General features: G+C 57.3%; 6 protein-coding genes across 10 annotated transcripts in view; 4 read left to right on the top strand and 2 right to left on the bottom strand.

The window, feature by feature from the left end:
- Nucleotides 1-1,633: 1,633 nt before the first annotated feature.
- On the bottom strand, nt 1,634-4,276 carry TOMM6 (translocase of outer mitochondrial membrane 6). The gene is made up of 3 exons (XM_064399112.1): nt 4,118-4,276; nt 2,687-2,788; nt 1,634-1,985 (listed from the first exon to the last, which is right to left on the bottom strand). The coding sequence occupies exons 1-2, from the start codon at nt 4,231-4,233 to the stop codon at nt 2,692-2,694; spliced, it is 213 nt and encodes a 70-aa protein (XP_064255182.1). The 5' UTR covers nt 4,234-4,276; the 3' UTR covers nt 1,634-1,985; nt 2,687-2,691.
- A 5,596-nt stretch (nt 4,277-9,872) lies between these two features.
- On the top strand, nt 9,873-18,121 carry LOC135286103 (basic salivary proline-rich protein 1-like). Of its 4 annotated transcripts, none has more exons than XR_010350608.1 (12): nt 9,873-10,761; nt 11,595-11,801; nt 13,167-13,322; nt 14,150-14,226; nt 14,367-14,488; nt 14,579-14,700; nt 14,782-14,880; nt 15,552-15,674; nt 16,387-16,593; nt 16,672-16,834; nt 17,271-17,378; nt 17,607-17,637. XR_010350608.1 is itself a non-coding variant. In XM_064399082.1 (12 exons), the coding sequence occupies exons 1-12, from the start codon at nt 10,720-10,722 to the stop codon at nt 17,787-17,789; spliced, it is 1,551 nt and encodes a 516-aa protein (XP_064255152.1). In that variant the 5' UTR covers nt 9,874-10,719; the 3' UTR covers nt 17,790-18,121. The 4 variants fall into 4 exon arrangements, 3 of the variants coding, with proteins under 3 accessions (XP_064255152.1, XP_064255151.1, XP_064255153.1); XM_064399082.1 differs by having other exon boundaries at nt 9,874-10,761; nt 16,730-16,834; nt 17,607-18,121; XM_064399081.1 differs by having other exon boundaries at nt 9,875-10,761; nt 16,694-16,834; nt 17,607-18,121.
- A 140-nt stretch (nt 18,122-18,261) lies between these two features.
- PRICKLE4 (prickle planar cell polarity protein 4) lies at nt 18,262-26,284 on the bottom strand. The gene is made up of 8 exons (XM_064399085.1): nt 25,985-26,284; nt 22,241-22,375; nt 22,013-22,111; nt 21,374-21,511; nt 21,083-21,283; nt 20,719-20,905; nt 19,599-19,871; nt 18,262-19,122 (listed from the first exon to the last, which is right to left on the bottom strand). Exons 2-8 carry the CDS (start codon nt 22,370-22,372, stop codon nt 18,665-18,667), a joined length of 1,488 nt encoding a protein of 495 aa, XP_064255155.1. The 5' UTR covers nt 22,373-22,375; nt 25,985-26,284; the 3' UTR covers nt 18,262-18,664.
- Nucleotides 26,285-29,004: 2,720 nt separating this feature from the next.
- FRS3 (fibroblast growth factor receptor substrate 3) lies at nt 29,005-43,603 on the top strand. 2 transcript variants are annotated; one of them, XM_064398935.1, is made up of 7 exons: nt 29,005-29,269; nt 32,007-32,135; nt 32,287-32,375; nt 34,954-35,140; nt 38,603-38,764; nt 39,312-39,463; nt 40,274-43,603. In XM_064398935.1, the coding sequence occupies exons 3-7, from the start codon at nt 32,310-32,312 to the stop codon at nt 41,138-41,140; spliced, it is 1,434 nt and encodes a 477-aa protein (XP_064255005.1). In that variant the 5' UTR covers nt 29,005-29,269; nt 32,007-32,135; nt 32,287-32,309; the 3' UTR covers nt 41,141-43,603. The 2 variants fall into 2 exon arrangements, with proteins under 2 accessions (XP_064255005.1, XP_064255006.1); XM_064398936.1 differs by having other exon boundaries at nt 40,366-41,101.
- Nucleotides 43,604-50,976: 7,373 nt separating this feature from the next.
- On the top strand, nt 50,977-56,921 carry PGC (progastricsin). Its single transcript, XM_064399192.1, has 8 exons — nt 50,977-51,406; nt 52,092-52,209; nt 53,008-53,126; nt 53,366-53,565; nt 54,409-54,531; nt 54,614-54,758; nt 55,597-55,695; nt 56,744-56,921. The coding sequence occupies exons 1-8, from the start codon at nt 51,128-51,130 to the stop codon at nt 56,894-56,896; spliced, it is 1,236 nt and encodes a 411-aa protein (XP_064255262.1). The 5' UTR covers nt 50,977-51,127; the 3' UTR covers nt 56,897-56,921.
- A 3,105-nt stretch (nt 56,922-60,026) lies between these two features.
- Nucleotides 60,027-66,263, top strand: part of TFEB (transcription factor EB) — an 18,638-nt gene continuing 12,401 nt past the window's right edge. Inside the window, exon 1 of the mRNA XM_064399038.1 lies at nt 60,027-60,727. The gene's annotated coding sequence lies outside the window, so the exon portion shown is untranslated. The remainder of the gene's footprint in view (nt 60,728-66,263) is intronic.

Genomic DNA, 66,263 nt, shown 5'->3' on the forward strand with positions numbered 1-66,263 from the left:
TAGCCCCCAAAAATGGGGCTTAACACACAAAAAATGGGGTTTAGCCCCCCAAAATGGGGTTTAACACACATAAAGTGGGTTTGAACACACAAAAAAGGGGTTTAGCCCCCAAAATGAGTTTTAGTCTCCATCAATGTGTTTTAACACACAAAAAAATGGGGTTTAACCCTCAAAAATGGGTTTTAACAAAAAAAAATTGGTTTTAACCCACAGAAAATGTGCTTTAACCCTCAAAAATGGGTTTTAGCACACATAAAGTGGGCTTTAACCCTGAAAAATGTGTTTTACACCCAAAAAAACCCCAGGAATGTCCCTGAGTGCCACATCTGGCAGCCAAACCAAGCCTGAGCTCCAGGTTTCTGCTGGATTGGGAAGAGTTTCCAAAAGCTGTGGCAGCAGAAGTTGGAATTGGGGGAGAATTCCCCTTTTTTTGTACAAACGTGGCTGCTTTTCCTCAGGGGAACGGGGTGGTGGCAGTGCCACATCCAGGGGGGCTCTGTCACTGCTTTGGGGTGAAAAATCAGTGAAAAATGTCATTTATTGGGTTGGCACAGGGCTGGTGCCACCTTTGGGGGTCTCTGTTCCTGCAGGGCCACCCAGGGGGAGGAATGTGAAATCCCAAATTCCACGAGGAGCTGGAAAAGCCACAAAAACAAAAAGTCTGTATCCGAAATCAGCCTGATTTTGGGAATTCTGTGGGGAAAAAAAAGAGCCTTAGCTGGACTATTTACAGTCACTTCTACAGTTGCACCTCAGGTGTGGTTTTCGTAATTTTGGGGCTTGGCTGTTCACATTTCACCTTTTAATCTGAATATTAGACCTGATGTCTGTTCATCTGGGTTATGTTTTTTAATAGTCAAAAATATGAGGTTGGTTTTTAAAAAAAACGCAGTTTTCAGGCAGGGAAGTTCTCCAAGTGTTTTTCCTCCTCCCTTTTTGCTCCTTTTGTCTCATCAGATAAACACAATCTGCCAGCCTTTGTTGTTGTGGGGCAAAAGCTCCCAAATCCCACTTTTTCCTGGGAATTTCAACCTCCTGTCCTTGAGCAAAGCGAGCACAGCAAGAGAAAACTTGGATTGTGTCAGAGAAAACTTCCCAGCTCCATCCCAGGCTGGATTTCAGCTCCATCCCAGGCTGGGTTTTCCCTGATTTCCATCCCAGGCTGGATTTCAGCTCCATCCCAGGCTGGGTTTCCCTGGATTTCCATCCCAGGCTGGATTTCAGCTCCATCCCAGGCTGGGTTTCCCTGGATTTCCAGCCCAGGCTGGATTTCAGCTCCATCCCAGGCTGGGTTTCCCTGGATTTCCAGCCCAGGCTGGATTTCCCTGGATTTCCAGCCCAGGCTGGATTTTCCCTGGATTTCCATCCCAGGCTGGGTTTCCCTGGATTTCCATCCCAGGCTGGGTTTTCCCTGATTTCCATCCCAGGCTGGGTTTCCCTGGCAGCAGCAGCTGCTGGGCCCTTCCCTGTGTCTCTCTTGGGTGTGAAATAGAAATCATGTTTTTATGATTTTTGTTTTTTGTAAATCTTTACTCTTTTTACACCTTGTTTTTTTTTGTAAGCTGAAGTTTCTTATTAAAAAAAAAAAAGAAAAAAGAAAGAGAAAAAAAAAAGAGAAAGAAATCCCAGTGGGTTGTGTTGTTATTCCATAAAATTTAATAAACATCTGGGGGTGGGGGGTACAGGAGGAAATTCCATGCACATCCTCGAGGAAACAATTCCCAAAGGAATGAGTGAAAGAAAGAAAGGGAAACCAATTCTTCCTCTCAGCATTCAACCTTTTGTCCTTGTCACTGCTCCTGGCAGGACAGGGGCACCAGAGCAGCTCCAGGGGGATCTGAGCAGATCCAGGTGGGGTCTGAGCAGCTCCAGAGGGATCAGGGCAGCTCCAGAGGGATGTGAACAGATCCAGAGGGGTCAGAGCAGCTCCACAGCTCCAGTCCTGGCGGGATCTGAGCTCTGCTCCCAGCAGCTCCAGCTCCTTCCTGGGACAGGAGTCAGCCCTGTCAGGGGAGCTGGCTCTGCTCTGAAACGTGGGTGAAGGGGGGTTCTGTGGGGTTCTGTGGGGTTCTGTGGGGTTTGTGTCACTCGGGGGGCACAGCGCTGTCCTGGGGGCAGGCTGGGTCTGGGGGCTGCAGCCCCAGACTGCTGGGCAGGGACAGCAGCCAGGGAAGGGCTTGTTTGGGGCACTGAGGGGGCATTTGGGACACTGAGGGTGCATTTGGGGCACTGAGGGGGCATCTGGGGCACTGAGGGGGCATTTTGGGAAAGCTTCCTCCCCCAGAGGGTGGCACAGGCTCCCCAGGATATGGGCACGGCCCTGAGGCTGCCAGAGCCTCCCAGAGTGGGATTTTGGGGACACCCAGGGGGGATTTTGGGATCTCAGGGACACCCAGGTGGGATTTTAGGCTCTCAGAGATGCCCAGGTGGGATTTTAGGATCTTAGAGATGCCCTGGGGGGATTTTGGGCTCTCAGGGACGCCATGGGGGGATTCTGGGATCTCAGGAGTGCCCAGGTGGAATTTTGGGATCTCAGGGACGCCCAGAGGGGATTTTAGGATCTCAGGGATGCCCAGGGGGGATTCTGGGGTGTCTGTGCAGGGCAGGGGCTGGGGTTGATCCCTGTGGGTCCCTCCCAGCTCGGGATGTTCCCGGTCCCGCCCCCTCGGTCCCTCCCCGCACCCACCGGGGCTAGGGGACGGGCTGCGGGGCCATCAGGTCGATGTCGGTCAGGTTCCGGGCCACCCACACCCCGGCGGCAAACAGCCCCAGGTTCAGCAGCAGGTTCCTGCAACCACAAAACCCCAGAAGCGCTCAGCTGGGACAAGGTTTTGGGAAAGTTCATCCCAGTCCAGGCTGTGCCCGATCCCCACCCTGAGCACTCAGTGCCACCTCCAGGGACGGGCACTCCAAACCCCCTGGGCAGCCCCTTCCAGCCCTTTCCAGGAGGAAATTCCTGCTGATGTCCACCCTGAGCCTCCCCAGCCCAGCCTGAGGCCATTCCCTCTCCTCCTGTCCCTGTTCCCTGGGACAAGATCCCAAATCCCCCCCGGCTGTCCCCTCCTGGCAGGGAGTTGTGCAGGGCCACAAATTCCCCCTGAGCCTCCTTTGCTCCAGGCTGAGCCCCTTCCCAGCTCCCTCAGGACTCTCCAGACCCTTCCCAGCCCCCTCAGGACTCCCCAAACCCTTCCCAGCCCCCTCAGGACTCTCCAGACCCTTCCCAGCCCCCTCAGGACTCCCCAAACCCTTCCCAGCCCCCTCAGGACTCTCCAATCCCTTCCCAGCCCCCTCAGGACTCCCCAAACCCTTCCCAGCTCCCTCAGGACTCTCCAAACCCTTCCCAGCTCCCTCAGAACTCTCCAAACCCTTCCCAGCTCCCTCAGGACTCTCCAAACCCTTCCCAGCTCCCTCAGGACTCTCCAAACCCTTCCCAGCTCCCTCAGGACTCTCCAAACCCTTCCCAGCTCCCTCAGGACTCTCCAAACCCTTCCCAGCTCCCTCAGGACTCTCCAAACCCTTCCCAGCTCCCTCAGGACTCTCCAAACCCTTCCCAGCTCCCTCAGGACTCTCCAAACCCTTCCCAGCCCCCTCAGGACTCTCCAAACCCTTCCCGGCTCCCTCAGGACTCTCCAAACCCTTCCCGGCTCCCTCAGGACTCTCCAAACCCTTCCCAGCTCCCTCAGGACTCTCTAAACCCTTCCCAGCCCCCTCAGGACTCTCCAAACCCTTCCCGGCTCCCTCAGGACTCTCCAAACCCTTCCCGGCTCCCTCAGGACTCTCCAATCCCTTCCCAGCTCCCTCAGGACTCTCCAAACCCTTCCCAGCTCCCTCAGGACTCTCCAATCCCTTCCCAGCCCCCTCAGGACTCTCCAAACCCTTCCCAGCCCCCTCAGGACTCTCCAGACCCTTCCCAGCTCCCTCAGGACTCTCCAGGCCCTTCCCTAGCTCCGCTCCCTTCCCCGGACCCGCTCCGGCCCCAAAATGTCCTCCCTGAGGCGAGGAGCGCGAACCTCAGGGCCCGAGGGACGATCCCTGCCCTGCTCCTGAGGGCTCCCGACCCCTGCTCCGGGCCCGACCTTGACCCGGCCCCATCCCCGGTGCCGGTGCCGGTGCCGACCTGCGGAAGTCGTTGCGGTCGGTGGCGAAGCGGAAGGCGCTCCGCAGCCAGGCGCGGATGCCCCGCGGCGGGGCCGCCGCCGCTCCCGCCGCTCCCGCTCCGGCCGCCGCCGCCATCGCTGCCGCCCGCGCCGCGCTCCCGCGTGACGTCACCGGCGCGGCGTGACGTCGGCACTGGCGCGCGGGGCGCGACGTAAGGGCGGGAACGGGAACTGGAACTGGATCGGGAACTGGAACTGGAACTGGATCTGGATCGGGATTGGGAACGGGATCGGGAACTGGAACTGGATCGGGATTGGGATCAGGATCCAGATTGGGATTGGCATCATCCATCCATCATCCATCCATCCATCCATCCATCCATCCATCCATGGATTCCATCCATCTATCCATCCATCCATCCATCCATCCATCATCCATCCATCCATCCATCCATCCATGGATTCCATCCATCTATCCATCCATCCATCCATCCATCCATCCATCATCCATCCATCATCCATCCATCCATCATCCATCCATCCATCCATGGATTCCATCCATCTATCCATCCATCCATCCATCATCCATCCATCCATCCATCCATCCATCCATCCATGGATTCCATCCATCTATCCATCCATCCATCCATCCATCCATCATCCATCCATCATCCATCCATCCATCATCCATCCATCCATCCATCATCCATCCATCCATCCATCCATCATCCATCCATCCATCCATCCATCATCCATCCATCCATCCATCCATCCATCATCCATCCATCATCCATCCATCCATCATCCATCCATCCATCATCCATCCATCCATCATCCATCCATCCATCCATCATCCATCCATCATCCATCCATCATCCATCCATCCATCATCCATCCATCCATCATCCATCCATCCATCATCCATCCATCCATCCATCATCCATCCATCATCCATCCATCATCCATCCATCCATCCATCCATCCATCCATCCATCCATCATCCATCCATCATCCATCCATCCATCATCCATCCATCCATCCATCCATCCATCCATCCATCCATCCATCATCCATCCATCCATCCATCCATCCATCCATCATCCATCCATCCATCATCCATCCATCCATCCATCCATCCATCCATCCATCCATCATCCATCCATCCATCCATCCATCCATCCATCCATCATCCATCCATCCATCCATCCATCCATCCATCCATCCATCATCCATCCATCATCCATCCATCCATCATCCATCCATCATCCATCCATCCATCCATCCATCCATCCATCCATCCATCCAACATCCATCCATCCATCCATCATCCATCCATCCATCCATCCATCCATCCATCATCCATCATCCATCCATCATCCATCCATCCATCCATCCATCATCCATCCATCCATCCATCCATCCATCCATCATCCATCCATCCATCATCCATCCATCCATCCATCCATCATCCATCCATCCATCCATCCATCCATCCATCCATCATCCATCCATCATCCATCCATCCATCATCCATCCATCATCCATCCATCCATCCATCATCCATCCATCCATCCCTCCATCCATCCATCATCCATCCATCCATCCATCATCCATCCATCCATCCCTCCATCCATCCATCATCCATCCATCCATCCATCCATCCATCATCCATCATCCATCCATCCATCCATCATCCATCCATCCATCCATCCATCCATCCATCCATCATCCATCCATCCATCCCTCCATCCATCCATCATCCATCCATCCATCCATCATCCATCCATCCATCCCTCCATCCATCCATCCATCCATCCATCCATCCATCCATCCATCCATCCATCCATCATCCATCCATCCATCCATCCCCACGTTTCTCGATGTACCTGACACAACACACAGGTTGGTATTTCACAGCACCTGCCTGGGGTTTGGCAGGGTTTAACTCCGCTTGGCTTTGAGTTCCTCTGTTCACCCTTTCCCTTGCTGGCATTTGGGATGGGGGAGTTCACCCAGGCTCCCTTTTCCCCTCCTTTATCAACATTTGGGATCAGGGAGTTCACTCTACACCCAGGCTCCCTTTTCTCCCCTCTTTTATCGACATCTGGGATCAGTGAATTCACCCAGGCTCCCTTTTCTCACCTCCTCTGCTGACATTTGGGATCACCCAGTCTCCCTTTTCTCCCCTCCTTTATCAACATTTGGGATCAGGGAGTTCACTCTACACCCAGGCTCCCTTTTCTCCCCTCTTTTATCGACATCTGGGATCAGTGAATTCACCCAGGCTCCCTTTTCTCACCTCCTCTGCTGACATTTGGGATCACCCAGTCTCCCTTTTCTCCTCTCCTTTATCAACATTTGAGATCAGGGAGTTCACCCAGGCTCCTTTTTCTCGCCTCTTTTATCAACATTTGGGATGGGGGAGTTCACCCAGGCTCCCTTTTCCCCCCTCCTTTACCAATATTTGGGATCAGTGAGTTCTCCCAGGCTCCCTTTTCTGCCCACATTTGCTGACATTTGGGATCATCAAGTTCACCCCAGGCTCCCTTTTCTCCTCTCTTTTATCAACATTTGGGATCAGGGAGTTCATCCTACACCCAGGCTCCCTTTTCCCCCCTCCTTTATCAACATTTGGGATCAGTGAATTCACCCAGGCTCCCTTTTCCCCCCTCCTTTACCAACATTTGGGATCAGTGAGTTCACCCAGGCTCATTAATTAATTCATTAATTAAATCAATAGCTAAGTAACGGTGAAAAACGCCAATCGCTTGGTTTTGAAATTTTAAAAGTAATAGTGATAAAGTAATAGTTTAATATTAGTTTATTACTGTTTATTAATAGTAATAAAATGGTTATAAAAATAGTAATATAAATAAAATAATAAAATTTGAACATTTGGGATTAGGACAATATGAGACAATAAAAACAGAGATACGGACGTCCCGGTTAACAGAGGATTAACCCTTAAAAACAATCGCCTGTTGCATATTCATACATCTCATACATGATGCATAAATTCCATTCAAACACAGGATTCTGTCTGGTCACTGTCACCTTCTTCCTCTGAATCCTCATGAGTCTGAGCGAGGTGGGAAGAAGTGAATTTTCTGCTGATAAGGGAGCAAAAAATTCAATTTTTCTGAAAGATTTAGGTGTCCTGTGGCTCCTATCTGGTGTGAGTCCTTTCTTAAACAAATATCTTGCACAGCATAATTTCTATTTTAACATTATGTTATAACCCAAAACTATATTTAGGAAAATTAAATATATATACAGCATAACTTTCTAACATACACATACAATATTCATTTTAATACTTGCGAAAAGCCAATCATAAAATCCGCATTTTTCACGGTAGCTATACAATATAAAACAATAGTTAAGTAGCTAAAAACTTCTTGTGCAGGTACATATGGCTGCTGGTTTACTGTAGTGCTTTGGGAATTCCATTGTAAAGGTATGCCCTGTGAAAGGAAAGTAACGAAAAGCAGCTGTAATTACAATCCTTAAACTTTAAAACTTAAAATTGCTCAGCTTGCAGAAAAGCGTGGAGTGCTCTGTATGGATATGCTTTATAATATAAAATATAAATATGAATATATAAAATATAAATATGAATGTACATATAAATATGAATATGAATATGAATATAAATATAAATATAAATATAAATGTAAATGTAAATGTAAATATAAATATAAATATAAGTATAAATATAAATATAAACATAAATAAATATAAATAAATATACATATAAATATAAATATAAATGTAAATGTAAATATAAATATAAATATAAATATAAATATAAATATAAATATAAATATAAATATAAATATAAATATAAATATAAATATAAATATAAATATAAATATAAATATAAATATAAATATAAATATAAAATTCACCCCGCGTTCACAGAGAGGAAGACTAAGGGGGACCAAGCCTTCATCCCACGACCACCAGAAGGCAGAAAAAGACCCCCAAGCAACCGAGCGAGCAAGCGCAGAGGACAGACCACGTCATCCCAAACGCGGAGAAGGAGGCGATAAAAGGTGGGCTCAGGGGATGGGAATTTGGCCAGCCAAAAGCGGAGCGGAGACTCCGGGCCGCCCTGCGCCGTCCTTGCTTATTCCTGCTGGCAAAAAAAATAATAAATATAATGATATGATCCTTAAATTCAGCGCGCTTGTCCATCACACAGGGGTTTGGGAGACCCTCCGTGACAGACGGACAGACGGACAGACGGACGCGCGGGGAGGTGACGGCGGCCCCCGGCACGGCAGCAGCGGTGGGTGCCGCGGAGCCCGGGCCGGGCAGGGCTCCCCAAACCCTGCCAGCCCCCCGTCCCCTCCTCCGCTCTGCTCCAGCCCCGCCATGGGGGCCGCTCCCCGAAATGTCCCGGGGTGGGTGCGGGAGCTGGAGGGCGGCTGGAGCTGGGGGGCTCGTGTCCTGGGGGACCCCAGGATGCCCTTTTCCATGTATATTCCATGTCTGGGGGAACTCAGGATCCCCTTTTCCATGGATATTCCATGTCTGGGGGTCCCCAGGATCCCCTTTTCCATGGATATTCCATGTCTGGGGGTCCCCAGGATCCCCTTTTCCATGGATACTCCATGCCCTGGGGGTGCAGGATCCCCTTTTCCATGGATATTCCATGTCCTGAGGGACCCCAGGATCCCCTTTTCCATGGACATTCCATGCTTGGGGGACCCCAGGATCCCCTCTTCCATGGATATTCCATGCTTGAGGGACCCCGGGATCCCCTTTTCCATGGATACTCCATGCTTGGGGGTCCCCAGGATCCCCTTTTCCATGGATATTCCATGCTTGAGGGACCCCAGGATCCCCTTTTCCATGGATATTCCATGTCCTGAGGAACCCCAGGATCCCCTCTTCCATGGATATTCCATGCCTGGGGGGTGCAGGATTCCCGGGATCCCCTTTTCCATGGATATTCCATGCTTGGGGGTCCCCAGGATCCCCTTTTCCATGGATATTCCATGCCCTGGGGGTGCAGGATCCCCTTTTCCAGGGACATTCCATGCCTGGGGGAACTCAGGATCCCGTTTTTCCAGGGACATTCCGTGCCCTGGGGGTGCAGGGCCCCCTCAGGTGCCCCCGGCTGCCCACGGGTGCGGTTTGCGGCTCTTTGCTCCCCCCGCGGTTCCCGCAGGAGTTGGGATCCGCAGGGATCCGCGGGGATCCGCAGGGATCCGCGGGGATCCGCAGGGATCGGCGCTCCCGGGGCCGGAATCAGCGCCGGGGGCGGGAGGAGGAGGAGGAGGAGGAAGGGAAACTCCCGGGGGAGGGACCGGAGCTCCGGGAGAGCTCCGGAGGGGGCGGATCCCGGCGGATATCGGTGTGGAGCGGCGCCGGGCTGCGGGCCGGGGGGGCTGGGGCGCAGGATCGGGGTGCAGGGGAGGATTGGGGTGCAGGATTGGGTGGGATTCAGAGGAGCAGAATTGGGGTGCAGGGGAGGATTGGGGTGCAGGGAAGTGGGAATGGGGTGCAGAGGTGCAGGATTGGGATTCAGGATTGGGATTCAGGGAAGCAGGACTGGGGTGCAGGGAAGCAGGATTGGGGTGCAGGGAAGCGGGAATGGGGTGCAGAGGTGCAGGATTGGGGTGCAGGATTGGGTGGGATTCAGAGGAGCAGAATTGGGGTGCAGGGGAGGATTGGGATACAGGGAGTCAGGATTGGGGTGCAGGGAAGGATTGGGGTGCAGGATTGGGTGGGATTCAGAGGAGCAGAATTGGGGTGCAGGGGAGGATTGGGGTGCAGGGAAGTGGGAATGGGGTGCAGAGGTGCAGGATTGGGATTCAGGATCGGGATTCAGGGAAGCAGGACTGGGGTGCAGGGAAGGATTGGGGTGCAGGGAAGGTTTGGGATTCAGGGAAGCAGGAATGGGGTGCAGGATTTGGATTCAGAGGAGCAGAATTGGGGTGCAGGGAAGGAATGGGGTTCAGGGAAGCAGGAATGGGGTGCAGGGAAGGATTTCGATACAGGGAATCAGGATTGGGGTGCAGGGAAGGATTGGGATTCAGGGAAGCAGGATTGGGGTGCAGGGGTGCAGGATTGGGGTGCAGGGGTGCAGGAATGTGGTGCAGGATTGGGATTCAGAGGAGCAGAATTGGAGTGCAGGGAAGGATTGGGATTCAGGGAAGCCGGATTGGGGTGCAGGGAAGGATTTGAATTCAGGGCTCTCCAACCCCTCCGTGCCCCAGTGCTGCTTTGCAGGACCTGAGGCTGACACCCCCCAATTTAGGGACAAAAACGGGGTTTCAGCCTGGCTGGGGGGGGCTTACCCAAGCCCTTGGGGACCCCTTGGGGACATCTCGGGGTGACCCGCGGGGGTGGCGCTGACGCGTGGCAGGGACAAAAAGGGGGCAAGGCAGGCAAGGGGGCTGCCAAGGCACTGCCAGTCCCGTGTCACCCCCGGGGGACAGCCAGCGGGTCTCGGTGTCCCCAGCTGCGCCGTGCCCGTGCCAGTGGCCCCGGGGGTGGCACCGGGCTGGCAGTGTCCCCAAGCCGGCAGTGACGTGCTGTGGGACGTGCTGAGCCAGCCCTTCCCCTGCAGCGGATCCCGCAGCTCCTGGGGCCGGGCCGGCCCTCGGGAAGGATGTTCCCCCCGCCGGGATGCAGGAGGGGCTTCCCCAGGGAGGTACGTGAGGCTGGGGGCTCCTGGGGCTCTCCTGGAGCTCTCCCAGGCTCTCCTGGGGCTCTCCTGGGGCTTTCCTGGGGCTTTCCTGGGGCTCTCCTGCTCTCCTGGATCTCTCCTGGTGTTCTGGAGCTCTCCCAGGGCTCTCCTGGAGCTCTCCTGGGGCTCTCTTGGGCTCTCCTGAATCTCCCCTGGATCTCTCCTGGGGTTCTGGAGCTCTCCTGGAGCTCTCCCAGGGCTCTCCTGGATCTCCCCTGGAGCTCTCCTGGCGTTCTGGAGCACTCATGGATCTCTCCCGGGGCTCTCCTGGGGTTCTGGATCTCTCCCAGGGCTCTCCTGGATCTCTCCTGGGGCTCTCTTGGGACTCTCCTGGGGTTCTCTTGCAGCTCTCCCGGGCTCTCCTGGGGTTCTGGAAATCTCCTGGAGCTCTCCTGGATCTCTCCTGGGCTTTCTTGGATCTCTCCTGGGCTCTCCTGCATCTCTGCTGGGGTTCTGGATCTCTCCTGGAGCTCTCCTCCTCTCCTGGTCTTTCCTGGATCTCTCCCGGGCTCTCCTGGGTCTCTCCTGGGGTTCTGGAGCTCTTCTGGATCTTTCCTGGGGTTCTGGATCTCTCCCCTGGCAGAGAGATCCAGAACCCCAGGAGAGATCCAGCGCGGGGCCACCGTGCTGCTCCCTCTCCATCCCTGGGGATGCCGAGGGTGCAGGAGAACGTGGCGCTGTGAGAACATTCCCGGAGGAATCCGGGATCCCCTGGGCTCCCCCAGCACAGCCCACTGGCCCCTGGCTCCCCATCCCCGCCGGGACTGGGGGGTCTCAGGGCTCTGATCTCCCCACAGCCCGCCCCGTGGTGGGATGGGCCATGGCCCTGTGCCCCTGCCGGCCCCGAGGAGCCCTGGCACGAGCCAGCCTGGGATGGGCCAGCCTGGGATGGACCAGCCTGGGATGGACCAGCCTGGGATGAGCCAGCCTGGAATGATCCAGCCTGGAATGGGCCAGCCTGGGATGATCACCAGCCCCGGAGACGGCGGCGCAGGAGGCACCAGGTAAGGGACAGGGCTGGGGGGACATATCCCCAGGGATCACCAGAGTTTGTCAGGGAGACCCTCCCAAGTCACAGCAAGGAGCCCTTGCTTCCCTAAACCCCACCCCTAAACCCCACCCCTAAACCCCATCCCTAAACCCCATCCCTAAACCCCACCCCTAAACCCCATCCCTAAACCCCATCCCTAAACCCCACCCCTAAACCCCATCCCTAAACCCCACCCCTAAACCCCATCCCCAAAGCAGTCTGGGCACGTCTGGATCTGCTCGTGGCCCCCCAGGCTCAGTCAGGAGTTGGTGGCTTTCTAAATTCCCAAAAGGAGTCTGGAAATGGCAGGGTCCAGATGTTCGTGTCCACAGCTTCCCCCTCCCACCAGGGTTAAGAATGGCAAAACAAATACATTTGAACAGGTTAAATGGATTATTTGTTTCCAAGGATGGCGATGTTGGGCTAAAGGATCTCCTCCAGTTATCTGCAGTGCTGTGAATGGGATCCTGTATGTCCAATTAAATAAACCACAAAATTAGAACTTAGCAGCAGTTTTAATTGAGCAGCAATTTTATGTAAAATGAATACAATTCAGCAAGCATGTAAGAAGTAAATTTGACAGTGATTTCAAGGCTGATTCCTTAATTATCCCAAGGCCTATTCCATTTTGGGATGTTACTTATTTCAAACTACATCCTGCATCCTATTTTCTCATGAACCACTGAAAACATCTGCTTTGTGACACTAATCACATATCCTTTTCATCTATTAACAAATATTTTCTGAAATATCAATATGGTTACAATTATCAGCACCAATCACATTCATTTATCACAATGGTTATACCAGGGCACTGCTAATTAAATCAATAGTTTCAAAGTTAATTAGCAATTACAGCTTGGATTGATGTTGCTCACCCAGACCCACAGAAATCTCTTTGGCTCACTCCAGGAGTGACCCTGACAGGAATCCACACTCACTCCTGGGAGGGCTGTGCTGAAATTCCCCTGTTCAGAAGTGGGATTCAGCTTTTACAGCACGGAATGATGGATGTTGGAGGATTTGTCCTTAAAAAAAGCAAATTTCTGCCCTCTGGTTCCTCCCAGGAACCGTCTGCCCCTGTTCCCTGCCAGTGCCAGCTGCTCTCGGGGTTTCACATCCTCCTGGGGTTTCGTTTTGGGGGATTTGAGTCAGCTGCTCTCATTTTCACAGTGAGGTGAAGTCGGGGCTGGTTCAGCCTCATTGCGTCCTGCTGCAGGGGGGCTCACCCCAAACCCAGGGCAGGAGAGGCCCCGAGGGCCACGGCGGGGAGGGGGGGCGGCGAGAAACCCCCAAAATCCCAGCGGGCCCTGGCTCACCCTGCCTGTTCCCATTGCAGCCCAGACCCTTCCCTGGCCCTGGGGACGTCCCGTGGAAGGAGGAGGAGGAGGAGGACAGGAGGTGGGCACCCCACGAGTGTCCCCAGCCACCCCCCTGGGGTGACAGAGGAGCCCTCCCAGGCCCCGAGGGTGACTTTGGAGAGTGCTGGTACCAGGTGAGGGCTGCAGCCACGGGGGGCATGGCTGAAATGGGGCTGGGGTCCCTTGGTGACAAGGACAGTGTGTAGGGACCCCGTGCAGCCACGGGGGCAGTGCCTAAAATGGGGCAGGGGTCCCTTGGTGACAAGGACAGTGTGTGGGGACCCTGTGCAGCCACGGGATCCAGTGGCTAAAATGGGGCAGGGGTCCCTCACTGCCCTGGTGACAAGGGCAGTGTGTGGGGATCCAGTGCCTAAAATGGGGCTGGGGTCCCTTGGTGACAAGGACAGTGTGTGGGGACTCTGTGCAGCCATGGGATCCAGTAGTTAAAATGGGGCAGGGGTCCCTCGCTGCCCTGGTGACAAGGACAGTGTGTGGGGACTCTGTGCAGCCACAGGAGGCAGGGGCTAAAATGGGGCAGGGGTCCATTGGTGACAAGGACAGTGTGTGGGGACCCCGTGCAGCCACGGGACCCAGTCCCTAAAATGGGGCAGGGGTCCCTCACTGCCCTGGTGACAAGGACAGTGTGTGGGGACCCCAGTGGCTGAAATGGGGCTGGGGTCCCTTGGTGACAAGGACAGTGTGTGGGGACCCTGTGCAGCCATGAGACCCAGTGGCTAAAATGGGGCAGGGGTCCCTTGGTGACAAGGACAGTGTGTGGGGACCCCAGTGGCTGAAATGGGGCAGGGGTCCCTTGGTGACAAGGGCAGTGTGTGGGGACCCCAGTGGCTAAAATGGGGCTGGGGTCCCTCTGCTGTCACTGCCCTGGTGACAGGGACAGTGTGTGGGGACCCCTGCAGCCACAGCGGGGGGGTCATTCCCTCAAGCCAGCCTGTCCCTGCAGGATCCAGCGCCGGAGCCCTGGCCCGAGTACCCCGAGGAGGAGCAGCCCCCGCCCCGGCCCCCCGCCCGCCCCGCAGGGTGGGTGCCACACCCGGGGGGACCCTGCGGGGTGACAACGGGCGACACCAGCGCCGCTGCAAGCTGTCCCTGCCCGGGCTGGCGTGGCACGGAGACCCCTGCCCAACCCGACCCCCCTCCCTGGGGCTGTGCTCCTGCAGGAATCCGGGGACATCCCGCGAGCATCACCCGCCCTGGAGCCACCGCCCGGCCCCGAGGCCGCGGGGCCACCCCCGCCAGCTGATCCCGGTGCCCCGGGCGCGGTGTCCCCGAGCCCCCCGAGGTGTGTGCTGCCCCGTGCCGGCTCCTGGGTGCTCCCCAGCCTCGGCCAGGCCAGGCTGAGGAGGCTCTGCCGCTCTCTCCCACCCTGCAGGGCACAAACCGCACTCGCAGCCCTCCAAGAGGAGCCAGCCCCTGGCCAGGAAGGAGCCCCCGGAGCCCCCCCAGCCCCCTGCTGCTCCCCAGGGTGCTGCAGAGAGGCTGCAGCAGCCACAGGTGAGGGGTTTCACCTGTCCCCCCCATCCCACAGCGGGAGTGTGCCCACCCGAGCCCTGCACGCTGTCCTGGTTCCTGCAGGATGTGCCAGTGGGGGCTGGGGGTGTCCTGGAGCCCCCCAGTCCGGCCAGGAGCCCTCTGGAGAGCCCAGCTGCTGATCCTGGTGCTGCAGAGCTGCTGGTAGGAGATTCCCCCGTCTCAGGGTGCTCCCAGCTCTGGCTCAGGGTCTCCTTGGCTGCTGGGACATCTCCCTCCTCTCTGATCCAGCCCTTCCCCTCCCCACCTCGCTGTCTCTTTGCCAGGCATGGAGTTTTGCCAGGCTTTTCTCCGTGGTTTCCTGTGGGTTTCAGTGCCCTGTCCATCCCATCCCATGGATCCCATCCCAATCCATTCTATCCATCCCATTCCATCCCATGGATCCCATCCTATGGATCCCATCCCATCCCATGGATCCCATCCCCTCCATCCTGATCCATGTGATCCATTCTATCCATGCCATCCCATCCATGCCATCCCATCAATGCCATCCCATCCCATCAATGCCATCCCATCAATCCCATCCCATCCCATCCCATCCCATCCCATCCCATCCCATCCCATCCCATCCCATCCCATCCCATCCCATCCCATCCCATCGATCCCATCCCATCCCATCCCATCCCATCCCATCCCATCCCATCCCATCCCATCCCATCCCATCCCATCCCATCCCATCCCACCCCATCCCATCAATCCCACCCCATCCCATCAATCCCACCCCATCCCATGGATCCCATCCCGTGGATCCCATCCCATGGATCCCATCCCGTGGATCCCATCCCACACGTGTCCCCACGCCGTTCCTGTCCCAGGTGGAGCTGGAAGCTGGGCACACCCCCGTGGGCAGCCGGGCTCAGGATCCCTGTGCTCCAGGAGCAGAGCCAGCCCCTCCAGAGGAGACCCCCAGGAATCCCGAGATCCCGGAGCACCTTGAGGTATGGGACTGCTGGGAAGGGCTCAGGGTCAGCTCCAGGCTCCCCAGATCCTCCCCACCAGCAGCTCACTGCTGCCCTGGGGATGTTTTCTGTTCCCACCCTCGAGCAGGGCCTGCAGGGAGGCACAGCCCATTCCCAAACCCTTTGTCCCCTCGCTGTGGACTCCCCAGTGCCCCTGGGGAGTGATCCCACTCCTCCCAGAGAGTTTAATAAGAGGAAATAAATAAGGGACAAATGAGAAAAGCAGAAGTAGCAGTGCTGGGTGCCTGGCTGCAGCCAGAGGCACACACACTTTTCAGCTGGCACTCCTCTGTGCCCTGCAATTGCATGACTTCCTCAAATTTTTGGCTGGCCATAGCTCTGCCCTGGACTGAATGAGGGTCCAGCAGTGCTGAATCCACTGCTGCAGGGTCTGAGGGTTCATCCAGGCACTCCCGGGTGCTCCTCTGGTGATCTCCTGATGCCACTTCAGAGCTGGCATTCCCTTTTTATGGTGTTTTGTTCTCTGCTTGTGCTGTCTTGGTTATATATTTTGCAGGAGGGGTTATCTCCTGTCACAGCCTTCCTTTGTGCACATTTTCAGTTACACAGCCCACAAAAGCGATTACAAACTTGTCTTCTGCCTAAAAGCAGTTACAATTTATCAGCAATTACCCTTTATAATAATAATTTGCCAGAGCATTGCATTGAAAGCCGAGTTTATAACACACAGGTGGAGCCGTGCAGCCCCGGTGTCCCCCAGGCTGGCAGCACTCAGGGCTCGCATCCCCAGAGCCCAGCAGCCCCTCCAGACCCTGCCAAGGGGGAGCTCCTGGACTCCAGCTCCTCTGGAGAGGCAGGGGCTGAGCTCAGCCCACATTCCTGGCAGCAGCTGCCCCGAGGAGCTGGGGAAACTGAGGCAGAAGCTGCTCAGGATGGGGTGAGTTTGGGACGTGGGGCAGCTCTGTCCCCACACCGTGAGGGCAGTGGGGCCGTGCTGCCAGCTCTGTCCCCCCAGCACAGCCACTCTGTGTCCTCAGCCTCTGCAGAGCCTTCAGCCTCCCAAAAACCCTCAGCTTCCTCCAGGACCTGCAGCAGAGCCCGAGGCCCAGCCCAGCCAGGCTTCACCAGAGACCTCCCCGGGGCCCCAGCACCCGCCTGGGGCCGGTGAGACAAACCTGGTACGGGCTCTGGGTGCCCCCCAGACACCCCCAGTGTCCCCCTGGGCTTGGGGACACTGCCATGGCCACAGGGGGGTCCCTGTGCCTGCAGGATGTGGGGTTAAAGGGCAGCTTTGTGTGGGGGCAGAGCCCGTGTGGATAACCAGGACACGGCTGGGAACAGAGCCAGGGGAGGAACCCGGGGTTGGGGGCTGCTGGAGCGTGAACAGCCCTGGCACGGAGCTCTGAGGAAGCCAAGGAGAGCCCTCCAGAGCAGCTTAATTACTGCTAACGAGGGGGAGAAGTTGGGGCAGAGGGGAGCAGAGGCACCCGAGGGAAGGGTGACAAACCAGAGGCTCCTTCCACAGGGTGACCAGTCCCGGGCTAGTGACCAGCACTGGCAGTTTGGCTCAGTCCCTTTCCCCTCTGAGCCCTCCTTGCCTTTTGCACCTCCCAGGCTGTGTGTGGCCAGCAGCAGCTCTGCCCTGCGCTCCCCACGCCCTTCCCGGCCGGCATCGATCCCCGCTCCGCCGCCGTCCTCAAGAGGAAGGCAAAGATCGAGCTGGTGAGTCCTGGCAGCCCTGCGTGGGCACCTGGGGGTCTGCGAGCAGCTCCAGGATGGGAATCTCCCCTGGGGACCTTTGGGGGTGTGAATTTGATGTTTTGGGGGGCTTGCAGGGGGAGTTGCTGTAGGTTTGCCGGGGCTCGGATGATGTTTGGGGATTCGTGGACTAAAAGCAGGGGTGGCTTGGCGCTGGCTTTGGGGTGCTGACCCCCTGGCCCTGCCCCACAGTCGTACCAGCAGTTCAGCCTGAGCATCGCCGTGGTGGCCACCATGCTGCTGCAGAAGGAGCCCTCGCTGGAGGCGGCGCTGGGGCTGGCGCTCAGGGCCAACCTGCGCCAGGGCCGCCTGCACCACCTGCAGCAGCTGCAGGACTTCATCGACAGCCTGGACGCGGGCAGCCCCGGCCTCTGATGGCAGCCACCCCCTCCTGCCAGCGGGCTGGGGGCTGTGACAGTGCTGTGACAGCGCTGTGGGGTGCTCAGGAGGGTGCTGAGCCTGCGGGACAGGGTGGGAGATGCTGGTGTCTCTGGGAGAAGGAGGGTGAGCAGGAGATGTTTGGTTTTAGCCCTGCCCAAACCCCTGAGGGCAGCAAAAGTGTTACTGGTTTTACTGGAGGGAGGGCAGCAGTCCCTCTCCTCCGTTCCTGATGGCCAGGGATGTGTCCCCAAACCCCAGGGAGCGTTTTTGGGTTTAAATCTACAAATAAACCGTGTCCTCTTTGCAGCCCTTGCTCTGTTCCCACCCTCCTGGGGCTGCAAGGGAGGGGTCCCACGGTGAACCCCGGCTGTGGCAGAGGGCACAGGTCACCCCTGGGGACCTGCCAGCCCTGGTGACACTGTCAGTGTCACAATGGGCCGGGAAGGAACAGGGCAGACCCTGCGTCCAGATTTCAGCCAGACTTTATTGCAGCTTCGTCACCGGCGGCAGCAGAGCCGCGCCCCGTGGTGGCAGCAGGACACGGTGCCACCAGGGATGGACAGGGGTGGCACTGGGGCACAGAGCAGTCCAGGGAAGGAGCCCCGGTGGTCCCCAGCAGTGGGGGGGTGCAGGCAGCTGCCCTTGTCTGCAGCTCAGCCGCTCTCCGAGGCCGGCCCAGCCCTGCTCCCGTCCTGCTTTACCCGTTCCTAATCACTGCAGGAGCTGCAGCTCTGCTCTGCCAGCACCTGCAGGGGCAGGGATCCCAGCAGCTTCTCCCACCAGCCTTGGGCCGCCTCCAGGATGTGCTTGGAATGCGTTGGGGCCGTGGCAGGACGTGGCAGTGCCACTCGGGGAGCCCAGACCCGCCGTTAGGACACGCTGCAGTGCTTGGCCGTCCTGCCCCTGCCCCTCTCCGGGGGCTCCCTGCCCAGGGAATTCATCCCGGGCTTGGGGATGGGCTTCCCGAAAAAGAAACCCTCCTCCTCCGAGTCTGAGTCCGAAGATGAGGAGCAGGTGGGACACCAGGAGTCGTCCTCCTCCGTGCCATCCTCTGCCCGGGGGCTGTGTCGGGGAGGGGAGGTGCCCGCTTGGAGCTGTGCATTTCCACTGCCTGCAGCTCTTCGGGGTTCAGGGCCCCCCAAAAGCGGGTGGCCCGAGGCTCTGGGCTCGTTGGGCCCCGGCTGGGGGGCCGAGGGGTGGCCGGCTGGGGGTGCCAGCACCCCTGGGTGCTCCTTGGCAGCGTCGCTGCTCTGCTCCCGTGCGGCGGCTCCGAGATCCTCGGGGCTCCTGAACGCAGGGTGCACTGGGGCCTGATCCGAAAACGCCTCTGGAAGAGGGGAGGGGGGAGGAAGGGAGGAAGGAGAGGCTGAGCCTGCCCTCCCACAGCCCTCCCACAGCAAGGATTGTCTCGGGACACAACGGGGTGGCACCCACCCACCCCCAGCTCCCACCGTGGGGAGTTTATCACCAATTCCCATGGTGTGACATTCCCAAAAAAGTCCTCAGAGCCTGGATTTGCTCCCCTCCCACCCCAGGCAGCAGGATCCTACCAGCCCCAAAATCCCTGGATTTGCTCCCACCCCATCCAGCAGGATCCTACCAGCCCCAAAATCCCTGGATTTGCTCCCACCCCATCCAGCAGGATCCTTCCAGCCCCAAAATCCCTGGATTTGCTCCCACCCCATCCAGCAGGATCCTTCCAGCCCCAAAATCCCTGGATTTGCTCCCACCCCATCCAGCAGGATCCTACCAGCCCCAAAATCCCTGGATTTCCCCCTCCCACCCCCTCCAGCAGCATCCTACCCTCCCCTTCCCCGCGCTGCCTGCAGCCCCCCGCGGCTCGGGGCAGGGCGGTGCAGTCGGGGGACGGCGCGGAGGCGAACGCCGAGTCGGAGGAGTCGGAGGCGGTGGAAGAGGCGTCCTGGCCGCGGCCGCAGGTGTCGGAGCAGAAGAGGCGGCCGCGGCGGCAGGTGAGGGGCTGGCCCCGCAGCGGGGCCCGGCACAGGCTGCAGCAGAAGCAGGCGGCTCGGGCGTGCCAGTGCAGCCCCTGGTGCGTGACCTGCTCGCTGTCGGCGCCTGCGGGGCAGCCACGGGTGAGGGGAAGGGTCTCCAAAACAAAAAAAAAAAACAAAAAACCAAAAAAACCCAACCAAAAACCAATAAAAACCACCAAAAACCAATAAAAACCACCAAAAACCAAAAAACACCACCAAAATCAATAAAACCCACCAAAAACCAATAAAAGCCACCAAAAACCAATAAAAATCACCAAAAAACCAATAAACCCCACCAAAAACCACCAAAAACCCAATAAAACCTACCAAAATCAATAAAAACCACCAAAAATTAATAAACCCCACCAAAACCCAATAAAACCCACCAAAAACGAATAGAACACACCAAAAAACAATAAAAACCACTAAAAACAAATAAAACACACCAAAAACCAATAAACCCCACCAAAAACCAATAAAACCCCTCCAAAAACCAATGGAACCCCACCAAAAACCAATAAAACCCACCAAAACCCAATAAAATCCACCAAAAACCAATAAAACACACCAAAAACCAATAAAACCCCTCCAAAAACCAATGAAACCCCACCAAAAACCAATAAAACCCACTAAAACCAATAAAACACACAAAAAACCAATAAACCCCACCAAAACCCAATAAAAGCCACCAAAACCCAATAAATTCCACCAAAAACCAATAAAACCCACCAAAAATCAGTAAAACCCACCAAAAACCAATAGAACCCACCAAAAACCAATAGAACCCACCAAAACCCAATAAAACCCAACAAAACCCACCAAAACCCAATAAAAACCACCAAAACCCAATAAACCCCACCAAAACCCAATAACCCCCCCCAGAACGCGTGCTGGCAGGGCCCGGGCGCCCCGCGGGGCGGCGGCCGTACCGATGGGGTCCCCGCACGCCTGGCAGGGCTCGGCGAAGAGGCTCTCGAAGCAGCCCCGGCAGCAGGGCCGGCCGCTGCGCATGACGTAGCGCTGGCCGCGCAGGGGCTCGTCGCACTCCAGGCAGCAGAAGTGCTCGGGGTGCCAGCGGCGGCCCTCGGCCTCGATGCACTCCTCCATGAAGATCAGCTGGAAGGGGGGGAACGAGCGCCAGGCTCTCAGCGCGCCGCGGTGCGCCGGGCCCGCAGCCCGTGGGGGTCTCAGGAGGGAATATTCCTCCAGCCCATCGGTGGTTTTGATGGATTTGGAGCCCGGGGGTGTTTAACAGCCAAGGGAGGTCAAGGGCTCTCCCTGCCCAGCACCCACCTGGTCGCAGGAGGCGCAGCGGGGTCGGAAGAGCTCGGCGTGGTGCCGGCCGCAGTAGATCCTCCCATCCTGCTGGAAGTAGATGAGATCCACCAGCTGCTGGTGGCAGAAGTGGCAGGAGAAGCAGGACGGGTGCCAGAACTGGTCGCCCAGGTGAGACGCTGAAATCCCCGGGTCGCCTTTGTTCAGCCTCCGGCCGCACTGCAAGGAGGGGGACACGGGGTTTGGGGCAGGGCTGGCTTTTGGGGACGGGGCCCTGGCAGGGAATGGGAGCTGGAGGGGACACCTCACCTTCCTGCAGGGACAGCCGTGGCAGGGACCCGGCACGGGACACGCCAGGCCCTGTCCCAGAGCCTCCTGTCTGCGGCGGGCGCTGAAGGCGCGGAGCTGGCGCCGCTCCTCCTCGGCGAGGCCGGGGCAGTACCGCTCCTGTGGGGCACGGCGGTCAGGGGCTGCCCTCTGAGCCCTTGGGGGTTTGGTTTTTTATCTTTTCCATACATTTGTAACCCCGTGATTCTTTAGTGTGTGACTCTAAGCTCCACACGCAGTGTCAGATTTTTGGGCAGACACGATTCCTCTCCAGGCCTGGGAATCAAGGACACCTCACTGCCTCAGGCCCGGGAGATGGAAACAAAAGCAAGGGGAGCAAATTTGGGGGTCAATGACTTCATTACCTGAAGCTGTAATTGGAAAATTAGCCCCCAATATGCAAATGGCCAAACTTATTAAAGTTCAAAACTGCTCAAACAGGTGAAACCCGTGACCCATGGTCCATTTTTGGGTGGGCTTCATCTGCCCTAAATGTATCTCAAGGCCCTCCAATAAACAAATCTGCTTTTTATCCCGTTAATTTGGCCTGGCCTCTGTTTTTAGGCATCTCCACACCAGGAGAGCCCGGGGAGGGGGCAGCAGCCGAAGGAGGGGTCTCACATCGCAGTCCTGGGGCGGCAGCTGCTGCAGGAGGGCTCTGGCGCGGAGCCGGCCCCGCTCCGAGGGAGAGCCCGGCGGGGGCACGAAGCACGGCGGGACCTGGGGACAAACAGCCATTTCAGAGGGGATCAAATTGTGTTTATGGCGATAAAATGTGCGTTTAACCCCAGAAACGGGGCGCTGCGGTGTGGGAGCCACGCGGGGCTGGGGAGAGCGGGGGCTGCCCACCTCGGGGGGCTCCGGGTACTCTTCCAGGGCACAGCCGGAGTCGCTGTCGGACGAGGCCGGGGGGAGGCCCCCGGTGGTGCCACAGGGAGAGGGCTCGTCCCGCTGGGGCCATGCAGGGCTCGGCAGGGACATCCGCTGGGGACAGAGCACAGGGGTCACACACGGGGCGGGGAGCACGGATCCAGCCCTGGACACGGATCCGGTGTCCCTGCGGCAGCAGGACAAGCAGGCCTTGTCCCTCAGAGGGACACTGGGGCACGTCCAGCTGGATGATGCTCCAAGGCACCACGGCCTCGAGATCTTCGGCTGAACGCTGCGGGAATCCAAGGGATTTTTGGGGGAGTTCCTTTCTCTTTGGGGGTTACAGTGAACCCACACCAAGGGCAGCTGGCAGGGCTGGGGCTTTGGGCGGGATGGGATGGGATGGGATGGGATGGGATGGGATGGGATCCATGGGATGGGATCCATGGGATGGGATGGGATCCATGGCATGGGATCCATGGCATGGGATGGGATCCATGGGATGGGATGGGATCCGTGGGATGGGATGGGATCCATGGGATGGGATGGGATCCATGGGATGGGGATGGGGATGAAGCCAGGCAGGGAAGACCCCAAAGGCCCAAGCTCAAACTGGAACAGGCTTTGGAAAACAGCAACACCCACAGCAGGAGGTTTCCCCCAGATGCCACAGCTAATCCCGGGTCTAGTGGCCCATCCCTGAGTGGGAACTGACCGAGGCTGAGCCCAGCTCAGTGGAAAATAATTCCTTCCCCTCGGGCTGCCATTGTTCTGCCCAGGGCTGTTCCTGCCCGGCTGTCCCAGCCCACAGCACACGCCTGGCTCGGGGTGAGGTGGTGGAAACCCATCCGGAGCCGTCCCCTCCTCCCCAGGCGGGCTCTTTCCAGCGCCGCGCTTCCTTCCTGCCCCGGCTTCCCAAAACAAAGGCGAGGTGCTGATGTGGTGGCTCCTGGGGTTCCCTGGATGCCAGCCCAGAGCCTGACGGCCTCAGCCCACGCTTCCTGCCCTGCCACGGGGAGCCAGGCTGGGATGGAGGGGGGAAAATCACGGGGCTGTGATCAAACAGGCCCAGGGATTCACCCCTGCAACGCCCACCACGGATGGATCAACCCCTCTGGAAAATGTTCCAAATGTTCCATGCATAAAACAGTCACAAGGATGAGGGGTGAGAACCCCCACAGCACGAAATTTTGGCCCTCCAACACTTCTGCCACCATGAGGATCTATTCCCTGCTGGTGTGTCCCCCATGCCAGGGACATCCCAGTGTCCCCAGTGCTCCCAGCAAGCACCTCCAGCCCTTCCCGAGGCTGCTGGGCTGTGGCCGGGAGCAGTGGGATCAGCCGGGGCAGCTCAGGTTTCCCTGCCCCGCTGCCGGGTCAATGATTAACGCCGCAGATCTGCTAATCAGAGAGATAAAACAAAAGGCCTGCTGGCTTTTTCCTGCCGTTTGGGGTCTGGAACCCCGGGGCAGCCCGGGGGGGACGCAGGGCTGGTTGTAGGGCGCTGTTCAAAGCTGTGCTTTGGGATAAGGATGAAATAATCTGGATTTACTGGGTGTTTGCTGCCCAAAAAGAGCCTTGCTGGCTTGGTGAGGGACCACAGCAGGGCCAGGGAGGAGCAGGGCTGGGGGAGACCCTGGCACGCCGAGTGGGGACCCTGGCGTGCAGCCCCAGCTCTGCTGCTGCTGCTTTGGGAAAGGTGCCCCCATTTCTGCCTCCCGCGGGAGGTGGGGGCATTCCCGGGCTCATTAAGCCTCCAAGCTGCATTTGTGTAATCTCCTGGAACCGTGCTGTTAATTAGACCCCTGCGATGCTCTGGGGACTCGGGGGGGCTGGCAGTGCCAGCCCCGAGGGGCACCGGGACCCCATCCCAAGGCACGGGGGGGTGACACCGGGGGAGGGCGGCTCGGGCCGGGCTCCCGGCTGCTGGGAACGCGCGGGGATGTGCCGCAGAGCCCAGCCCAGCCCGGTTTGATGCGATTACGCCGGCTGGCAGCCGTCTGGGCTGTAAACAAGTCCCTGTAATTAGCCCCAGACGGTGACAGAGGTACGCGCCTCCCATGCTAAAGAGGCAGGCAGCCCCGACAGGTCTGGCTCCTCTGCTCCCCGGGCCTGTCCCCTCTTCCTTCCTGCCCTCCCTCGCTGCCTCCGGGCGCTGCTGGTGCCTCCCTGCCCTGCCGGGGGGCACGGGGATGCTCCCAGCCTTGGCACCGTGCTGGCACTCTGGGGGAGCTGCCTCTCCCTGCCAGCCAGCCCCCGAGAAGGGACGTGTGACAGACCAGTCGGGCGGGCTGGGTGGCACTGCCTGGCATCGCCTTGGCTGCAGATCCTCTGTCCTGCCGGTGGGAGCTCCTCCGGATGCGTTTGCCCGCGCTCCCCTGGCTCTCCAAAGCATCGGAAGCCGTCGCGGCTCCCTGGGCACAAAGAGGCTGAAATTCCTGGGAATACTAATCTGATTTGGCTCGGCGGGAGCAGCCCCCGGCTCCAGCTGGCTGCGGGAGCCCGTGCGGGCTCGCAGCCCTCTGCTGCCAAGGTCACACATTAACTCGCCGCTCAGCCTGCTCGGAATTCAGCCCAGGCTCCCTGTGGAGCCGCATCCCTGCCTCCAATTTCCTTCTGTGTTTCCCCAGGGAAACAGAACCTCTCCAAAAAGCCCCTCAGAGCAGCCCTGGCAGCTCCAGGGGCGCAGCTCCGCGCTGGCCTCACCCACGGGATAACCTGTTTGTGCTTGAGCTCCCGTCAACACAGCTGCGCTGCAGGAGCAGGAAAAAAGCCGGGGAGCAACAAAGATGCAGAGCAATAAAGATGCAGAGCAATAAAGATGCATCTTTTGGGGCGAGATAAGCCGAGGGCTGGCAAGGAGAGCCGGAGCAGCAAGTCCTGCCCGACCGGGAGCCGGTCGCACCGAGGAGCCCACGGTGCCTTTTGGACCTGGGGTGGCACCGGGTGGAGCAGCCCGTGGTGCCACCGCTGGGCACAGCAGAGTGGTGGCGTTAAAAACGCCTTTGCAGCCCCCCAAAATGATGGGAGAGGGTCTCAGCGTCCTGCTCTGCCACGCTGCCCCCTGGCACCAGAGGGGACCGTGCCCTGCTGGCTCACCGGGGGATGTGCCAGCGCTGCCAAGGGCTTTTCCTGCTGTGTTTTCGCTCCGTCCCGCAGGCACGGCAGGGAGCTGGAACCCCTTAACCCACCCTGGCCCATTCCTGCACCCGCAGGTACGGACCGAGACCCCCGCCCCTCCCCTCCCCGCGACCACCGGGATGGAGACTCGCGACCCCTCCTCTCTGGTGACCACCAGAGCAAAGCCCCCCACCTCTCCCTGTGGCTACCAGACTTCACCCCGGCAGGTCCAAGGGGTCCCAGCTCCATCCCCGACCCCGGTTTAACCCGTTCCCGGCCAGCCCCAGCCGCAGCAGGGATGGTGGAAGCAGCGCTGTGCCCGCGCACCTGCCCGCTGCGGGCTGGCACAGCCTGGCACGATGGAACGGGCGTCACCTCCTGCTCTCAGGGGACACTTCCCGAAAACAAAGACCGCGGGGACAGCGATATTATCTCCAAACAGCCCAAACCCCCCCCTGCTCCGCCTCATCCCCGTCCCCTTCCCCTCGCAGCAGCACCCTCCCGCTGCCCCCTCCCTCTCCGCCACCTCCATCTCCCCTCGGAGCCGGGCGAGCCGAGCCCGGCAGCCCCCTCAGTCCCTTCCAGTGTCACTTTTAGCCGTACCTGCCCCTTCCCGGCGCTCCGGGCCCCGCTCTCCGCCGCTCCGGGCTCGGCCGCCCGCTCCAGCCCCGCGCCGGCCGCCGCCGTCCCGCCCTGCTCCGGAGCACGCCAGGGAATGGAGCCTGGCCTGGGAAAACTTTGCAAAGCGAAAGGAAAACATCCAAGCTCAGGCAGGGAAACACTTTTTTTTTTTTCTTCCTTTCTTTCCTCTCTCTCTTTTTATTTTTTTTCCCCTGCCTGCCCAGGCACTGGCTCCGCGGCAGCCGGGGTCCTAATTAGAGGCTTTTTAGCCTAAACCTCGGGAGCCAGCCAATGGCTGGAATTCCAGGGCAGGCAGGGAGGGGAAGGGGGGGGAGGACATTAACCCTACAGGGGAAGGAGCTGCCGATGACATCTGCCTCGCTCCTACCTCTCATTTCCCGAGCGCCCGCGCCCTGCCCTCCATCTGCGGCTCGGTTCACCCCAGGTTGCCGTTTGATGACTTTTATGATCCCGCGCGGTGATTTATTTCCCTGCCGAGATCAGAAAGACTTGAAGCTTCATGAAAGAGGGGGAAGTGTCATTACACCCCAATTTAGAGGTGGAGAAACTCCGGCTGGGCTCTCACAAAGGAGTTAGCCAGCGGCAAGTCAGGATGTCCCAGTTTCCACAAGCCCTGCGCACCTGACGAGGCTCCTCGAGCCATCCCAGACCGGCTCCGGCTGCAGCAATTCCACCCGGGCAGGACTCAGGGGAAAATTTCTCAGAGCCAGACGCGAGGCACAGCGTCCTGCTTGTGTTTCTCACCGTGCTGTAAGATTTTCCTGCCCGCTGATGTGACTCTGGGGACGAGAATTGTCACAGCATCCCCCAAAAACCCCGAACATCTGCAGGGGCCGGGCTGGATCTGTGCCACCTGCGTGGTCCCGGAGCTGTGGCTCGGTTTGGGAGCCCTGAGGGGTGCAGGTGGCTGGTTCTGGTGCTGGGATCGGGGCTGGGGCTGCAAAGGGCACAGGGGTGTTGATTTGGAGGTGCCAGGCTGCGTGACACGCCCGTGGCACCGCTGGGTGAGGCAGGGCAGGGCGGTGCTGGGGCACAGGTTGTGGTGCTGCTGCTTTATGGAAGTGGTTGCCCCATCCCTGGAAGTGTCCGAGGCCAGGCTGGATGGGGTTTATGATGCTTTCTTGGGATTTTGGCTTTTATCTTTTCCATACATTTATAATCCTGCAGTTCTTCAGTGTAGAACTCCAAACTCCATACACAGTGCCAGCTGCTGCTTCCCCATTTTTACAAAACCTTTCCTCTCCAGGGAATCAGGGACACCTCACTGCCTCAGGCCTGAGAGATGGATTTATTTACCAACAAAAGTGATTTATTTGGGGGGAGCAAACTTGGGGTCAGTGACTTCATTACCTGAATCTGTAATTTAAAAATTAACCCTCAATAAACCAATGACCCAAACCTATAAAAGTGTGAAACCCCATGACCCGTGGTCCATTTTTGGGTGGGCTCCACCTGCCCTAAATCCACCTGAAGGCCCTTTAAAAAACAAAACTGCTCTTTATTTTCTAATTCTATTTGGTCTCTGTTTTTAGGTAGCCTGGATACCCAAACATCCAGGTACCTGCATACCTCCCACCTGGAGCAGCCTGGGACAGTGGGAATTGTCCCTGTCCGTGGCAGGAAAGGGATTTTTAAAGTCTCTTCCAGCCCAAACCTTTTGGGGATCCTCTGCACAATCCCCTGAGCTGGGGGAGAATCAGGAGGAGGAGGAGGAGGAGGAGGAGGAGGAGGAGGAGGAGGAGGAGGAGGAGGAGGAGGAGGAGGAGGAGGAGGAGGAGGAGGAGGAGGAGGAGGAGCTGGCACTGCCCAGGCTCCCTTTGATGTCCCCACGCTGTTTTTCTGCTGTCACCCACTCCGAGCTCGGTCCCTGCAGCTTTACCCTGGCCCGGAGCTGTCTGGACTTTGTCCCCGCGGGTGGTGACAGGGCCCCCCTCGTCCCCCGCTCCCCCCAGGCCGGACGGATCCCTGGGCAAAGTCCTCTGGGCACGGGGGGACAGACAGGGCACCGCGGCTTCCCGAGTGACACCGGGCACTGCGACATGGCGACAGCCCGGGGCGGCGCGGTGGCACCGGCGTGTGGCCGCAGGAAGGGCAGGACACGGCCGGGTGGGTCTGTGTGGCAGCGCTGGCATGAGGAGCTGGCAGCTCCCCCGATGCCCCTCTAGAGTCTCCGTCTACTCCGGACCCCCCAAATCCCCCTCCAGGGACCCCCGAGGTTATCCTTCCATCCCAGACCCCCCAAATCCCCCTCCAGGGACCCTTCCTCGAGCATCCCCCAAACCCATTGCCCCAAATCCCCCTTCTGCTGAGCCCCCGCCCCTCTCCTTCCCCAGACCCCTCCCCAGTTCATTCCCCTCCACTGATCCCCTACGACCATCCCTCAAATTCCCCAAATTCCCTTCCACTGGCCCTCCCAGCCCCTCTCCCTACCCAGACCCCCAAAACCCTCCCCAGACCCCCAAACCTTCCCCAGACCCCCACACTGACCCCCCAAAACCTTCCCCAGACCCCCAAAACCCCTCACTGACCCCCCAAATTTCCTCACTGACCCCCCAAACCTTCTCACTGACCCCCCAGAAACCTTTCCCAGACCCCCAAATTCTCCCTCACTGATCCCCCCAAACCCTCACTGACCCCCAAACCCTCCCCAGACCCCCAAAACCTCTCACTGACCCCCCAAATTTCCTCACCGACCCCGCAAACCCGCTCACTGACCTCCCAAAACCTTCCCCAGACCCCCAAAACCCCTCAATGACCCCCCCAAAATGCCTCACTGACCCCCTAAACCCTCCCCAGACCCCGAAACCCTCTCACTGACCCCCCAGAATCCCTCACTGACCCCCCAAACCCTCCATTCACCCCAAATTCTCTCACTGCCCCCCCAAACCCCTCCCGTTCCCCCTTCACCGTGGCCACGCCCACAGACCACGCCCACCCGCCAAGCCCCGCCCATCAGGCCCCTCCCCCTCGGCGGCGCCGCGCCCCCCTGGCGCCCCCTGGCGGCCCCGCGGCCCCGCGCTGTCGCTGCTCCGGCGGGCCCGGCCCGGCCCCGATCGCTCCGGGCCCCACCGGGGACCCCCGGACCCGCCGGGCCGGGCAGGGGCAGGGCCGGGCCGGGGGCCCCGACACGCTCCGGGCCCCGGGAAGGGCCGGGCCGGGGGCCCCGACGCGCTCCGTGCTCCGGGAAGGGCCGGGCCGGGGGCTCCGGGCCGCAGGTCCCGGACGGCGGAGCCGGGAGCGCCTCAGGTACCGAGCAGCGCCTGGAGCGGGGCCGGGCATCGCCCCCGTCCCTCCCCTCGTGCCCTCCCCGGCTGCCCCGGCCGCCCCTCGCAGCCCATTCCCCGGAGCCCCCCGGGACTCGCCCCTTCCTCAGGGCCCTCGTCCCCACGGGCTCTGCAGGCCCGTCCTGCGCCCTCCATCCCCGTCCTGCGCCCTCCATCCCCTCATCCCTCCATCCCCGTCCTGCGCCCTCCATCCCCTCATCCCTCCATCCCCGTCCTGCGCCCTCCATCCCGGTCCTGCGCCCTCCATCCCCGTCCTGCGCCCTCCATCCCCGTCCTGCGCCCTCCATCCCCGTCCTGCGCCCTCCATCCCCTCATCCCTCCATCCCCATCCTGCTCCCTCCATCCCGGTCCTGCGCCCTCCATCCCCTCATCCCTCCATCCCGGTCCTCATCCCTCCATCCCTGTCCTGCTCCCTCCATCCCGGTCCTCATCCCTCCATCCCCATCCTCATCCCTCCATCCCGGTCCTCATCCCTTCATCTGGCTGGGCTCTTGGGGTGGGTTTAGGGACTGTGCTGGGCTCTTTGGGGTGGGTTTAGGGACTGGCTGGGCTCTTGGGGTGGGTTTAGGGACTGTGCTGGGCTCTTGGGGTGGGTTTAGGGACTGGCTGGGCTCTTGGGGTGGGTTTAGGGACTGGCTGGGCTCTGGACTGGCAGGCAGGTGTGGGGAGGGGAGCTGGAAGTGCAGAGCAGGATTCTGGAGAGTCGGGAGTCTCGGTGGCTGTGTGGAAGGAATGCTGCTGAGGGAGGGCTCGGGGAGCTTCTGGTGGTTTTTTAGTTCATTTGTTCAGTTCTCAGTTCTCAGTGTCCTTGCTGAGCCACAGCACTTCAGCTGACCCCTCACAGATGGGGTGGAGGGAGAGGAGTGGAGAGGGAGGAGAAAAGGCAGAATGTTTTCTCCCAGCTGTCATTCCCGAGGGAATTGCTGAGGTGGGAGTGGGAGAGCCCAGGCTGAGAGGGGAATAAATCCCTGCAGATTTAGGAGCAGCAGCAGCAGGCTGGGGCAGGGTGTGGGGTGGCACGGGGAAGGTGTGGTGCTGCTCTAGGGCTGGCAGGTGTGTGCAGGAGGGCAGCTGGCACCGCCTTTTGTTTGTTCTCAGCTTGCACAGAAAGAAACTTTCCTCTCCTGGGCGCTTGGCAGGGCTGGGGCACGGTGGGGAATTCTCCAGGGGCCGAAGGGAAGGCACAGAGCTGCAGTGGGAGGTGATTTATGGGGCTGTTTTGATGTGGAATGGGACCCTTGGGCAGCTCCAGTGGGGCTCTTCCCCCTCTCCCCACACTGGAAGGGGCCCAGGGCAGCTCTGCCACTCTGAGCTGGGTTTCACTGGGAGGAGGGGGAGGCAGCCTGGCACAGGGAGAGGGGAGTGGAAAGAGATTTCCAATGGAAAGAGGGTCCCAAATAAAGAGATTTTCAATGGAAAGAGATTTGCAATGGAAAGAGGGTCCCAAATAAAGAGGTTCCAAATGGAAAGAGGGTCCCAAATAAAGAGATTTCCAATGGAAAGAGGGTCCCAAATAAAGAGGTTCCCAATGGAAAGAGATTTCCAATGGAAAGGGATTTCCAATGGAAAAAAGGTCCCAAATAAAGAGGTTTCCAATGGAAAGAGGGTCCCAGTTGAAAAAGGTTTCCAATGGAAAAGTTTCCAGGGGAAAGAGGTTCCAAATGGAAAGAGGGTCCCAATGGAAAAAAAACTTTCCAATGGAAAGAGGTTTCCAATGAAAGGAGATTCCAAATGGAAAGAAGGTCCCAAATAAAGAGATTTCCAATGGAAAGAGGGTCCCAATGTAAAGAGATTTCCAATGGAAGGAGGTTTCCAATGGAAAGAGGGTCCCAAATAAAGAGATTTCCAGTAGAAAGAGGGTCCCAATGGAAAGAGGTTTCCAGTAGAAAGAGGTTTCCAATGGAAAGAACTTTCCAATGGAAAGAGGTTTCCAGGGGAAGGAGGTCCCAGATAGAAAGAGGGTCCCAAACAGAGGTTTCCAGTGGCAGGAGGGTCCCAAACTGCCATTCCTGCCCTGGTGCCGGGCTGGGGATCCTGGTGGATCAGGGGGAGACCCTGAGCTGCTCTCAGGGCACACCTGGCATCATCCCCTGTCACCTGCCCAAGTTCCCATCAGGGACAGCAGAATTTCCCATTTCTCACTACAATTTTAAAAAAACAACCAGGAGTTTTTCTCAGTGTGAGTGCAAACCACAGGAGCATTCCTCCCTGCCTGATCCTCGCCCTGACTGGGTCACATATCAGAATTTTTGGGTTTTCTGGGTCAGATATCAGAGTTTTTGTGCTTTCTGGCCTTTTTTTGTTTTGCTTCTACTCCAAAGCAGAGCAGCTGCTGGTTCTCTGACCCTGAAGGACCTTCCCTGCAGTGAAGGCACCTTCACATTCCTCAGCAGCAGCAGCTGCCTCACCACCCCTGGCTGCTCAGTTTTATTTCCTTCACCCTGCTAAACCCCACTCCTCTGTAAATTCCTAAAGCCAGGAAATAAAATAGCTCTCATTTGATTTTTTAAAATTTATTTTTAGCTGTGTATTTTTCATTGTTGTGCAGAGTTTTCTGTGTTGATATAAATGTAATTAATTAAACACAAAATGCACCTGCTTTCCTTGGGTTGTCTGAAGGGAAGTTCAGTCACTCTCCCACTCCCTGCTTTTTAATTTTCTCTGCTTTTATCATTGTTTAATTGTGTTCTCCTTGCCAGGTGGAAGATGGGAGTGTTCCCCTCATGTTTTAGCTGAAACTCCTTGCCATGAAATCCCGAGGGAGATAGAGGGACTGCAGTGGGAATTCCTGCTCACTCCTCCACAACAAATCCAACAACTGCCTGATGGTAAGAATTGGTTTTAATTAACATTTATGACTTTAATCAAGGAGCAGAGCAAAGAGCTGGAGCTCCACTGGGATGGGGAGGGCACAGCTGGAGGTGCTGGGAGAGCTGGATTTGGGATCTGATTGTGCCACCCTTTGTGTCCTGTCCCCAGGGATTGCCTCTCTGCCTGGCGTCATGGGGAGCTGCTGCAGCTGTCTGTGCACAGACAGCATCCCAGACAACCATCCCACCAAATTCAAGGTAAATTTTTGCCCTTCCAACCCCATCAGAGGGTCTGGGACAGCTCTGACTGCACGAGGGGAGAGCAGACTCCTGCCCCTGCTCACAAACATCCCTCCAGAGGATTTGCAGATTCATCACTTCTGGTTTGGGGTTTTTATTTCCCCCCTTTCCTTAAGAAACTCCTGCTGAAAATGTGTTTGTATTTGCTGCTAAATCGCCTCTGCTTGGGAAATGCAAGGAAATGGGGGACTGGAGAGAAAAACCTTTCATTGCTCAGGGCTGTGTGCCAGCCCTGAGCTCCTGCCAGCCACGGATCCCTGCTGGCAGCTGGGAAAAAGGCAGCAGGAAAAGGGGGAATCCATGGAATTGCAGTGCTTGGGGCTGCTCAGGGACACCTGCAGCTCTGGGACACCCTGCAAGGGAGACATGGAGGGGCTGCAGGGGAGGGAGTGGAGCTGCAGCACCTGGAGGAGGGGCTGGAGAGTCCTGAGGGAGCTGGGGAGGGGCTGAGGCTGGAGAAAAGGAGGCTCAGGGGGAATTCTGGCCTTGATAGGAGGGGACAGCCAGGGGGATTTGGGATCTTATCCCAGGGAACAAGGACAGGAGGATTGGAACAGCCACAGGGGGTATCAGCGATGATGAGAGAGACAGGGAGACTCTGAGAGATGGTCAGAAAAATCCAAATTTATTGTGGGCTAAAAGTCCAAATTTATTGTGGACTACCTATGCTAATATACTATTTCAGGAAGGGTGGTAATGTTTTACTACAATGATTGAGTTAATCATCACATGAACAAACTTCAGCATTTTACAACATCTCTCGCTGGCAGAAGTCTTGATGTAATTTTCTTATCCAGTAAAAGTCAGCCTGGTTTCATCTTCTTGCAGTCTTCAAAGCTGTTTGTTCTTGCCAAGGCATCCTGATTATCAAATCTCTTATGTTAACCAGGTCCAAAGTCTTGTGTGTCCCAAAAAGGGGAAGTTTAGGCTGGAAATCAGCAGGAATTTCCTTATGGAAAATTGGGTGGTCAGGCCCAGGGAGTTCCCCAGTGTGGCAGCAGCTCTCTGGCCACAGAGAGAAACACACAACTTTCCCAAGCATTGTTCTGTCAAAGGCTGTGAGAAGATCAAAAAAAAAAAGAATTAAAAATAATTCTGATCTTAATTTGTACACTTGTTACTGTGAGCATGTGGAGTGTGTTATGGAGATTTGTTTACCAAAGGGTGATTTCTTAATTAACCAGTGGTGGTGGTGTTTGGATTGGAGGAGCAATTAATTCCAGCTGTATCAAGCTGCCTGTGGGTTCTGTTCTTGCTTTTTCTGCCTCTGTCAGGTCAGGATGGAAGGCACTGGAGATAGTTCACGTTCACACTCAGGTGTTTATTGGTTTTTATCAGTTACAGCATTAGCAAGGCACAAAATGCCAAATATCTCTTGGTACAAGGTCTTTTAAGGCTAAACTCTCCACTTAAGAAATGACACCTAGATTATATTCCCTTTTAACCCAAAAACTGATCCCTCAAAGTCCACAATGTGGATTTTTCTGTCCAATTACAAAAAACACCCCAGCCCATGGAGAAGAAGGAGGAAGAAGGTGAAGAAGGTAATAAGGAACAACCTGCCTCCACCCTAAAACCTCCATCTTCCTTCATATTTATTTCTGTATTCTAAAACCCCGAACTCTAAATTTTCCACCACACTTCTGACCAACTCCACACGTTTAATCCCAGTTTTGGAAATCTCCACAGCCCCAGGTCACATTCAGTGTTCTCATGTGGATCTGTGCCCCTCAGCACAGAAAGCCCAAAATTCTCTTAAGAAAACCCCAAATGCTCAACATCCAGGGTTCCAACAACTGTCTACAAAAACATGAGTTTCTTAATAATGAAAAATATGAGTTTCTTAATAAAGAAAAGGATCAACCTCCTGTAAATGGGTGGAGTCTCCATCAATTATTCTCCAGGCCTGATCCCTCGGTGTTGGTGGAGATTTGACCTTGTGAAAATTGCCAACCACTTGTTTTTAAAATTTTAAAATATTAATAAAATGGTTATAAAAATAGTAATATAATTAGAGTAATAAAAATTTGGACAATTACAATTTAGGACAATACAAGACAATAAAAACAAAGAGTTAGGGACAGTCTGGGTACCTTTTTTTTGGCAAAATAAGGCCGAAAAAAGACCCACATTAACAGAGGGTTAACCCTTAAAAGCAACAGCCTGTTGCATATTCATACACGGTGCATAAATTCCATTTAAACAAAGGATTCTGTCTGGTCAGTGTCAGCTTTTTCCTCTGAATCCTGACGGTGTCTGCGAGGTGGGAAGAACTCGATAAGAGAGCAATAAATTCTTTTTGTCTGAAAGATTCAGGTGTCCTGTGGCTATGTAGCACAGTTTCTATTTTAACATTATGTCATAACCTAAAACTCTATTTAACACCCTACTTAAGAAAATGAACACAGCATAACTTTCTAACATAACACATATATTAACATTTGTGAAAAGCCGATCGCATTTTTCGAAAAAGCCGTTTTCTCAGCCTTTCCCAGCCGCACGTAATGCCTGGCTGTGCTGTCCCGTGTCCCCGCAGGTGACCAACGTGGATGACGAGGGGCACGAGCTGGGCGCGGGGGTGATGGAGCTGACGGCGCGGGAGCTGGTCCTGCACTCGCGCGGGCGCCACGCCGTGCGCTGGCCCTACCTGTGCCTGCGGCGCTACGGCTTCGACTCCAACCTCTTCTCCTTCGAGAGCGGCCGCCGCTGCCACACCGGCCAGGGTCAGTGCGGGACCATGGGGACAGGGACAGCGGGGACAGGGACAGGGACAGCGGGGACAGGGACAGGGACAGGGACAGGGACAGGGACAGGGTCAGTGCGGGACCATGGGGACGGGGACAGGGACAGGGACAGGGACAGGACAGGGTCAGTGCGGGATGGGGACAGGGACAGGGACAGGGACAGGGACAGGACAGGGTCAGTGCGGGATGGGGACAGGGACAGGGACAGGGACAGGGACAGGACAGGGACAGGGTCAGTGCGGGATGGGGACAGGGACAGGGACAGGGACAGGGACAGGACAGGGTCAGTGCGGGATGGGGACAGGGACAGGGACAGGGACAGGGACAGGACAGGGTCAGTGCGGGATGGGGACAGGGACAGGGACAGGGACAGGGACAGGACAGGGTCAGTGCGGGATGGGGACAGGGACAGGGATGGGGACAGGGACAGGGACAGGGACAGGACAGGGACAGGGACAGGGACAGGACAGGGTCAGTGCGGGATGGGGACAGGGACAGGGACAGGACAGGGTCAGTGCGGGATGGGGACAGGGACAGGGACAGGGACAGGACAGGGACAGGGGCAACAGGGACAGGGACAGGGGCAACAGGGACAGGGACAGGGACAGCAGGGACAGGGACAGGGACAGGGACAGGGACAGGACAGGGACAGGGACAGGGACAGGGACAGGACAGGGTCAGTGTGGGATGGGGACAGGGACAGGGACAGGGACAGGGGCAACAGGGACAGGGACAGGGACAGCAGGGACAGGGCCCGGCCAGGGTCAGTGCGGGACCGCGACAGGGACAGGGACAGGACAGGGACAGGAACAGGGATAGGGACAGGGTCAATGTGGGACAGGGACAGTGCCAGGACAGCAGGGACAGGGTCAGGGTCAGTGCGGGACGGGGACAGGGTCAGTGTGGGACCGCGGGGACAGGGACAGGGACAGGGACGAGGCCCAGCCTGGGTCAGTGCAGGACAGGGACAGCGACAGGGACAGCAGGGACAGGGTCAGTGGGGACAGTGGGGACAGGGACAGCAGGGACAGGGACAGCAGGGACAGGGCCTGGGTCAGGGTCGTGCCGGGGCAGCAGGGAGAGGGACAGGGCCCAGCCAAGGTCAGTGTGGGGACAGCAGGGACAGGGACAGGGACAGGGACAGGGACAGGGACGGGGTCAGTGCCCAGCCAGGGTCAGTGCTGGGGCAGCAGGGACAGGGACAGGGTCAGTGCCCGGCCAGGGTCAGTGCTGGGGCAGCAGGGACAGGGACAGGGTCAGTGCCCGGCCAGGGTCAGTGCTGGGGCAGCAGGGACAGGGACAGGGACAGGGACAGGGACAGGGACAGGGTCAGTGCCCGGCCAGGGTCAGTGCTGGGGCAGCAGGGACAGGGACAGGGTCAGTGCCCGGCCAGGGTCAGTGCTGGGGCAGCAGGGACAAGAGCAGGGCCTGGGGCAGGGTCAGTGCGGGGTGGGGACAAGGACAGAGGCAGGGACAGTGCCAGGGGCAACAGGGACAGGGTCAGTCCCCAGCCAGGGTCAGTCCCTGGGGGCTCCCTGGGAGCAGCCCTGCTGAGATTTCTCTCCCCCTGATGCCTTGGAGGCTGCCTACAACAGAGCATGGACAGAGTTAGAGGAATAAAGTAGGGATTTGTTAAAATATACTGACAGTGACCCCAGAGCTGCTGGGGAAGGGCTGTCCCTGTCCCCTCACCTTGTCCCCTGTCCTGCCTGCCCAAGGAGCCCCTTCAAGGACACACCTTGGGCAGTACAAGAGCCTGGCCATGGCTCCACCCCAGATGGACTCAGAGCCACGAGTTTTGACACTTTTATAAGTTTTGCTCCATTTCCATATTGGGTTCTGCAGTCCCATCCTCCCAGTTTGGTTCTGCTCAGAGCTCTGATTTGGGAACTTTGTGGCAGAGGAAAAGGAATCCCACGTTTCCCTGGAGCTGTGAGCACGGAGAGGGAAGTGACTCAGCCAAGCTGGGTCAAGTCACAGCAGCACTGGGAATAGTCTGGGAATAGAGGAATTCCAGTTTTACACTGGTGCCTCTTGGTTCCTTCACCAGTCTGGCTCTGTTGCTTTTTAAAAGAGCTGAACATTTCCTTGGCATCTGCATCCCCCTGGGAGAAAAGAAAAAGTTGTTTCCTCATTCTGTTAATGTGTTTGTAAACTCCAGAAGGACTCCCGGGAGTGCTCAGGGTCTGTGTGAATCTGCACTGGCATCTGCTGCTCTTTAATGTTTATTTCAGTGGGGTTTTCCTCTCCCATCAGGGAATTTGTCCTTTGGTTTCTGCTTTGCCTTTTGCGGGGTGAGGATCAGTGTGAAAATTTAATCCAGGGGTAAAAGTTCTGCCCTCTGCATGCTTTGGTTCTGTTCAGGTCCAGGCAGAGGGGATGGAGCAGAGCTCCCACACCCTGCAGAGTGTTTATCAGGCAGATAAATGAGAGGGAGGATGTGTTTTGTTGAGTTTTCTCCCTTCCTTGTAGGATTTTATCCTGCTTATCAGTTTGACCTGGAGCCCTCCTTGCTGATGCTGCTCCCCACCTGATGCAAGGCAGATCCAGCTGGGGTTTTTTGGCCAGAAGGTGGAAAATGAGGATCTTTGGGAGCAGCCCTTGTTGCCAGGCTGCTCCTGTTGCCATGGCTGTGGTGTGTGCGTGTGCCAGCCTGGGATTGGCTCCTGGGCTGGGCTGCTCCTTTGGGGACGGACTCTGGCATCCCAGAGATTTTTAAAAATCACTCCCATCCCTCCCTCCTGTGCTTTGAGGAGTCACAGCCTGGATTTTCCCCTGGAAAGGGGGTGCCAGGGGGGTCAGGTGGGAGAGGTGAGCAGTTCACCTGGCCCCCCACTCCTGTGTGGGGTGAGCTGGAGCAGCACTGAGGGGGTTTAAAGCCAGGCTGGATGCAGCTCAGGGCAGCCTGGGCTTGTGGCAGTGGAACTGGATGATCTTGGAGGTCTCTTCCAACCCAAACCATTCTATTCCATGATTTCTGCTGTTTCCTGAATAATCTGTCACTATGGGACATGAGAAAACATAATGTGAACATGTTGTTGTTCTCAAGGCAAAAAGGGAAGTTTGTTTTCTGACTCCAAATTTATGGATTTCCAAAGGTGACAGTGGATTGGAGGGTGACAGTGCCACCTCTCCAATGACACTGGACAAACCAACAGCCCATCAAATTTCTCTTCTTCTATAAAAGAATGCAAAACAATAACTTATTTACAGAAGGTGTGTGAGAAAGTTTGCTACAAGAACGTAAAGATCAGAAGGTTTAGAAAATGTTAAAAAATCAGGGTGACATCAACCCACAGGGTTCTTGGTTGTTTTCCTGTGGCTTGATGGTGTTAAACAACAGCAGAATAAATCAGAATTGATTTAGAAATGGGAACAACACTTATTTTTAAACCAGGATCTTTTCCTTGCTGTTCCAACCCTCCTCTCTGTCCCTGGCAGGGATTTTTGCCTTCAAGTGCTCCCGAGCAGAGGAGATCTTCAATCTGCTGCAGGACCTGATGCAGTGCAACAGCATCAACGTGGTGGAGGAGCCCGTGGTGATCACCAGGAACAGCCACCCCTCGGACAGGGAGCTGGCCCACAGCCCCCAGGGCCCCAGCAGTAAGGGGACAGCAGGGGACACGGCCTGGGCTGGGTCTTGCTTTGAAAAGTCTGTTAGGGAAGGCAGGAAGCTCCCTTGAAATGGAGAATGTAAACCCCCTCCCTCCTGATTGTTACCATTTTGAAATTAAGGGGCTCTCAGGGGAGGATGTGGGAGTAGGAATAACAGCTCTTTATTAGGGAAAAAAATAAAATAAAATAAAAATAGAATAAAAATGCAGTAATACAAATCAACCCTGGCAGAGTCAGAGCAGGAGCTGCCCGTGTGGGGCAGGGTGGTGGCACAGTCCCATCTCATGGTGGCTCAGCCCTCCTGCAGTGCCAGCTGTGGCTCTGCTGGAGCATTGGAATGCCTCAATTCCTGTCTCCATGAGGAATTCCTCACATTTAAAGGAGGGCCTGGCCCTTGTGTGTGTGCTCCAGCACTGGGGTGCCCCTGGACAGGTTTGGTTTTACCAGGGTGTCCACAAGAGCCCAGCTCGCTCTGAAAGTGTAATCATCCTATTTTGCACCAATTTAATGCTCCTCTGCCTTGATTCCCTCCCAGGTCTGGGCTACACTGGACTTCCCAATGGATTTCACAGCTTCCCTGGAGAATCCCTGTCCTACTCTGCAGCCCAGCACCCCTCAGCAAGCAGCCTGAGACATTCCTCTGTGGGGGAGGACTCTACCCACCCCCTCCTGGGGCCTGAGGAGCAGGTAAACCCATCCTAAACTCTGCTCCGTGCAATTCTGGGTTTCCCTCTCTCAAAGCTCAGGGGATCCTCACACCTTGTCACTCTTTTTATTCTCTTTATTCATTTTACTCCTGGAAGCTCCTGCTCTTTATGCTTCACTAGAACTGGTGTTCTGTCCAAAAATCTGAGTTCTGTCCTCAACCCACTGGCATTTGGGTGGCAGTGACCTGCCAACTGTCTCACAACCCCTAAATTCAGACCCTTTTTATTTTTGGTTTTGGGGTTCAGCTCTTTGCTCGCAGTTGTAGAATTTTTAGAATTTTTCCCACAAAACCCAGCTGGTCTGAGGCACCCCCAGGGAGGCCTGGGCAGGTGTGAGGGCTGTGGGATCAGCTGTGAGCCACTGGAGCTCACAGTTTGTGAGATGTGCATCGAGCGTGACACAGAACCCTGAATCACTGGGAAGGATAAAATTCAACCCGTGCCCCATCCCCACCCTGAGCACTGAGTGCCACCTCCAGGTGCCACCTCCAGGGATGGGCACTCCAAACCTGCCTGGGCAGCCCCTTCAAAGCCTGACCAGCCTTTCCAGGAGGAAATTCCTGAGGAAATGTCCTCCATGAGGACACACAGTGTGCATCTGCACTGCACTCTCGTTGTCTCCCTCCCAAACCAACTTCTACATTTTGCCTCCAAAAACCTTCCCAACTTCCAAAATCCTTCTCCCTCCTCATCCACTGACCGATTCCCCTCTCCTGGTGGTTTCTCAGCTGCTTTGCTCTGGTCTGTGCTGTCTCCTCCTTTCACTGTCCCTCTGCTTCTCTCCTTGCAGTCCCACACCTACGTCAACACCGGGGAGCCGGAGCCGAGGGGCCGGCACTGTATGCACTCCCTGCCTGAAGCCCACCCTCCTTTCCCCCCTAGGAACCACAGCTGCTCCCTGGAAGACCGAAACCCCCAGGTCTTCCTGCAGCCAGGGGAGGTGAAATTCGTGCTGGCTCCCAGCTCCGGCTACCGCCGGCTGTGCCGGCACCCCCGCGAGTGCCAGCCTCACCTCTGCCCCCCCAACAACAACAACAACGAGTGCCAGCAGGGCTGTCCGTCCCCGCAGTGCGTCTACGAGAACCTCAACGGGCTGGTGGCCCCCAGCACCTCGTCCCTGTGCCGGGCTGGCCGCTCCAAGGCGTCCCGGGAGGACGGGGGCTGCTGCCAGCGCCGCTCGGCGCTGCTGCACTACGAGAACCTGCCGGCGCTGCCGCCGCTCTGGGAGCTGCAGCCGGCCCGGCACAGGGACGAGGACGCCGGCACGGCGCCCACGCCCTCCCCGAATGGCTTCTCCGAGGCCGGCGAGGAGGAGCCCCTGCAGAATTCGGCGGGCTCGGAGCCGCGCCGCGCTTTCCTGCCCAGGCCGCGGCGCGGCCGCCTGCCCAACGTCTTCAGCTTCGACTTCCCCCGGCCCTGCCCGGAGCCTCCACGGCAGCTCAACTACATCCAGGTGGAGCTGGAGCCTGAGCCCTGCAAGGGGCAGCAGGAGGCGCGGGCGGCAGCCCCTGGCAGCCCCGGTGCCCGCCGCACCGACTCCTACGCCGTCATCGACCTCAAGAAGACGGCGGCCATGTCCAGCCTGCAGCGGGCCCTGCCCAGGGACGATGGCACCTCGAGGAAAACTCGGCACAACAGCACTGACCTGCCCCTGTGAGGGCCCCAAGTGCCAGCCCCGTGTCGTGGCTCTGGTCGCTGCCCCTCGCTGTGTCCTGCCCCCCTCAGTGTGGCTCCCTTGCCATCGCCCTTCCCTGTTTGTCACTGCCGGGGCCCAGCGTGGCTCCTGCGGCTGCTGCTGTTGAGGCTCGTCTGTCTGTCTGTCTGTCCGTCCTCCCCTCTCTGTGCTGCTCGTTTTTCAAGCCTTGTGGGGTGTTTGGTGACTCTGAGGGTTGAGTTCCGGGCGGGAGGGAGGTGGCACGGCCTGGGCTGGGGCAGGGCAGAGCCGGCTGGGCACTGCCCCGGGGTGAGCTCCCAAAACTGAGCTGCTTCAGGAGCTCTGTGCACATGGAGCCCACTCCCCGTGGATCCCACACCTCCAGGAGGGCTCTGCACCGAGGCCACTCCAGAGCTGGGGTTTGCCTTGTGGTTCCAGGGGTGCCTGGAGATGAGGGAGCTCACGCCGTGGCCTTTCCCCCCTCAGCTCACTGTTTGTTCCTGAAGCTTTTTATCCTTCTGTCCCTGTCTCAGATCCAGTTTCAGTTGGGCAGCTGCAATGAAACCAGGAGGACACAGAGCCATGGGCACACACTGTGATCACAGAAACCTGATTGCCTAAATCCTTAAATTCCCTCCCCTGCTTTAGAAGAGGAGGGAAAGGCCACAACCATGAGGGAGATTGGAAGTTTGGTCTAGAAAACTTCACTTGTGCCATACCCTGCTTTGTTTTTTTACGAGGGTTCTACTTGGCAGCTGCTGAGAAGTGCTGTGGGTTTATTTATTTGTTTCCTTATTTATTTATGAACTGCTCTTTGCATCCCAGTTCGTTGCCAAACTGGTGCCAGTCTGCAGCCCGCACTCTGGGGGGGACAGCCCCCAAAACAGCTCGGTGGCTTTGCTGGGGGAAAAAACACTGTGGAGGAGAGCAGCTGGGGATGCAGAATGTGTGAAGCGGGGGCTGACTGTCACGGGGTGGGTGGGAGGTGGAATGGGAGACGTGGGAGTGGGAGCGGAGCCGCCGGGCAGCCGAGCCTGGAGCGGCATCAAAGCCGCTGCTGCTGCCACGTGCCTGGGGCCCGCTGCAGCCCCAGCTCCCTGCCAGGAGCCAAAGTGCAGTTTGTTCTCTCAACTACGGACCTGGAAGGGCTCAAATTCCGGGTCCATTCGTGGCCTTTTGCTGTGGGTTTTTGTCTCGATGCCGGGGTGGCGCTGGGCTGCCCCGGGACGTCCCCTCGTCCCTCCCCGCGGGACACGCGGGGGCTCGGCCTTTGCCTGGAATTCTCTGTGCCTGTTCCGATGGAGAGCAGTGCTCTGGGGTGCTCTGGGATCCTCTGGGGTGCTCTGGGATGCTTTGGGGTGCTCTGGGATCCTCTGGGAACCTCTGGGAACCTCTGGGATGCTCTGGTGTCCTGTGGGATCCTCTGGGATTCTTTGAGATCCTCTGGGATGCCCTGGGATCCTCTGGGGTGCTCTGAGAACCTCTGGGGTGCTCTGGGATCCTCTGGGGTGCTTTGGGATTCTCTGGTATCCTATGGGATCCTCTGGGGTGCTCTGGGATCCTATGGGGTACTCTGGGGTGCTCTGGGATCCTCTGGGATCCTCTGGGGTGCTCTGGGATTCTTTGGGATCCTAGGGGATCCTCTGGGGTGCTCTGGGAACCTCTGGGATTCTCTAGGATGCTCTGGGATCCTGTGGGATTCTCTGGGATTATTTGGGATCCTCTGGGGTGCTCTGGGATCCTCTGGGGTGCTCTGGGATCCTATGGGATTCTCTGGGATGCTCTGGGATTCTCTGGGATCCTATGGGATTCTCTAGGATGCTCTGGGATGCCCGGACCCCACCTCCCTGCTGGCTGTGTCGTGTTCCTCCTGGGCCAGGACCTGGCTCCAGTGCCAAGCCCCGTGTCCCCTTGTCCTTCCCTCTGCTGACATCCGTGGAAGAGGAAAGAGCCCCACCCCCAGCTCCGAGGGTTCCAGGGTTTGGAAGTTCAGGCTTTTTTTGGTTTTTGGTGCTGTCATGTCCTGTTGAGCCGTGACCCTGTTGGGAGCAAGGCCACGTGTCCCAAGTCTGAGTGGTGCCATGTTTGTGTCGCAGAACGTGGAGTTCTTGGCTTGCTGTTGCACTATAAATTCCAAGTGTGCCACATGCTTCAATCCACTGGTTTTTCTTTTCGTTCTGGAGGTCCTTGTGCTCGTCTTCCATTCTTTTGTCCGTCCCTTGTGTCACCTGTAACTGAAAGGAGACCCAAGTAATCTATTTTTATATGTATAACAAATGACTTTATTTGAAGGAAGAAAAAAAACCAAACCAACAACCCCCACCCCAAGTAATGTATCCCCCTAAATCCAGCTTTCATTTAGGGAAGTGAGAGAAGAAATTGTTTATATCTATCTATCTCTATATATATAAATATATATATAAAAGTTAACTGCGTTAAGCTTTAAATAAAGTATTTAAATAAAGAGTTTGAGCTGTCAGTGTCAGCCTTTGGGACAGCACAACTCCCTCTGGAGCCTCTGTAGGAACCTGCTGGAAATGCAAAATCCTCTTCCCTTTTTTCCCAGAAAGGGAGAAGAGGGTGGAATGTTTCCCAATTCCACGGAGGAGGCAGCCAGGGCCCTTTCCAGGCGGGATAAATCCAGGGAAGGTGCTGGGGTGGGCTCTTCGTGCCTTGGGTGGCAGCAGCTCGGGGCTGGGGCTGTCCTTGGGTGCTGCTCAGGGCCACCAGCGCGTCCCTGAGGGTGGCATGGGAGGCTCTGTGAGCTCCTGGGATCAGGGAATTCCCCTGCAGTGCCATTTTTGGCTTTCTTTTTGGCGCTTGAGGTGATGGTTTGTGTTCAGGTGAAATGCAGTGCCAGCGTCTGTCAGCACAGAAAGTCCAAAATCCTCAGCAGCCAGAACCCCAACCCTGGAGTTCCTTAAAGAACCTGGCAGTGCCATCGTGGTGCCTCCAGGAGAGCTTTGTGTTGGGAAATCCGGCTGGGACCTCTCCAGCTGCTGCTTCCCACCTGCCCCAGGTGCTCTGGGCTGTCCCACCCGGGTGTCCCCTCCCTGGCAGATCCAGGGCTGCCACAGGAGCGGTGACAGGTGACAACGTGCTCCCCTGCTTACCCTGAGGGTGCTGCTCCTCTTCCAGGGAGGAGGAGAATTCCATGGGCCTTGAGGATGAGGAGGGATGGAGCTGCACATCCCAGCGTGGGGCATCCCCTGCTCCGTGTCCCCTCGTGTCCCCTTGTGTCCCCTCGTGTCCCCTCGTGTCCCCTCGTGTCCCCTCGTGTCCCCTCCCCGTGGCCCTGCTGCCTCAGCAGGCTGAGCTCCAGCTCCATCCCAACCCCCGGGAAGCTTTGGGGATGAAGAGCCGCCCCCATCCCGTGGTTTGTTGTGGGTTGTTCCCTGCTGGAGCCGTTAAATGGGAATTGTGGTGCCGGGACGGAGCTTTGGGATTTCAGGGTTCTCATCCCGGTGATTTTCCCTCTTTTTTGGGAAACTCCCCCAGAGCTGTGCCTAAGCCACCAGACCCTTTGAGAGATCCGTAATGTTCGTTTTTCCAGTGGGGTTTTTTCCAGGGAAGGGTTTGGGGCTGCCCCGCGGTGACACTTTTGGGATTGTCCCAGCGCGGTGCCGCAGCTTCCTCTAGTGGCCGTGGGGAAACGCTTCCAGAGGAGATCCGGGCTGGGACTGGGAAGTGAGGAAGGAATTCCTCGAATTCCTTCAAGGAATTCTTCTTCCTTCCTTCAAGAAGACATCAAATCCGTGTTCTCTCATCCCTTCTGTGATTTGGGGTCGGTTTTCCCCTGGTTTTATCCGGGTTGGGAATGTTGCCCAGTCTGTTGTGTGCTGATGGAACCCTGTGGAGGTGGATTTTATGGATTTTCTTTTGGCTCTGACACCTTCTGCTGGGCTTTCCCCACGGAAAGGTGCTGCTGGCTGGGATGGGAAACGGGACTGGGACACCCAGTGATCCCTCCAGCCGTGGAATATCCTCAGCAGAATCCTCACCTTGGTGCATCCAGAAATCTGCCTTTGGCTTTCAGGGATCCATCCTGGGCTCTGTGCATCCAGAAAAACCCTCCCAAACCCTCCCAAGCCTGCTCTGGAGTCTGTCCCTGAAGCTGAGGGGACACTGAGCTCTCCTCCTCCCTGTCCCAAGCTCGGTTCAGCTTTTGGCAACTGGAAAACTGAGGAAGGAGCTGCTTCAGTGAAATGTTTGCTGAGACTTTGGCTCTCACAAAGGGTTTAGGCTCCAAAATGGGGTGGATTTGGGTGGTGCTGAGCCCTGGGGGTGGGAGCTGGGCTGCAGGTTCCAGTGCCTGGCTGGGGACTGGCTCTGTGTGACCCACTGGGGACTGACCTGGCCTTGCTGGGCTCCTTCCTGCACCTGGAATTGCAATTTTGGGATGTCTCGTGAGCGGAGGGAATGTCACTGCCTTGACCTTTGAAAGTGGTTCTTGTTTGAGTCTGAGTTAATCCATCAGATTTGTGCCCCTGGTGTTTCCTCCCTGCTGAATGCACGGACAGATCTGCCCCTGTTCCCCTTCCCAAGGAGGGATGGGATGGGATGGGATGGGATGGGATGGGATGGGATGGGATGGGATGGGATGGGATGGGATGGGATGGGATGGGATGGGATGGGATGGGATGGGAGCAGAGCTTCCCACCGACAGGAGCAGAGCTTCTCCCAGCTCTCCACTGTCTCATCTCATTTTTTTTTCCTCTTCTAACCCATTTCAGGTGCCTGCTTTTCCTCGGGGAAGGAGGCTGAATCCCTGCGAGCTCTGCCTGCCTTAGAGAGGGGAAAGGGGAGGTGCTGAAGGTTAAAGGATCTTTATTTCTGCAATTTGTTTGTTATTTCTGAGGAATTCTTGTTTTTCTTACCTCAGCTGTGCTGTTTACTGGCAGAAAATCCAAACCAGGGGTGGCATTTCCAGCTCCCTGTTTTCTCATTGTCTCTCCCCCTCAAGTGGAGGATCATTAATGAATGATTGTTAATGAACCCATTTCCTAATTCCAGGCCCTGGGAAAGCTGCCCTCAGTCTTTCTGGGAATTCTGTCTTTTCCCCAGACTTGGCTGGTCCGGAACTGCTGCTCTCAGGCAGCAGAACAGGTTTGGGTTCCTGTTGCTGGAGGTGAATTCATTAGTGAGAGCCCTGGCAGCTTTGAAGTTGGCAATTACAGGCCAGGGGATGGAAAAGGCTCCTTGCAAAGACGGGATCTAATTTGTTTTCCTTCCCTGAGTGTGAATGGGATTTTTCCAGCTGAAAGGCCCAGATGCTTCAGTGTCACCTCCAGCTCCTCCTGGCATTGTCACCTGTGCTGGTGCCTCGGCCAGGGAACATTTCTGGTGTGGCAGAGAAGCAAAAGTGCTCTGAGCCAGGGGCTGGAATTGTTCCTGTGGGTGATTCCCGGGGAAATCCAGGCAGTGCCTCTCTGAAGGACAGCCCTGTGAGCTGAGGGGAGCTCCTGCTTTGCCCTGAAGGGTGGAGCTGGACAGAATAAATGGAAAGGGGTGCTTGTCCCTGCTGGTGACCCAAGGGGAGACCTTTACAAGACAGTTCCTGGTGCTGCTTCCCCTCTGGCAGTTTGAAGCCATTTCCTTCATGCTGTCTCTCCATCCCCTGGTCCAAAATCCCTCTCCAGCTCCCTTAGGGCCCCTTTGGGTTTTGATCAGAAGTGGCTGATCCTCACCTGCTTTGGGAATGTAAATGCCTGACCTGGAGCCCAACCATGTATTTCCAGTGTATTTACCCATCTTTTGCTCACAGGAAAAAGAGGAATCTTTATTTTGATGTGCAGGAAGCTGTTCCTGTGTTCTGCGACCTCTGTTTTGGAAACAAAACACTAAAGCAGCTCGTGAAGGATCGAGTGCCAGTGTGGGTTCATAAACACAGCTGCTCCGGGGGCAGAGAATCCCAGCCTGGGTTGGGTTGGAAGAGACTTTAAAATCATCTCATTCCACCCCTGCCATGGGCAGGGACACCTCCCACTATCCCAGATTGCTCCAAGCCCTTCCAGCCTGGCCTGGGACAATTCCAGGGATCCAAGGGCAGCCATAGGGAAAATTCCTTCCTAATATCCAACCTAAATTTCCTCTCTTTCAGCCTGAACCCATTCCCCCTTGTTCCTGGTGAGCAGCCCCTCCCCAGCTCCGTGCAGCCCCTCCAGGTCCTGGAAGGTCTCCACAGAACCTGCTCCATCTTCCAGGGGCTCCCCTCGAGTGCTGGGCCACAGAACCCCGGGAAAGGCGTGGGGAGATGGAATTCCCTGGGCTGGAGCTGGGCCACCAAGCCAGCACAGGAGAGGAACTGAAAGCAAAGCAGAGGAATGGCCAGAGCCTGGCCCCAGCGAGATCCTGGGGGTGTGATCCCCATTCTGTGAGGGATCCCCCCATCTCTGCTGCTGGAAACCCTAAATCCATAATTCCTGCTGGAACAACGCCCTCAGGTGCCTTTCCCAAGAGCTCTCTTGCCTGGATTTGGGATGCAAGCAGTCTGGAAAATATCTGGGTAACAGCGCCTTTGCCAGAAAATATTTTGGTTATTTCAAAACAGCTTTGGTTTGTTTGCTAGAAAATATTTAGATGGTGACCAAACCCATTTTGGTCCTTTTTCCAAAGAGTATTTGGGTTATATTCAGAATGTTTTGGTTGGTTTGGGTTCTTTTGGCAATTTGGGAAGTGTGTGCTTCTGGTTTTTTGTTTTCACGGGGAAAAGAGAAAGCAAACAAGGAATTTTCAGTTTCTGGGAGGATGTGGAGGGTGGGTTAAACCCTGAGGGTGGGTGGCACCTTCCTGGGGGTCACAGCACCTGGGTGTGGGGTGGAGAGGGAATTGTGTGCTCCACAAAACAAAGCAATGAATGGGAAAATTGGGTGATTTCTGTCCAAACAGTGAAAGCAGGAGCAGGCAGGACACAGAAACGAGCTCATGGCCTGGAGTGAAGGTCTGGGGTGGTGATGAAGGCAGGGCTGCTCTGGGGACCATCCTGGAGAAAATGAGAGGAGGAACTGGGGATCACCCTGGAGGAAACGAGAGAAAGAACTTGGGGACCATCCTGGAGGAAACCAGAGAAGGAACTGGGGACCATCGTGGAAAAATGGAGAGGAGGAACTGGAGAACATCCTGGAGGGAATGAGAGGAGGAACCTGGGGACCATCCTGGAGGGAATGAAACAAGGAAGCTAGTGACCATCCTGAAAAAAGCAAGATAAGGAACCTGAGGACCACCCTGGAAAAATGAGAGAAGGAACCTGGAGAGAGGAGGAACCTGAGAACCATCCTGCAGGAAATGAGAGGAGGAACCTGGGGAGCATCCTGGAGGGAACAAGAGAAGGAACTGGGGACCATCCTGGAGAAAATGAGAGGAGGAACTGGGAAACATTCTGAAAGAAATGAGAGGAGGAACCTAAGGATCACCCTGGGGGGAATGAGAGAAGGAACCTGGGACCATCCTGGAAAAATGGAGAGGAGAAACTTGGGGACCATCCTGGAGGGAATGAGAGAAGGAACTGGGGACCATGGTGGAAAAATGGAGAGGAGGAACTGGAGAACATCCTGGAGGAAATGAAAGGAGGAACCTGGGACCATCCTGGAGGAAATAAGAGAAGGAACCTGAGGATCACCTGAGGGAATGAGAGAGGAAACCTGGGGACCATCCTGGAGGAAATGAGAGAAGGAACCTGGGGACCACCTTGGAGAGAATAAAACAAAGAACCTGGTGACCATCCTGGAAAAAAGCAAGAGAAAGAACCTGGGGACCATCCTGGAGGAAATGAGAGAAGGAACCTGGGGACCACCCTGAAAAAACGAGAGAAGGAACCTGGAGAGAGGAGGAACCTGAGGACCACCCTGGAGGGAATGAGAGAAGGAACCTGGAGAGAGGAGGAACCTGAGGACCACCCTGGAGGGAATGAGAGAAGCAACCCGGGACCATCCTGGAGGAAATAAGAGAAGGAAACTGGGGAGCATCCTGGAAAAATGGAGAGGAGGAACCCGCGGCCATCCTGGAGGGAATGAGAGGAGGAACCTGGAGAGAGGAGGAACCCGGGACCATCCTGGAGGAAACCCCCGGAGGAGCCTGATGGGCTCCATCCCCTCGCCTCCCGCCCTCTCTGTGCAGCGGCGGAAGGAGCGCAGACCAAAGCCTTTCCCTCCCTGGCCAGGAGCCGCCAGTCCCTTTGTCCTGGGCCGGGTTTGGCGAGCACCCGCCGCGATTTTGGCGAGCGCAGCCCGGGCCCGGCGCGGTGACGTCGGGTCCCCCTTGGGCGATAAGCCGCGGTCCTTATCGCCCCGCCGGGCTTTGATGTGGCCCCCGGGGGCGCCGATGCCGCAGGATGCCCGCGGGCCGGGGCACAAAGCGGCCCTTGAGCCGCCCGCAGGTGCGCTGGCCAGCGGGGCGCTGCCCCGGGATAAAAGCGGGAGCTGCCCCGGGATAAAAGCGGGAGCTGCCCCGGGATAATAAGCGGGAGCTGCCCCGGGATAAAAGCGGGCACTGCTCCGGGATAAAAGCGGGAGCTGCCCCGGGATAAAAGCGGGCGCTGCCCCGGGATAAAAGCGGGAGCTGCTGCGGGATAAAAGCGGGAGCTGCCCCGGGATAAAAGCGGGAGCTGCCCCGGGATAAAAGCGGGAGCTGCTGCGGGATAAAAGCGGGAGCTGCCCCGGGATAACAGCGGGAACTGCTCCGGGATAAAAGCGGGAGCCGTGCCCGGGATAAAAGCGGGAGCTGCTGCGGGATAAAAGCGGGAGCTGCCCCGGGATAAAAGCGGGAGCTGCTGCGGGATAAAAGCGGGAGCTGCCCCGGGATAAAAGCGGGAACTGCTCCGGGATAAAAGCGGGAGCTGCTCCGGGATAAAAGCGGGAGCTGCCCCGGGATAACAGCGGGAACTGCTCCGGGATAAAAGCGGGAGCTGCTCCGGGATAAAAGCGGGAGCTGCCCCGGGATAAAAGCGGGAGCTGCCCCGGGATAACAGCGGGAGCTGCTCCGGGATAAAAGCGGGAGCCGTGCCCGGCCGCCGCCGCCGCCCCAGGGCTGCGAGGCACCATGAAGTGGCTCCCGGTGGTCCTGGCGTGTCTGCAGCTGGCCGAGGGGGCGGTCAGGTGGGTGACAGGGAGGAGGAGGAGGGATAGCGGGGATGGGGAGGTGCTGGGAATGCGGGGTCTGCAGGGGGGGCACGGCCCGGGGCAGCGACTGGGCAGGGAGAGAGCCTGGAATGGAGAGTTTGGGAATGGAGAGAGCCTGGGAATGGAGAGAGTCTGGGAATGGAGAGAGTCTGGGAATGGAGAGAGCCTGGGAATGGAGAGAGTCTGGGCATGGAGAGAGTCTGGGAATGGAGAGAGCCTGGAATGGAGAGTTTGGGAATGGAGAGAGCCTGGGAATGGAGAGAGCCTGGGAATGGAGAGAGCCTGGAATGGAGAGTTTGGGAATGGAGAGAGCCTGGGAATGGAGAGAGCCTGGGAATGGAGAGAGCCTGGAATGGAGAGAGCCTGGAATGGAGAGAGCCTGGGCATGGAGAGATTGGGAATGGAGAGAGTCTGGGAATGGAGAGAGTCTGGAATGGAGAGAGCCTGGGAATGGAGAGATTGGGAATGGAGAGAGCCTGGGAATGGAGAGAGTCTGGGCATGGAGAGAGTCTGGGAATGGAGAGAGCCTGGGAATGGAGAGTCTGGGAATGGAGAGAGCCTGGAATGGAGAGTCTGGGAATGGAGAGAGTCTGGGAATGGAGAGAGTCTGGGAATGGAGAGGAGATCCAGGGCATGGAGAGAGCCTGGGCATGAAGAGAGCCTGGAATGGAGAGATTCTGGGCATGGAGAGCAGATCCTGGGGCATGGAGAGAGCCTGGGCATGGAGAGAGCCTGGGCATGGAGAGATTCTGGGCATGGAGAGCAGATCCTGGGGCATGGAGATATCCTGGGATGTGGAGAGGAGATCCAGGGCATTGAGAGATCCTGGAACCTGGGGAGCAGCTCCTGGGATGTGGAGAGCAGCTCCTGGGGCATGGAGAACTCCTGGGGATCTGCAGAGCTCCTGTCGTGTCTCAGAGGAGCCCAGAGAACCGAGCCTTTGAAAACACTGAAATCTCCTTCTCCCCTGCTGTGCTGTGTTTTGCCCCTGCCCTGCAGGATCAGCCTGAAGAAAGGCCTGTCCATCCGGGACAAGATGAGGGCAGCCGGGGTGCTGGACGATTTCCTGAAGCACATCAAATCCGACCCGGTGAAGAAATACCAGCCCAGCCAGGGCTTCGTGGTGAGGGAGCCCATAGCCAACCACCTGGATGTGAGTGTCCCCCTGTCCCCTGCCTGTGCTTCCTCCTTCCCCCTGCCACAGCAGCCTGGGCACCCCGAGCCTCCGGGAGTGAGAAACTGCTTTTCCCCACTCTTAAACTGCTTTTTCACCACTCTTAAACTGCTTTTTCACCACTCTTAAACTGCTTTCCCCACTTTAAAACTGCTTTTCCCCCACTCTTAAATTGTTTTTCCCCACTCTTAAACTGCCTTCCCCCCACTTTTAAACTGCTTTCCCCCCACTCTTAAATTGCTTTCCCCTTACCCTTAAATTGTTTTTCCTTCACTCTTAAATTGCTTTTTTTACCCACCATTAAATTGCTTTTTTCCCCACCCTTAAATTGTTTTTCCCCCCACCCTTAAATTGTTTTCCCCCATCCTTAAATTGTTCTTCCCCCCACCCTTAAATTGTTCTCTCCCCACTCTTAAATTGCTTTCCCCCCACCCTTAAATTGCTTTTTTCCCCACTCTTTTAACTTCTGTTTTCAACCTCAAAGAAGTTTACCCCCAGCCACAAAGGGCCAAGCTTTTCTGTATGAAACAAACCCACAACAATTATTCAATATTTCATTTTTGGGGGGCAGTAGAGGCAGGACGAGAGCTCAGCCTGGCTGGGGGATGCCGGGGGGGGGACCCTGAGCCCGTGGCCAGTGAAAATTCCCTGTTTTTTTTTCCAGTCCTCCTACTTTGGGGAGATCAGCATCGGGGAGCCCCCGCAGAAGTTCCTGGTGCTCTTTGACACTGGCTCCTCCAACCTGTGGGTGCCCTCCACGGACTGCAAGAGCCCTGCTTGCTGTGAGTAGAGCCATTCCTGCTCCTAGGAGTGATTAGTGCTCACTAATTAGCACAAATTACCCCCGCTCGGTGCCTTTCAGAGCCCCCCGGGATGGGTTTGGGTGCCCCAAGCCACGTCCTTGTCCCTGTTCTTGCACGTCCTTCCCCTGCCATGCTGGGGACATCACGATGCCAGCCCAAAAAATGAGCCTGGGTGTTGATCTGGGGGGGCTGGTGCCTTCCCTGGGGAGCTCAGAGCCCTCAGACCCCCACGGGAATCCCAGGGGTGCTCCCTGACCATGCCAGGAATCTTCTGGGTGCTCCCTGGTCATCCCAGGAATCTCAGGGTGCTCCCTGGCCAGCAGTGAAATCCCACTGCAGAACTGGCTCTGCTCTTTGGGAATTACCCCGATGAAGCATCCAGCACTGAAATCCCAGTGCAGAACTGGCTCTGCTCTTTGGGAATTATCCCAATGGAGCATCCAGCACTGAAATCCCACTGCAAAACAGGACCTGATTCTTGGGAATTACCCCACTGGAGCACCCAGCAGTGAAATCCCACTGATGGAACACCCAGCAGTGAAATCCCATTGCAGCACAGGACCTGATCCTTGGGAATTATCCCAAGGGAGCATCCAGCAGTGAAATCCCAATGCAGAACTGGCTCTGCTCTTTGGGAATTATCCCAAGGGAGCCCCCAGCACTGAAATCCCAGTGCAAAACAGGACCTGATTCTTGGGAATTACCCCACTGGAGCACCCAGCAGTGAAATCCCAGTGTACCCCCGTGCCCAGGCTTTTCCCTCTTCTCCCTCCCCAGTGAACCACGCCAAGTTCAAGGCCAGTGCCTCGGCCACCTTCAGCCCCAGTGGCCAGTCCCTCACCGTGTCCTACGGCAGCGGCTCCGTCACCATCCTGCTGGGCTCCGACACGCTCAGGGTGAGTGCCCCGTGCCAGCCTGCCCTCCTGCCTGGTGCCCGCCAGGAGCAGCCTCAGGGCTTGGACAAACCCTGGCACATGGATAGAAAATATTCACTGCCACCCTTGTTCCTCCAGCTGCCCTTTGGCCGGGTTTTAACCCAAATCCAGTTTTTTTTCCCCAATTTCCCCCTGTGCCTGGTGCTGTTGGCACCCAAGTGGCCTCAGCCTGGCTGCCCTGGCATGCCCTTCCCCTGCAGATCCAGAGCATCACCGTGACGGGGCAGGAGCTGGGGCTGAGCCAGGAGGAGCCCACGCAGCCGTTCTACTTCGCCGACTTCGACGGCATCCTGGGCATGGCCTTCCCCTCGCTGGCCGTGGGGGGCACGGCCACGGCCCTGGCGGGCATGCTGCAGCAGGGCCAGCTGGCCCAGCCCCTCTTCAGCTTCTACTTCTCACGGTGACAGCCCCTCAGGGCGCTCTGAACGCCCTGGTGTGCCCTGCCCTCGTGTGTCCCTCACGTCCTGGTGTCACTCACGTCCTGGCGTGCCGTCTGCATGTCCTGGTGTGCTCTGTCCTTATGTCCTGGTGTCCCTCATGTCCTGGTGTCACTCACGTCCTGGTGTGCCCTGTCTGCATATCATGGTGTCCCTCATGTCCTGGTGTCCCTCATGTCCTGGTGTCCCCTGCCCTCATGTCCTGGTGTCCCTCATGTCCTGGTGTCCCCTGCCCTCATGTCCTGGTGTCCCTCATGTCCTGGTGTCCCCTGCCTGCATGTCCTGGTGTCCCTCATGTCCTGGTGTCCCCTGCCTGCATGTCCTGGTGTGCATCACGTCCTGGTGTGCCCTGTCCTCATGTCCTGGTGTCCCTCACATCCTGGTGTCCCCTGCCTGCATGTCATGGTGTCCCCTGTCCTCACGTCCTGGTGTCCACTGTCTGCACATCCTGATGTCCCCTGCCCTAACATTGTGGTGTCCCTTGCCCTCACGTCCTGGTGTCCCCTATCTCCAAATCCTGGTGTCCCCTGCCTGCACATCCTGATGTCCCCTGTGCTCACACCCTAGTGTCCCCTATCTGCATGTCCTGATGTCCCCTGCCCTCAGGTCCTGGTGTCCCCTATTTGCACATCCTGGTGTCCCCTGTCCTCACACCCTGGTGTCCCCTGCCCCACATCCCAGTGTCCCCTATCTGCACATCCCGTTGTCCCCTGCCTGTCCCCCCGAGGCTTCCCTGGGGGTTTGTCCCCCTCCATCCCCCGTTCAGCACCCCTGATCCCTGCTGCTGTGGCTCTGTCTCCTCGCAGCCAGCCCAGCTACGAGTACGGGGGCGAGCTCATCCTCGGGGGCATCGACCCCGGGCTCTTCCAGGGGGACATCACCTGGGCGCCGGTGACACAGAAGCTTTACTGGCAGGTGGCACTTGAGGAGTGAGTGCTGTTTGTACCCCCTGCTCCAGCCTCGATGCTTTAGGGGCCCGGAGCCACGTCCTTGTCCCCGTTGTCCCCCCAGGGTTGCCATCGGGCAGTCAGTGACCAGCTGGTGCAGCCAGGGCTGCCAGGCCATCGTGGACACGGGGACATTCCTGCTGACTGTGCCCCAGGAGTACATCGAGAGCGTCCTGGAGGCGCTGGGAGCCCAGGAGACCAGCTACGGGGTGAGTGTGGGGGTTTGGGGGGAATCAGAGCCCTGGGCTCGACCAGGTCCCACAAAACTCACGTGGCACTGCAGGGAAGGGGACTGCGGGGTGACAGGGGCACGAGGGGACATCAGGCTGAGCAAGGTGGGGATGCTCAGCCTGGAGAGGAGAACATTGTGTGCAAACCCCACAGCCCGTTCCAGGGCCTGAGGGGGCTACAGGGAAACCAGAGAGGGACGTGGGACAAGGGCCTGGAGTGACAGGACCAGGGGGGATGGCTTCGGACTGAAAGGGAGGAAATTTAGGGTTGATGCAGGGAAGGAGGAAATTTAGGGTTGATACAGAGGAAATTTAGGGTTGATACAGGGAAGGAGGAAATTTAGGGTTGATACAGAGAAGGAGGAAATTTAAGGTTGATACAGGGAGGAGGAAATTTAGGTTTGATACAGAGGAAATTTAGGGTTGATACAGAGGAAATTTAGGTTTGATACAGAGGAAATTTAGGGTTGATACAGGGAAGGAGGAAATTTAGGGTTGATACAGGGGAAATTTAGGGTTGATGCAGAGGAAATTTAGGGTTGATGCAGGGGAGGAATTCCTCCCTGTGAGGTGGGAGGGGCTGGGATGGATTTCCCAGAGCAGCTGTGGCTGCCCCATCCCTGGCAGCGTCCCAGGCCAGGCTGGGGCACGCTGGCACAGTGGGAGGTGTCCCTGCCGTGGCAGGGGTGGCACTGGGTGGGCTTTAAACTCCCTCCCACCCAAACCATCCCGTGATTCCGCGCTGTGGCACAGCTGGGGCACAGCGCGTGTCCCCCGTGTCCCCTCCGTGCCACCACCCCGTGTCTGTGTCCCCCAGTACGCCGTGGACTGCAGCGACACCCCGAGCATGCCCCCCATCACCTTCGGCATCGGCGGCGCCCGCCTGGCGCTGCCCCCGGCCGCCTACGTCCTGAACGTACGTGTGGGATTGGTCCGGGTTCCTGAGGGACCACCGGGAACTGGGAACATCCCCAGGGATCACTGGGAACCGGGAACATCCCCAGGGATCACCGGGAACCAGGAAAATCCCAAGGGACCACCGGGAACTGGGAACATCCCCAGGGACCACCGGGTACCAGGAAAATCCCAAGGGATCACGGGGTATAGGGAACATCCCAGGGACCACCGGGAACATCCCCAGGGATCACCGGGAACTGGGAACATCCCCAGGGATCACCGGAAACCGGGAACATCCTGAGGGATCACCGGGAACAGGGAACATCCCCAGGGATCACCAGGAACAGGGAACTTCCCCAGGGATCACCGGGTACTGGGAACATCCCCAGGGATCACTGGGTACCGGGAACATCCCAAGAATTCCTGAGAGTTCCTCAAGCACTGGGAACATCCCAGGGCACCAGGAACATCCAGAGAGTTCCTGGGAATTCCTGAGGCACTGGGAACATCCTGAGAATTGCCAAGTGTTCCCCAGGCACTGGGAACATCCCAAGAGTTCCCGAGAGTTTCCCAGACACCAGGAACATCCTGAGGCACTGGGAACATCCCAAGAATTTCCAAGAACTCCCAAGGCACCGGGAACATCCCGAGTGTTCCCGAGGCACTGGGAACATCCTGAGAGTTCCTGAGGCACCGGGAACATCCCAAGAGTTTCAGAGAATTCCCAAGGCACTGGGAACATCCTGAGAGTTCCTGAGAGTTCCCGAGGCACTGGGAACATCCCAAGTGTTCCCGAGGCACCGGGAACATTCTGAGTGTTCCTGAGGCACCGGGAACATCCCAAGAATTCCCAAGAGTTCCCAAGGCACCAGGAGCATCCCAAGAATTCCCGGGGCACTGGGAACATCCCAAGAGTCCCTCAGGCACTGGGAACATCCCAAGAATTCCCGAGGCACCGGGAACATCCCGAGCGTTCCCGGCACCGGGAAGAGCCCGCGGCTCCGTGGCCGGCAGCGCTGCTCTCCCTGCGCTGCTGGAGGTGCTGACCCCCCGTTGTTCCCCCCCAGAGCAATGGCTACTGCACCCTGGCCATCGAGGTCACCTACCTGCCCTCGCAGGACGGGCAGCCCCTCTGGATCCTGGGAAACGTCTTCCTGAAGGAATATTACACCGTCTTCGACATGGCCAACAACCGCGTGGGCTTCGCCCTGTCGGCCTAGAGGAGGCAAATCCCTGTCCCACGCAGTGCCACGGCATTCCCAGGGACATTTCTGCTCCTTCCCGTCCCCATCCCTCGGGATCTGTGTGTGTGTGTGTGCCCGCGGATTTATCCCGGAATAATAAATAAATAATGAATAAACCCTGCCATCCCAAATGAAATAAACGGGCAGGAGATCTTTCTCCTTTTTAATGCCTTTATTAAGAAGAATCAGCTCAGGTGGGGAAAAATCGACACGGTGGAGGAGGAGGGTGATGCAGCTTTGTCCTGGTCTGCAGGCAGAGCTGGGGATTCCGTCCTCAGGGAGAGTCGCAGATTCCTGGCTTTTTGTCTAACACCTCGGGGCATCTCTTTAATCAGCATCTTTTAGGTTAGGGTGAGAAGCAAAAAGGGTCCAAGCAGGTACGGGACTGCGCTCCCATCCTGATGTCACTTAGGTCACCTGTTGGGTCGTGATTTTAGGGGTTTTTCCTGGGAAAAACTGTAAAAATTCGGGGTGCAATGCATTTCTCATCTGCATTCTCTGATGTCACTGCTATTCCCTTCACCTGGAGGGTCTGTCCCGTGTCCCTCCCTGGCCAGCGGCCAGCATCAGGGGGACAATGGTTAATCACCAGCCATTAACAGGTAATTGAAGAACTCCTCTTTAGGAGTGAAAATAGCTCACAGCAACTGGTCTGACTTGTTTTTAACTCTGCAACCTAAAAAAAATTATAACTTTCTATTCATAACACCAAACGGTCTCTGAGCTCCGGGGTTTGAGGGGTTCCGTGGCTCACAATTCCTTGCTCCAGCAAGGAAGGTGCTGGGATGAGCTCCAGGCCCTGGGATAAAGCAGTGCCCACCTCCAGCCCTCGGGAAACCTCCGAGGGGAAGCCCCCGAGCTGGAAAAGCTTTGCCAAAGCCCTGTGGTTATCCAAGTGGAAATCTGAGGCTGTGAGGCGAGCCACGACACCCAAACGACCCCTGAGCCCCAAAATGGAGCTGCTCAGCCTGGAAAACTTCACTGGAATATCGGGAATTGGGGGGAGGTGTGGCCCAAGGGGATGGGGAGCACCCCGGGCAGGGGGAGGTTGGGTGACCCCGCTGTTTCCCAGAGTTTCTGAGTTCTTTATCACCAGAGCTGAGCCACGACACCCAAATGACCCCTGAGCCCCAAAATGGAGCTGCTCAGCCTGGAAAACTGCACTGGAATATCGGGAATTGGGGGGAGATGTGGCCCAAGGGGATGGGGAGCACCCGGGGCAGGGGGAGGTTGGGTGACCCCGCTGTTTCCCAGAGTTTCTGAGTTCTTTATCACCAGAGCTGAGCCACGACACCCAAACGACCCCTGAGCCCCAAAATGGAGCTGCTCAGCCTGGAAAACTGCACTGGAATATCGGGAATTGGGGGGAGATGTGGCCCAAGGGGATGGGGAGCACCCGGGGCAGGGGGAGGTGGGGTGGCCCCGCTCTTTCCCAGAGTTTCTGAGAAGTTCTTTATCACCAGAGCTGAGCCACGACACCCAAACGACCCCTGAGCCCCAAAATGGAGCTGCTCAGCCTGGAAAACTTCACTGGAATATCGGGAATTGGGGAAGGTGTGGCCCAAGGGGATGGGGAACACCCCGGGCAGGGGGAGGTGGGGTGGCCCCGCTCTTTCCCAGCATCCAGAGTTGATTTTTAGCAGCTCTTTATCACCGGAGCTCGCTCCGTTCAGGGCTCTGTCACCTCCCGGGGGAAGGAAGGAAGGACACAAAGTGCTCCGAGCTTTGAGTCAAAATATTGACACAGGCTGAGCTGAGATTAGGCAGGGACAGCAGGGAAGGGCATTCCCCATCCTCCTCCTCCTCTTCCTCCTCCTCCTCTTCCCTCTGGAGTGGGAATTCTCTGCTGGAAGCAGGGCGGTGGTGGCAGGAGGGGACAGCAAAGGCTGCCCACGTCCCTGCCGCTCTCTGCTGTCCCCTTTGCTGTCCCTGCAGGACCTGCCCAGGCCACGGCAGAGCCAGCAGGAGCCTTGTGGGGATTTCCCGAGCTTCTGAGGATTCCCAGCATCGTTCCACGGCCAAAAGCTTGGGTCTGGCAGCAGGTCTGCAGGCACCTGGAACGCTCCTGCCCATTCCCAGAACAGCGGCAGCAGGAATTGCCACTTGCTGGAAGGGGTGTGTGGCTGTGCCTTTGTTTTCCCGAAAGCTGGAGCTGGGGCTGAAGAAAATATCCTTTAACTGGGCGATAACGACAGCGTTTGGCTTTTTATTGGCTTTTTATCGCAGTCCCGTGTTTGGTCTGGGGGTCAGAGGCGCTGAGCGGGGTCGGGAGGGTGAAAGGAATTTCCTTCCCATGGATTTTTCCTTTCCATGGAAATAATTTTCCATGGATTTCCTTCCTGGGGCATGGAAATCCATGATCCCCAGTGGTCCCAGTCCAAAGGGAAGAAGGATCCTGGTCCAAAGGGATTTAGGATCGTGGTGCAAGGAGCTCCACGATCCCCCTGTGTTCCTGAAGAAAAGGGAAGCAGGATCCTGGTACTAAGGAATGCAGGATCCTGGTTTAAGGATCTCCATGATCCCCCTGTCATCCCAGTCCAAAGGGATGTAGGATCGTGGTGCAAAGGGAAGCAGGATCCTGGTCCAAGGAGCTCCACGATCCCCCTGCGTTCCTAAAGGAAAGGGATACAGGATCCTGGTCCAAAGGGATTTAGGATTGTGGTGCAAGGAGCTCCACAAGCCCCCTGTGTTGTCCCAGCCCAAAGGGATATAGGATCCTGGTCCAAAGGGATGCAGGATCCTGGTCTAAGGAGATCCATGATCCCTCCATGGTCCCAGCCCAAAGGGATGTAGGATCGTGGTGCAAAGGGAATCAGGATCCTGGTGCAAGGAGCTCCACAAGCCCCCTGTGTTGTCCCAGCCCAAAGGGAAGCAGGATCCTGGTCCAAAGGGATATAGGATCGTGGTCCAAAGGGATGCAGGATCCTAGTCTAAGGAGATCCATGAGCCCCCTGTGGTCCCAGCCCAAAGGGATGCAGGATCCTGGTGCAAGGAGCTCCACATCCCCGTGTTCCTGACAGAGAGGGCTGCACCATCCCGGCTCCCGGGACTGCACCTCCCTCCCCATCCCTCCCCTCCCGACACGTTTTGGGGTGGAAACACCCACTTTAGAGGAGAAAAAAAAAATCCCCAAACATTTTTGGGGAGGACGCCCTCCCCCTTCCAGGGAAGGAAAGCGCCGAGCCCGAACTCCCGCCGCGGCCGGGCGGGGACTACAAGTCCCGGCAGGCGCGGACTGCAGCTCCCGGCGTGCCCGGGGCCGGCGGAGCGCAGCGAGGGCAGCGGAACGGGCCGGGCCGCGCCGGGCCGGGCGGGCGCTGCTGCTGCCCTCCCTCGGCACGGGGCCGAGCCGGGCCGAGCCGAGCCCAGCCGGGCCGGGCTGCGCTGAGCAGAGCGGAGGAGCCCAACAGAACCGAGCCGAACCGAGCGGGACGAGTGGGGCCGAACCGAGCCGAGGAGCCGAATCGAGCGCAGCCGAACCGAGCCGAGTGGGGCCGAACTGAGCTGAGCAGAGCCGAGGAGCCGAGCTGAGCCGGGCCGAGCGCGGCCGAGTGAGCCTGGACAGAGCCGAACCGACCCGAGCGCAGCCGAACCGAGCCGAGTGGGGCCGAGCAGACCCGAACCGACCCGAGCGCAGCCGAACGGGGCTGAAACGAGCCGAAGGGCCGAACCGAGCCGGGCCGAGTGCGCCCGAGCACACCCGAGCGGAGCCGAACGGGGCTGAACGGAGCCGAGGGGCCGAACCGAGCCGAGCCGAGAGGGGCCGAGCAGACCCGAACCACTTCGTGTCCTCGCCGTTCCTCAGGGGTGAGTGCGGGGCCGGGGGTCCCCGGGCAGGGGGGTGTTGGGGTGCTCCCCCCTGTCCTGCGCCATCCCGGGGCGCTTTGAACTCGGAGTTACTTTTTCCCCCTTATTTTGCTGTAAATAATCGCCCCTCCGGCTCCAGCACGGCTGCTGCGGGGTTTTGGGGTCTCCAGCAGCTCGTCCCGGTGCCCTCTCCCAAAAACCGGCGGTCCCGGGGGCTGTGAGACCCCCGGCAGCTCGGGGGGACCTGCCCGGGTCTCCTTTCCCATCGGGAACCCCCCCGAACACGGTGGGGAAACTGAGGCACGGATGCTCCGGGACACCCGCGGGGTTCCCGGCACCCCCCGGACTGGGGGGCGCAAAGCGGGGACCCCCCTTGGGGTCCGGAAAGGTGGGAAAACTGGGACACCTCGTGTCACACGGCTTGTAGGGGGGCCACCAAGGGGACACACAGCGTGTCCCCCCCTCCCGGGGAATTTGGGGGGGAACAGAGGGGGCTGCCCCGCACCGATTAATTACATTCACGAATTAATTACGAAGCAGGAAAAGATTACGCAGCCCCCGGAGCTGCGGGCAGTCAGATGATGGGGGAAATTTCCTTAAAAAAAAAAAAACCCCAAAAAAAAAAGAATAGAAACACGAAGAAAATCTGGTGGTTATTGTGCTGGTGTAAGATAAATAAATAATCCGAGGAAAGCAGGGCCCGCTTCCAGGAATCCCGGCGTGTTCCCGGCCCTTGGGGCACGGGGGGAGCTGGTTTTTTATATAACAGATCCGGCAGGCAGCGAAGGCAGCTTTGGGGGGGTTATTTTTTCTTTCCCCCCCCTTCCTCTGTGCCTCCCTGCCGTGTTTGCTTGGCTTCATGCTCGGCTGCCCCGGGCTGGGAATGGGGCTGGTTCCTGCCAGCCTGCCCTGCCTCACCTGGTGCTGGCAGGGGGAAAAGCCAGCGGGGAATTTGGGGTTGGGGTGGTGGGGTTTGGGGGGGGACACACGGATTGGGGGGCGTGGGTCAGGGCAGCACGTGGAGGGGAGCCCGGCGTTCTCCGAGGGATGCTGGGTTTGGTTCCTGAGGGGTTCTGGGTTTGGTTCCTGAGGGATCCTGGATTTGTTTCCTGAGGAATTATGGGTTTGGTTCCTGAGGGGTTCTGGGTTTGCTTCCCAAGGAATGCCAGCCCCTCGTGTTTTGTGTTTTCTGAGGAATTCTGGGTTCATTTCCTGAGGTATTCTGGGTTTGCTTCTCGAGGGATTCTGGGTTTGGTTCCTGAGGGGTTCTGGGTTTGCCTCCCGAGGGATTTTGGATTAGTTTCCTGAAGGATTCTGGGTTTGTTTCCTGAAGGATTCTGGATTTGTTTCCTGAAGTATTCTGGATTTGTTTCCTGAGGGGTTCTGGGTTCATTTCCTGAAGGATTCTGGGTTCGTTTCCTGAGGAATGCCAGCTCTGTGTGTCTTGTGTTTTCAGAGGGATGCTGGGTTAATTTCCTGAAGGATTCTGGGTTTATTTCATGAAGGATTTTGGGTTTGTTTCCTGAGGGATCCTGGATTTGTTTCCTGAGGAATTCTGGGTTTGTTTCCTGAGGGATTCTGGGTTTGTTTCCTGAAGGATTCTGGGTTTGCTTCCCAAGGAATGCCAGCCCCTCATGTTTTGTGTTTTCCGAGGGATGCTGGGTTCATTTCCTGAAGGATTCTGGGTTTGTTTCCTGAGGAATTCTGGGTTTGCTTCTTGAGGGATTCTGTGTTTGCCTCCCGAGGGATTCTGGGTTTGTTTCCTGAGGGATCCTGGATTTGTTTCCTGAGGAATTCTGGGTTTGTTTCTTGAAGGATTCTGGGTTTGCTTCCCGAGGGATGCTGGCCTCTCATGTTTTGTGTTTCCTGAGGAATTCTGGGTTTCTTTCCTGAGGGGTTCTGGGTTTGTTTCCCAAGGAATGCCAGCCCTGCATGTTTTGTGTTTTCCGAGGGATTCTGGGTTTGTTTCCTGAGGAATTCTGGGTTTGCTTCCCGAGGAATGCCAGCCCTGTGTGTTCTGTGTTTTCTGAGGGATTCTGGGTTTGTTTCCTGAGGGATTCTGGGTTTGCTTCCCAAGGAATGCCAGCCCTGCATGTTTTGTGTTTTCCGAGGGATTCTAGGTTTGTTTCCTGAGGGATTCTGGGTTTGTTTCCTGAGGGATTCTGGGTTTGTTTCCTGAGGAATTCTGGGTTTGCTTCCCGAGGAATGCCAGCCCTGTGTGTTCTGTGTTTTCTGAGGGATTCTGGGTTTGTTTCCTGAGGGATTCTGGGTTTGCTTCCCAAGGAATGCCAGCCCTGCATGTTTTGTGTTTTCCGAGGGATTCTGGGTTTGCCTCCCGAGGGATGCCGGCCCCTCATGTTTTGTGTTTTCCAAGGGATCTGCCCGCCCTTATCAGTAGGAAACTGCAGACTGTGCCGGGGTGGAGCTGCTGCACGGGGCCATCCAGCATCCGGGTGTTTGGGATGGAGCTGTGGGCCCAGCCAGGGATTTTATTGCTTTTTCCACACTTCACAGCGCCCACGTGTGTGCTCCTGGTCCCCCTGCCCTGCCCTGTTTTCCTGGAAGTGCTGTGGGAAATGGGAAAGAGCCCCTTGGGATGTTGTGGGGGGTCACCAGAGCAGGGGGGACGTTCCCAGGGCTGAGGGTGGGGTGGCCTGAGCAGCACAAAAAACAGGGAAATGGGGCTGGGGAGGCCACGCTGGGAGTGTCTCCCTCCAAAAATCCACAGTGCTGAGGGTAAAAACCATCCTCATGTCGTGGAGTGGGGTCTGCAGTGATGGGGTTTGATGATTCTCCCTCCTTTCCCTGGGGTGCTGATGGCAGGGATGGAGCTGGCACACCCCTGTCCCCTTTGTGGGGACAAAACCTCCCATGTGGAGTTTTTGGGGTGGTTTTAGAGGGCACCTCCAGCTGGACTCTGCTCAAGGGAGCTGTTTTGTCAGTGCCCTGTGCGGGGTTGTCCCCTATCCCAGACAAAGGGGAAGTTTTGGGGCCAGCAGCAGCGGCCTGGGGGCTGGCAGTGCCACCACACGTCCCTGTGGCAGCGTGTGACAACTTCCCAGACCCCTGTTTGCTGTGAGGGACCCCAGGAGGACCCCAGGAGGATCCCAGGAGGATCCTGGAGGATTCCAGGAGGATCCTGGAGGATCCCAGAGGATCCCAGGCTTTTTTGTTTCACAACCCCATAAAAGAGCAGGGGGTGCTCGGAGGTGCCAGGCGTGCTGTCACCTCCCTGTGGTGGCCTTCCCCACCTCCAGGAGCTTTTCCAAGCTCTGTGGAGGCAGCTGGGGTCACGCCGGTGACTCCGTGCCCGTTGTCACCAGCTCTGTGACACTTGGGGGGGGTCAAAGGGGGGGATTTCTCCCTGACCACACCGGGATTTTGTGCTCATCTTTTTTTCCTCTCGCTGTCGCATCCAGGAGGAGCCCCCACGGCTCTTCCCTCATCCCTTGGAGATCCCTGTCCCTCCTCCTGGCACCTGGCTCGTGCTTGGAGCAGGTTTTCCCTGCGGATTTGCCCAGGAATTCCCAGGAATGGGGAGTCCCGTGCTCGGGGATGAGCTCTGGGTGCTGCTCCTCGCCTTCCCGGGAGGCTGAGGAAACCAGGAATGGGGGATTCTCCATCCCTGGGGGCGCGGGGGCAGTTCTGGGGGGGTTTTGGGGAGGGCTGAGCTGCAGGAGCGTTGGGATGGGCACCTGGGGTGATTGCAGCGGGTGCAGGGTGGGCTCACCTCACCCTGGGGAGGGTTCAAGCTGTCCCCAGTGTCCCTACAGGTTGTGCCAGCTTCTCTTCAAAGCCTCTTGCAGGAATTGCCCCCGGGGTTTTGTCACCTTTCCTCGGAGCGCTTTTGGCTCCAAAGGAACTCCCCACACACCCTGAGCTCTGCCGGGCTCCCCTCCTTTGCTTAGAGGGGTGTAAATTCCGGATAAACCTGAAATTCCCAGTCTGGGGGCGGCCAGGGGGGTTCTTGGAGCCTCAGGGAGCGGCGAGGGCAGCAGCGCTGGCTCCTGCCCAGCCTGTGTGCCCTCGGGATTATTTTGGGGGGGTGGGAACATTTTGGAGGACACGAGGAGGGGGGCTGCACCCACCTGCCACACGCATCTCCCTGCTGCCAGGTGAGCTGGCTGCCAGCAGCTTTGAGCATTTTGGGGAAACTGAGAAGGAGAAATCCCAGCTGGGTGGGGGGAAAAAAATAATAAAAAAAAATCAACTCTGAGCTCCTGCACGGGTCCAACCGGAGCGACGTGCCCGGGAGAGGCGGCACGGTGCCAGGCCAGGGGCTGGGCTGGCACCAGGGGCTCCCGAGGGAGCAGTTTGACCTTCAGGGAGCAGGAAAAGCTCCGGGCTGAGCCTGGCAGAGAGGAGGGCACAGCACAAACCCCTCCGGAGCAGGGTGAGCTGGGCGCGGGGAGGCGATGCCAGGGGGGCACATGGGCAGAGCCCCTGCACGGGGCTGGTTTGGGAGGGCAAGGCAGGGGCTGTGCCCAAATTTGTTTATTCCTGGGGGCTGGTTACACCAGCTCTGCCTGCACCGAGCCTCCGGGCTGGCTGCTGGGGGCTGGACACGGCGTATTTATAAATATTACCTCCTTTACAGCAGCATGGGGCTCCCAGGGAGGGAGGAGGGATGGAGGCGGCGCTGGGAGAGCCTCTGGCACTGGCAGGGGACAGCGGTGGCCGCTGTCACCTTGGGCTGGTGGCACCCTGAGCTTGGGGCGCCTGCAGCTCCAGGGTTCTGTCGAGCATCGCCGCTTTTGGGGAGGTTTCCCCCACGTTGTGGGAAGATTTCTCTGCACTTTGTGGGGTGGTTTATCCTCACTTTATGGGAAGATTTCTCCCCACTTTCTGGGTGGTTTCTCTCCATTTTTTAGGATGATTTCTCCCCACTTTCTGGGTGGTTTCTCACCACTTTTTAGGATGATTTCTCCCCACTTTCTGGGGTGGTTTCTCACCACTTTTTAGGATAATTTCTCCCCACTTTCTAGGGTGGTTTGTCTTCCTTTTTTGGGATGATTTCTCCCCACTTTATGGGGTGGTTTCTCTCCACTTTCTGGGAAGATTTCTCCCCACTTCTTAGGATGATTTCTCCTCCATTTCTGGGATGATTTCTGTCCCCTTTCTGGGGTGGTTTCTCCCCACTTCTTAGGATGATTTCTCCTCCATTTCTGGGATGATTTCCGCCCCCTTTCTGGGATGATTTCTCCCCACTTTTTAGGAAAATTTCTCCCCACTTTTTAGGATAATTTCTGTCCCCTTCCTGGGATGATTTCTCCCCACTTTCTGGGATTATTTCTCCCCCCTTCCTGGGATGATTTCTTCCCACTTTCTGGGATTATTTCTCCCCCCCGTTCTGGGATGATTTCTCCCCACTTTCTGGGGTGGTTTCTCCCCACTTTGTGGGAAGATTTCTCCCCACTTTTTAGGATGATTTCTCCCCGATTTCTCCCCAATTTCTGGGATGATTTCTCCCCTTTCTGGGCTGGTTTCTCCCCTTTCCGGGGTGGTTCCCAGGATTTGGGTGGCAGCGCTGTCCCTG

The sequence above is a fragment of the Passer domesticus genome, chromosome 25 (genome assembly GCF_036417665.1).
Source record: "Passer domesticus isolate bPasDom1 chromosome 25, bPasDom1.hap1, whole genome shotgun sequence".
Lineage (NCBI taxonomy): Eukaryota > Metazoa > Chordata > Aves > Passeriformes > Passeridae > Passer > Passer domesticus.

What these genes read in the sequence shown, in the direction of transcription:
- TOMM6 (XM_064399112.1), bottom strand. Translation starts at nt 4,233, where the DNA reads ATGGCGGCGGCGGCCGGAGCGGGAGCGGCGGGAGCGGCGGCGGCCCCG. An exon ending in GACCGCAACGACTTCCGCAG is followed by an intron (nt 2,789 to 4,117) that starts GTCGGCACCGGC and finishes TTGTGGTTGCAG; the next exon opens with GAACCTGCTGCTGAACCTGG.
- LOC135286103 (XM_064399081.1), top strand. Translation starts at nt 10,720, where the DNA reads ATGTTCCCCCCGCCGGGATGCAGGAGGGGCTTCCCCAGGGAG. An exon ending in GGCGGCGCAGGAGGCACCAG is followed by an intron (nt 11,802 to 13,166) that starts GTAAGGGACAGG and finishes TTCCCATTGCAG; the next exon opens with CCCAGACCCTTCCCTGGCCC. An exon ending in GGGCCGGTGAGACAAACCTG is followed by an intron (nt 16,835 to 17,270) that starts GTACGGGCTCTG and finishes TGCACCTCCCAG; the next exon opens with GCTGTGTGTGGCCAGCAGCA.
- PRICKLE4 (XM_064399085.1), bottom strand. Translation starts at nt 22,372, where the DNA reads ATGTCCCTGCCGAGCCCTGCATGGCCCCAGCGGGACGAGCCCTCTCCC. An exon ending in ACGGCTGTCCCTGCAGGAAG is followed by an intron (nt 21,284 to 21,373) that starts GTGAGGTGTCCC and finishes CCCTCCTTGCAG; the next exon opens with TGCGGCCGGAGGCTGAACAA. An exon ending in GCAGCGCGGGGAAGGGGAGG is followed by an intron (nt 19,123 to 19,598) that starts GTAGGATGCTGC and finishes CCCCTCTTCCAG; the next exon opens with AGGCGTTTTCGGATCAGGCC.
- FRS3 (XM_064398935.1), top strand. Translation starts at nt 32,310, where the DNA reads ATGGGGAGCTGCTGCAGCTGTCTGTGCACAGACAGCATCCCAGACAAC. An exon ending in CAGCCCCCAGGGCCCCAGCA is followed by an intron (nt 38,765 to 39,311) that starts GTAAGGGGACAG and finishes ATTCCCTCCCAG; the next exon opens with GTCTGGGCTACACTGGACTT. An exon ending in TCCTGGGGCCTGAGGAGCAG is followed by an intron (nt 39,464 to 40,273) that starts GTAAACCCATCC and finishes CTCTCCTTGCAG; the next exon opens with TCCCACACCTACGTCAACAC.
- PGC (XM_064399192.1), top strand. Translation starts at nt 51,128, where the DNA reads ATGGAGAACTCCTGGGGATCTGCAGAGCTCCTGTCGTGTCTCAGAGGA. An exon ending in TGGCAGGTGGCACTTGAGGA is followed by an intron (nt 54,532 to 54,613) that starts GTGAGTGCTGTT and finishes TTGTCCCCCCAG; the next exon opens with GGTTGCCATCGGGCAGTCAG. An exon ending in CGGCCGCCTACGTCCTGAAC is followed by an intron (nt 55,696 to 56,743) that starts GTACGTGTGGGA and finishes GTTCCCCCCCAG; the next exon opens with AGCAATGGCTACTGCACCCT.